This window comes from Oncorhynchus keta, unplaced genomic scaffold (genome assembly GCF_023373465.1).
Source record: "Oncorhynchus keta strain PuntledgeMale-10-30-2019 unplaced genomic scaffold, Oket_V2 Un_contig_20692_pilon_pilon, whole genome shotgun sequence".
Lineage (NCBI taxonomy): Eukaryota > Metazoa > Chordata > Actinopteri > Salmoniformes > Salmonidae > Oncorhynchus > Oncorhynchus keta.
In genome coordinates, this window is record NW_026282147.1 from 1 (window position 1) to 67,531 (window position 67,531).

A 67,531-nucleotide genomic window follows, 5' to 3' on the forward strand; every position below is an offset into this window, starting at 1 on the left:
ATGAAGCATGCTAGTCTAGCCAGGGTACTGTAGGAGGGAGGGGCTGTTAGATGAAGACATGCTAGTCTAGCCAGGGTACTGTAGGAGGGAGGGGCTGTTAGATGAAGTCATGCTAGTCTAGCCAGGGTACGGTACTGTAGGAGGGAGAGACTGTTAGATGAAGACATGCTAGTCTAGCCAGGGTACTGTAGGAGGGAGGGGCTGTTAGATGAAGACATGCTAGCCAGGGTACTGTAGGAGGGAGGGCTGTTAGATGAAGACATGCTAGTCTAGCCAGGGTACTGTAGGAGGGAGGGGCTGTTAGATGAAGACATGCTAGTCTAGCCAGGGGTACTGTAGGAGGGAGGGGCTGTTAGATGAAGACATGCTAGTCTAGCCAGGGGTAGTGTAGGAGGGAGGGGCTGTTAGATGAAGACATGCTAGCCAGGGTACTGTAGGAGGGAGGGCTGTTAGATGAAGACATGCTAGTCTAGCCAGGGTACTGTAGGAGGGAGGGGCTGTTAGATGAAGACATGCTAGCCTAGCCAGGGTACTGTAGGAGGGAGGGGCTGTTAGATGAAGACATGCTAGTCTAGCCAGGGTACTGTAGGAGGGAGGGGCTGTTAGATGAAGACATGCTAGCCTAGCCAGGGTACTGTAGGAGGGAGGGGCTGTTAGATGAAGACATGCTAGTCTAGCCAGGGTACTGTAGGAGGGAGGGGCTGTTAGATGAAGACATGCTAGCCAGGGTACTGTAGGAGGGAGGGGCTGTTAGATGAAGACATGCTAGCCAGGGTACTGTAGGAGGGTGGGGCTGGTAGATGAAGACATGCTAGTCTAGCCAGGGTACTGTAGGAGGGACGGGCTGTTAGATGAAGACATGCTAGCCTAGCCAGGGTACTGTAGGAGGGAGGGGCTGTTAGATGAAGACATGCTAGTCTAGCCAGGGTACTGTAGGAGGGAGGGGCTGTTAGATGAAGACATGCTAGTCTAGCCAGGTTACTGTAGGAGGGAGGGGCTGTTAGATGAAGACATGCTAGCCAGGGTACTGTAGGAGGGAGGGCTGTTGGAGATGAAGACATACTAGTCCTAGCAGAATTGCACTGTAGGGAGGGAGGGGCTGTTAGATGAAGACATCCTGCGGGTGTCCTGTTTCCGGTGTCAACCTCTAGTTAGGAGAGACGATGTGAGGAATAGATGGATTGAGAGAAAGAGCCAATGCATTTACCCATGACCAATTTTCATTATAATGAATTACCACCTGCCGAGACCTGAATATGGTGTCTATCTCTGTCTATCTCGTGAATGGTGTCTATCTCTGTCTGAATGGTGCTCATTCCGTCTGGATGGTGTCTATTCCCGGGTTCGATGGTGTCTATCTCGTCTGGATGGTGCTCATTCCGGTCTGGATGGTGCTCATTCTACCTGAATGGTGCTCCATTCCCGGTCTGGATGGTGTCTATCTCGGCCTGATGGTGTCTATCTCGGGTCTGGATGGTGTCTATCTCGGTCTGGATGGTGTCTATCTCGGTCTGAATGGTGTCTATCTCTGTCTGAATGGTGTCTATCTCGGTCTGAATGGTGTCTATCTCTGTCTGAATGGTGTCTATCTCGGTCTGGATGGTGTCTATCTCTGTCTGAATGGTGTCTATCTCGGTCTGGATGGTGTCTATCTCGGTCTGGATGGTGTCTATCTCGGTCTGGATGGTGTCTATCTCGGTCTGGATGGTGTCTATCTCGGTCTGGATGGTGTCTATCTCGGTCTGGATGGTGTCTATCTCGGTCTGGATGGTGTCTATCTCGGTCTGGATGGTGTCTATCTCGGTCTGGATGGTGTCTATCTCGGTCTGAATGGTGTCTGAATGGTGTCTGTTTCAGGCAGTAACCAGGTGGACACCTTTCTGGAGCAGCACGGAGGCCCAGGGATCCAGCACATTGGATTGTACACACAGGACATCGTGTCCACAGCACAGACCATGGGCCGGGCAGGAGTCCACTTCTTCTCTCCTCCTCCTGCCTACTACACCGAGGTTTGTCTCACTCCGTCACCATGGCACCCAATGGCACCCATGGCACCCAATCATCCCCCAAACGGAACCCCTAGAGCACATATGTCAGAGTCAAGGCCCGCGGGCCACATCCGGCCCGCGAGAAGGTTTTTTACGGCCCCTGGGATGATCTTGATTTATTATTAGAACCGGCCCGCAGACCGCAGCAAGCCGGCAGCCCGCAGATCTTTTACACGCACCAATACTACATTTCCCACAATGCAACGGTGACGCACCGAGCAGTAGGCTGCTTCATTTCAATATTTATTGGCACAGCAGTTGTCAGCATCACAGTAAAATTAACTTTCAGATACCCATCAAAAATGGCAAAACGGAAGGTGGACACTGAGAACCGGGGTTTCAAACAAGGTGGGAGTCGGAGTATTTGTTCACGGAGGTAGCTGGAAAACCTGTGTGTCTTCTGTGTGGAGAAAGTGTGGCGGTACTGAAAGAGTATAATCTGAGACGACATTATGAAACGAAACACGCGGACAAAAACAAGAATATGGACATGGAACAAAGGCTACAAAAGGCAGAGGAATTAAAACGAGGCCTCAAATCTCGACAGGCTCTGTTCAAAAAGCCAAATCACAAGGCCAGGCTGCTGTCAAGGCCAGTTTTATTTTGGCAGAAGAGATCGCTAAATCAGCCCGGCCATTTACGGAGGGGGATTTCATCAAAAACTGCATGATTAAAGTTTGTGACGAAGTTTGCCCAGAAAAAAGGCAACTCTTTTAAATGTGAGTCTGAGCAGAAACACCATTGCCGAGAGAGTAGACCAGTTGTCCATCAATCTAAAAGAGCAGCTTGTGAAAAAGGGAAAAGATTTCATTGCATATTCCTTGGCTGTGGATGAGAGCACCGACATTTCTGACATTGCCCAGTTGTCAATTTTCATCCGCGGAGTGGACTCCAGCCTAAGCGTGACAGAGGAGTTTTTGGCTTTACGTCCTATGCATGGCACAACTACGGGGCATGATTTGTATGAAGAGGTGTCAAGATGTGTAAATGAGATGGAGCTGCCTTGGGAAAAACTCGTGGGTTTGACAACCGACGGAGCACCTGCGATGTGTGGACAAAGGAGCGGACTGGTGGCGAAGATACGGGAAAAGATGCAAGAGGAAAACGCGACAGGTGAGCTGACAGCTTATCATTGTATCATACACCAGGAAGCGTTGTGCGGTAAAGCCTTGAAAATGGAGCATGTAATGAGCATCATCACGCGCACAGTTAACTTTATCAGAGCCAAAGGTTTGAATCACCGCCAGTTCAAGGCATTTCTGACGGAGTTAGAAACGGAGCATGGTGATTTGCCTTATCACACAGAGGTGCGATGGCTAAGCCAGGGAAAGGTGCTTCAAAGATGTTTCGAGCTTCGTGAGGAGATTTGTCTGTTCTTGGACAGCAAAGGGAAAGACACAACACAACTCCGAGACGAAATGTTTCTGTGTGAAATGGCTTTTCTGTGTGACATTACGAGTCATCTGAATGCAATGAACTTGCAGCTGCAGGGTCGGGATCGTGTCATCTCTGATATGTACAGTACAGTGAAGGCATTTAAAACCAAACTGACTCTGTGGGAGACGCAGATGCGGAAAGAAAATTTGAGCCACTTTCCCAGCTGCCAGACCATGAAAGAGAAGCTCTCTACCAGTGCGTTCCCGAGCGCACAGTTGGCTGATAAAATAGGTATGCTTGCCGCTGACTTTCGACGCCGATTTGCTGACTTTGAAGCACAAAAAGCAGGTTGGAACTGCTCGGTAACCCATTTGCTGTTGACGTGGAAAGCTCACCACCAAACCTCCAAATGGAGTTGATTGACCTCCAATGCAATGATGCACTGAGGGCAAAATATGCAGCAGTGGGTGCTGCGGAGTTCGCCCGTTTCCTCCCGACACAATGCCCCAGCTGCGCATCCAGGCTGCTCAAACGTTGTCTATGTTTGGCAGCACATACCTGTGTGAACAACTGTTTTCTTTGATGAACTTGAACAAAACATCACACAGAAGTCGACTTACTGCTGAACACCTCCACTCAATTCTGAGGATTTCCTCAGCTCAGAGCCTTACCCCGAACATTGATGAACTTGTGGAAAAGATGGGACACCACCAAGTATCACCCTCAACCTCAAACAAGTGAACATTACTGTGCAATCACATATTTAGAGTTTTTACTCAGTTCAAGTTTAAAAGTTAAAGTTTAATATTTGTTTTCACTGCATGTTACTTCTCCTTAAACAAAGTGTTGTTTTTGATTAATAGATTTTTGCACTTTATTTTATTGTATTTCAATCCAATTATATTTTAAAAATATTTCAGTTGAGTGGATGATAGAAAATTGCTATTATTGTTTTTTTCTTTGAAGTAAATTTAGCCCACTTTTGCTAAAATAGAAAATATAGGCTACTGATGGTGCCTTGAATACCGGTTTCTTTCATTTAATGTTCATGTTATGGGGATTTTTATATAAAGGAAATTTGTCTTTTGTGTCTGTTGAAAATTAAAGATTACTGACAGAGCCATAAGAAAATATTGCTTTATTTATCTGATCATATTGGAATATATTTGTTAGGTTTTCAGTAGGTTCAATTAGGTTCACTAGACTATATGCGTCATTTAAAAATTTTTCAATGAACATTCGAACAGTCCGGCCCTCGGCTTGTAGCTAAATTTTTTATTTGGCCCTCCGTCCATTTGACTTTGACACCCCTGCCCTAGAGGATTTGATTGGTATAAGCAATATGGTGAAACTTCCACTTAGCCTATCAGAGAGCAGGTGGAGCTTCTACCATATTGATTGCACCTATTAATTATACATTTTATTTAACTTTTTTATAGCACTTTTCTGCAATCTACAATCTCCCTTCACGCATGTCCGTCTGTCTCTCACGCATGTCCGTCCGTCCGTCTCTCACGCATGTCCGTCCGTCCGTCTCTCACGCATGTCCGTCCGTGTCTCTCACGCATGTCCGTCTGTCTCTCTCCACGTCCATGTCCGTCTGTCTCTCACGCATGTCCGTCTGTCTCTCTCACGCGATGTCCCGTCCGTCTCTCTCACGCATGTCCGTCCGTCTCTCTCACGCATGTCCGTCCGTCTCTCACGCATATCGTCTGTCTCTCCATGTCCGTCCGTCTCTCCACGCATGTCGATCCGTCTCTCACTCATGTCCGTCCGTCTCTCCGTCTCTCACGCATGTCCGTCCGTCCGTCTCTCACGCATGTCCGTCCGTCTCTCTCTCATGTCCGTCCGTCCGTCTCTCCGCATGTCCGTCCGTCTCTCACGCATGTCCGTCCGTCCGTCTCTCACTTCATGTCCGTCCGTCCGTCTCTCACTCATCCGTCCGTCCGTCTCTCTCATGTCCGTCTGTCTCTCACTCATGTCCGTCCGTCTCTCACGCATGTCCGTCCGTCTCTCACTCATGTCCGTCCGTCTGTCTCTCACGCATGTCCGTCCGTCTCTCACGCATGTCCGTCCGTCTCTCACGCATATCCCGTCCGTCTCTCACTCATGTCCCGTCCGTCTCTCTCACGCATGTCCGTCCGTCTCTCACGCATGTCCGTCCGTCTCTCACGCATGTCCGTTATTCTCTCTCATGTCCGTCCTGTCTCTCACGCATGTCCGTCTGTCTCTCTCATGTCGTCCGTCTCTCACGCATGTCCGTCCGTCTCTCACTCATGTCAAGATCCGTCTCTCACATGTCTGTCCGTCTCTCATGTCCGTCCGTCTCTCACGCATGTCCGTCCGTCTCTCACGCATGTCCGTCAATCCGTCTCTCCTCATGTCCGTCCGTCTCTCTCCTCATGTCCGTCTGTCTCTCACTCATGTCATCCGTCTCTCACGCATTTCCGTCCGTCTCTCTCACTCATGTCCGTCCGTCTCTCTCATCATGTCCGTCCGTCTCTCTCGATGTCCGTCCGTCTCGCATGAATGAAACAGGTCTGTGAGATGCCCCAATGCATTGTGGTACATGGATCATTCAGAGAACCCAAGCAGTCTCTGTAGCTCTACATGCATCTACAGGAAGTTGTTTTCTTGAAGTAGGAAGTTGTAGCGTGATTGAACACGACAGGGAAGTTGTTTTACTGAAGTAGGAAGTTATGACGTGATTGAACGACAGGAAGTTGTTTACTGGAAGTAGGAAGTTGTAGCGTGCTTGAACACGACAGGAAGTTGTTTACTGGAAGTAGGAAGTTGTAAGCGTGATTGAACACGACAGGAAGTTGTTTACTGGAAGTAGGAAGTGGCGTGATTAGCGTGATTGAATGGCACGACCAGGAAGTTGTTTTCTTGAAGTAGGAAGTTGTAGCGTGATTGAAGCGCGACATGAAGTTGTTTACTGGAAGTAGGAAGTTGTAGCGTGATTGGAACACGTTCTGGGAAGTTGTTTACTGGAAGCAGGAGTTGTAGCGTGATTGAACCACGACAGGAAGTTGTTTACTGGAAGTAGGAAGTTGTAGCGTGATTGAACACGACAGGATTGTTTACTGGAAGCAGGAAGTTGTAGCGTGATTGAACGACGGAGATTTGTTTACTGGAAATGGAAGTTGTTTACTGGAAGTAGGAATTTGTAAGCGTGATTGAACACGACAGGAAGTTGTTTTCTTAGTAGGAAGTTGTGGCGTGATTGAACACGACAGGAAGTTGTTTACTGGAAGTAGGAGGATTGTAGCGTGATTGAACCACGACAGGAAGTTGTTTACTGGAAGTAGGAAGTTGTAGCGTGATTGAACCACGACAGAAGTTGTTTACTGGAAGCAGGAAGTTGTAGCGTGATTGAACACGACAGGAAGTTGTTTACTGAAGTAGGAAGTTGTGGCGTGATTGGAGCGACAGGAAGTTGTTTACTGGAAGTAGGAAGTTGTAGCGTGATTGAACACGACAGGAAGTTGGTTTACTGGGTAGAGTTGTAGCGTGATTGATTTACGACGAAGGGAAGTTGTTTACTGAGAGTACGACAAGTTGTTTAGCGTGATTGAACCGACAGGAAGTTGTTTTCTTGAAGTAGGGAAGTTGTAGCGTGATTGAACACGACAGGAAGTTGTTTTCTTAGTAGAAGTTGTAGCGTGATTGAACCACGACAGGAAGTTGTTTACTGAAGTAGGAAGTTGCAGCGTGATTGAGACGACAGAGTTATTACTGGAAGCAGGAAGTTGTGTGACCACGCGCAATTTTCTGGAAGTAGGAAGTTGTAGCGTGATTGAACACGCCATTTGGGAAGTTATTTAGGTAGGAAGTTGTAGCGTGATTGAGCTCTGACCAGAAATTGTTTACTGGAAGTAGGAAGTTTAGCGTGATTGAACGACAGGAGATTTGTTTACTGGAAAGCAGGAAGTTTGTAGCGTGATTGAGCCACGACGAGAAGTTGTTTACTGGAAGCAGGAAGTTGTAGCGTGATTGAACACGACAGGAAGTTGTTTACTGGAAGTAGGAAGTTGTAGCGTGATTGAACACGACAGGAAGTTGTTTACTGGAAGCAGGAAGTTGTAGCGTGATTGTTTACGACAGGAAGTTGTTTACTGGAAGTAGGAGTTTGTAGCGTGATTGAACACGACAGGAAGTTGTTTACTGGAAGTAGGAAGTTGTAGCGTGATTGAACACGACAGGAAGTTGTTTACTGGAAGTAGGAAGTTGTGGCGTGATTGAACACGACAGGAAGTTGTTTACTGGAAGTAGGAAGTTGTAGCGTGATTGAACACGACAGGAAGTTGTTTACTGGAAGTAGGAAGTTGTTAGAAGTGATTGAACACGACAGGAAGTTGTTTTACTGGAAGTAGGAAGTTTATGGCGTGATTGAACACGACAGGAAGTTGTTTTCTTGAAGTAGGAAGTTGTAGCGTGATTGAACACGACAGGAAGTTGTTTACTGGAAGTAGGAGTTGTAGCGTGATTGAACACGACAGGAAGTTGTTTACTGGAAGTAGGAAGTTGTAAGCGTGATTGAACACGACAGGAAGTTGTTTACTGGAAGTAGGAAGTTGTAGCGTGATTGAACACGACAGGAAGTTGTTTACTGGAAGCAGGAAGTTGTAGCGTGATTGAACACGACAGGGGAAGTTGTTTTCTTGGAAGCAGGAAGTTACAAGCAAGAGGGTATAGCGTGATTGAACACGACAGGAAGTTGTTTACTGGAAGTAGGACAGTTGTAGCGTGATTGAACACGACAGGAAGTTGTTTACTGAAGGAAGTTGTAGCGATTGAACACGACAGAAGTTGTTTACTGGAAGTAGGAAGTTGTAGCGTGATTGAACGACGACAGGAAGTTGTTTACTGTTTACTGAAGTAGGAAGTTGTAGCGTGATTGAACACGACAGGAAGTTGTTTACTGGAAGTAGGAAGTTTGTACGCGTGATTGAACACGACAGGAAGTTGTTTACTGGAAGCAGGAAGTTGTAGCGTGATTGAACACGACAGGAAGTTTGTTTACTGGAAGCAGGAAGTTGTAAGCGTGATTGAACACGACAGAAACAGGAAGTTGTTTACTGGAAGTAGGAAGTTGTCAGCGTGATTGAACACACGACAGGAAGTTGTTTACTGGAAGCAGGAAGTTGTGGCGTGATTGAAAACTGTTGGTGTTGTTGGTGGATATCCTCTCCTGACGTTGAGGACGCGTCCCAGGACTTACAGCTCAGGGAGACACCCAGTGTCCTTTTTACTGACTGAGGGCTCCCCTTCGTCTACTACCACTGTGCCTTTGACCCCTGCTTGTCCTGGCAGTGGGTAAGCAGCAGGAGATGGAGGGCGCAGGTTCACGACCCCCAGATGCTGTCTCAGCACAGCATCCTCTGGACACAGGCCTGCTTCGGGTCCAGACAACCTCCTGTCAGACTACAGACATGCAGAAGAAAAGGTACCAGATTCATTAGCCTGTAGGTATCAAATGCTAGTGTTCTTAAAAGACTGTCGTGGAGTTTTCAATATAGTACTTTATTTCAGCTCTGATGAGACCGCAGATATGTCTACTGCTCTGCTTCATCACAACACAGAGTGTAGAGGTCAGAGTGTAGAGGTCAGAGTGTAGAGGTCAGAGTGTAGAGGTCAGAGTGTAGAGGTCAGAGTGTAGAGGTCAGAGTGTAGAGGTCAGAGTGTCGAGACCGGTCAGTCGGAGTATAAATGTTTTCTAATGATGATCAGAAACCACCTTCAAGTGAGACACCCAGTGTCCTTTTACTGACTGACTGAGGTCGAAGCTACCCAATATATCTAACCTATGTTTCCTCTCTTCTCATTCCCTCTAAACAGATACCTGCTCAGGCGTTCACCCAGTCCATCTTCTCATTCCCAGATACCCGCTCCAACGTTCACCCAGCCCATCTTCTCATTCCTCTAAACAGATACCTGCTCCAGCCGTTCAAGCCCATCTTCTCATTCCCAGATACCTGCTCCAGGTGTTCAGCCCATCTTCTCATTCCCTCTAAACAGATACCTGCTCCAGCCGTTCACCAAGCCCATCTTCTCATTCCTCTAAACAGATACCTGCTCCAGCCGTTCACCAAGCCCATCTTCTCATTCCCAGATACCTGCTCAGACGTTCACCAAGCCCATCTTCTCATTCCCAGATACCCTCGTTAAATTCCCAGATACCTGCTCAGGCGTTCACCAAGCCCATCTTCTCATTCCCAGATACCCGCTCAGGCGTTCACCCAGCCCATCTTCTCATTCCTAAACAGATACCTGCTCAGCGTTCACCCAGCCCATCTTCTCATTCCCTAAACAGATACCTGCTCCAGGCGTTCACCCAGCCCATCTTCTCATTTCCCTCTAACCAGATACCTGCTCAGGTGTTCACCCAGCCCATCTTCTCATTCCCTCTAAACAGATACCTGCTCCAGGCGTTCACCAAGCCCATCTTCTCATTCCCTCTAAACAGATACCTGCTCCAGGTGTTCACCAAGCCCATCTTCTCATTCCCTCTAAACAGATACCTGCTCCCAGGTGTTCACCAAGCCCATCTTCTCATTCCCCTCTAAACAGATACCTGCTCCAGGCGTTCACCAGCCCATCTTCTCATTCCATCTTCCAGATACCTGCTCCAGGCGTTCAGCCCATCTTCTCATTCCCTCGCAGATACCTGCTCCAGGTGTTCACCCATCTTCTCATTCCCTCTAAACAGATACCTGCTCCAGGTGTTCACCCATCTTCTCATTCCCTCTAAACAGATACCTGCTCCAGGCGTTCAGCCCATCTTCTCATTCCCTCTAAATAGATACCTGCTCAGGCGTTCACCAAGCCCATCTTCTGTTCCCTCTAAATAGATACCTGCTCCAGCCGTTCACCAAGCCCATCTTCTCATTCCCAGATACCTGCTCCAGGCTCACCCAATCTTCTCACAGATACCTGCTCCAGCCGTTCACCAAGCCCATCTTCTCATTCCCTCTAAACAGATACCTGCTCAGGTGTTCACCCAGCCCATCTTCTCAGAGGACACCTTCTTCCTGGAGCTAATCGAGAGAGAGGTGCGTCAGGGTTCGGAGGGGAACATCAAAGCTCTGTGGAGGTCTGTCCAGGCATACATGGACACAGAGGGCAGAGACTGAGGCACAAGGAGAGAACACGACTCCCAGAACATAACCCCAGAACCCGAAGCACTGCCACAGCGCCTAACATTTTACAGCGAACACTGCAGCGAACTCCTTCCTCCGCTACTCTTTCGTCTGTGTGAGGCTGAAATACACTGAGTTTTTGGCCCGGGAAGCTGGCTCATTTCCGGGAAGCCGGAAGCTGTGGCTCGCCCGGGAAGCTGTGGCTCACCGGGAAGCTGTGGCTCACCGGGAAGCTGTGGCTCACCGGGAAGCATTGAATGATTGTGTTCATGAATGAGTCTCTTATTAAATGTGTATGTTTTAATGATTTTTCATTAAACCCTGTATGACTAATATTTTTATGGCCTTTATAAATGAATTCATGTGGGCAGAATATTATACCTCAAGGCAACAGTTCCGGTCAGAAGTTGAGTTTTCTTTCTTTTTACTATTTTCTACGTTGTAGAATAATAGTGAAGACATCAGAACTATATAAAATAACACATATGGAATCATGTAGTAAACAAATAAAAGTGTTAAACACATGTAAATATATTTTAGATTCTTCAAAGTAGCCTCTATTTGCTTTTACAGTTTTCCACACTCTTGGCGTTCACTCAACCAGATTCATGAGGATCTCTTGTCCAATCGTCTTGAAGGAGGTCTTTGGTGGTGGTAAACCAGCTAGTTGCTGCTCCCATTCTCATTTCACCTCTTCGCTGCTGTCGTTGCAATGCCTCAGTGAACTTCCAACCGGTGGGTTATAGGGCTGTTACGGTGACCAAATTACCTCCACAACGGCGGTCAAGTTCAAAGTGATCGTTTAGCTGATGGTCATTAGTAGCCTACCAAACTTGCTAACTGTGGTACTCTGCATTCTGTCTCTAATCTCTCTGACATCAATGCAAATGTTGTGGAAAATCTAATCAAACATTAAAGTTTGTGTTGCGCAAAACTTTCATAGGCTATGCAATTGCGTGGAACCTCTACTAAAAAGAGGAGGATCCCATCAGCTTTCTATAGGCTAGGCCTACTATATTTATTCCTCAACTTTCCTAATATTAAGCACATTGCTTCTCTTTATAACAGGAGCATTGCCTACCTGGCTGGCATGAAAATGAACCGCAGGGAAAAGCACTGCCCTTGCTTCAGGTCCCGAGCTACATTTAGATTTGGGTCATTTCAGGCTAAAATGGAATCCAAAAGGGTACTGATCCTTGGGTAAGCACACCTAATACCTGTTGTATTTGGCGCATGTGACAAATAACATTTGATTTGAGAGTGCAGACACAACAGGGACATGTCACAAGGCAAATTAGTCAATATTAACTATATCTGCAAAGTCTTTTAACTTAAAAAATGATACTATCATTTTATCTAGTTACCCAGAGTCCGATGAACTCATGGATTCAATTTTTATGTCTTTACATGAAGGAAGCTAAAGGTAATTTTGCTCTCCAATGTTCACAAGTCTTACAACAATGACAGGAAGTCTACCGGTACAGAGAAGGCAGAGACACAACAAGGACAGGAAGTCTACCGGTACAGAGAAGACAGAGACACAACAATGACAGGAAGTCTACCGGTACAGAGAAGGCAGACACAACAAGGACAGGAAGTCTACCGGTATAGAGAAGACAGAGACACAACAAGGACAGGAAGTCTACCGGTACAGAGAAGACAGGGACACAACAAGGACAGGAAGTCTACCGGTACAGAAGGCAGGGACACAACAAGGACAGGAAGTCTACCGGTACAGAGAAGACAAGGGACACAACAAGGACAGGAAGTCTACCGGTACAGAGAAGGCAAAGACACAACAAGGACAGGAAGTCTACCGGTACAGAGGCAAAGACACAACAAGGACAGGAAGTCTACCGGTACAGAAGACAAAGACACAACAAGGACAGGAAGGATCTGGATGCTGAACATGTCCCAGAAGCCTGCAGGGACAGACATGTTACCCATTGAGCAGGATGCTCTGGATCCGTGTATGACAAGAAATCCAGCAACAAGGACCTGTCGAAGAGGACTGGGACAGACATTCTGTACATTCTGGGACACTAACAAGGACAACACAGAATATTACGGTCCAAGGCATAGACACTACACTTCTGGACAACACACTGAATATTACTGTCAAGCATAGACACTACACTTCTGGACAGAACACAATATTACTATCAACATAGACACTACACTTCTGTACAACACACTGAATATCTGTCAAGCATAGAAACTTACCCTACACATAGTTCTGTCCATAGGCCTGCAACACATGCCCACTGAATATTACTGTCAAGCATAGACACTACACTTCTGTGACACACTGAATATTACTGTCAAGCATAGCACTACACTTCTGTACAACACACTGAATATTACTGTCAAGCATAGACACTACACTTCTGGACACTGCTTCTGGACACACTGAAATATCAAGCATAGACACTACACTTCTGGACACACACTGAATATTACTGTCAAGCATAGACACTACATTCTGTACAACACACTGACATTACTCAAGGGACACTACACTTCTGGACAACACACTGAATATTACTGTCAAGCATAGACACTACACTTCTGGACACACACTGAATATTACTGTCAAGCATAGACACTACACATCTTCTGTACACTTTGTTTTACACAACCAACAACATTGATGGGCATTGCTCCAGAACCCCCCCCCCCCTCCCGTTGACACGCTGACCCATCCCCCAAAATGGCCTCCACCTCTGCTCCTGAGTCATGGGCTCCCAGAGCCAAATTCAAGGCCCAATCCCAGATGGACTCCTATGTCCTGGGGTCCTTTGCCCCCATTATCCTGGAGGGCGTTAGGTTGAATGATCTCATCTCTCTGCTATGAGCTGTGGATGAACTAAATGTCTGACAGGTAGTTGTGTCAATAACTGGGTGTCTATGGCGACCAGATGGTCCTTTCATGTTTTCTGGTCTCATATTAGTTTCCAAAGGTCACCCTGTATTCCCTATGTAGTGCACTACTTTTGACCAGGGCTCATAGGGCTCTGGTGAAAGTAGTGCACTATGTAGGGAATAGGGTGCCATTTGGGAAGACACCTCTGTTGAACTGGGCTCCTGAGTGGCGCAGAGGGTCTAAGACACTGCATCTCAGTGCAAGAGGCGTCACTACAGTCCCTGGTTCGAATCAGGCTGAATCACACGGCTGTGATTGTCCCGCCAAACCCAGTGCTGTTCGGGTTTGCCCGTCATTGTACATTTGCACATTTGTTTCTTAACTGACTTGCTTAGTGAAATAAAGGTTAAATAATAAAAAATAAAAAAAAATAATCACCTGCTTGGATTTGGTCAACTGTTTCCATGACAACAGGCGGATGCTAGTACATTTCCCGTTTGATCAATCGTCAAAACTACTAATTGGTGATTCCACTCAGCAAAAAAGAGTTGCTCAACAGAAGTGATATGGATGTAGTTCTGCAACTCTGTCAGTAGGTGTCCCTGTTTTCCTTTTCATGTAAATGTTGTCTTGTCTGCAGCAGCCTGCCTTGTCTCGATTGGTAATAAAAGAGATTATACTTAGCTTTGATGGTCTACTACAGAGGGAAAGGGCCCTTTATTGGTAGATGACTAACTGCAACTCACCATCCTCAGTTAGCACCTCTACACCCGGCTACGGTAGTGAACATTAGTGACAGTTTGTGCATTTCAAAGTTCGTAACTAGGATCGCCAATTACTTACAGTGTAATAAAATGTTTGTTTACAAGCAAAGACAGACATGAAATGGCTTGAAGGACCATGAAATAAATTGTGTAGAAATGTATGAATTTATTTTTAATAGTTTTTTTTGCTTTTGTTTTATTGATGGTGGGTTTGATGGTGGGTTTTATTGAGGTGGGTTGTCTTTTTTTGAGAGCTTTTAGATCAAAAACAGGCTACTTACTGTATGTTTCAATTAATGATCATTTTAATTAGAAACCCAGATGGCCTGCATACAGTCTCCTGGCTGCACACATCCCCTGCATACAGTCTCCTGGCTGCACACATCCCCTGCATGGGGTTCTGGAGCTAGGACCATTACTTCCTGCATGGGGTTCTGGAGCTAGGACCATTACTTCCTGCATGGGGTTCTGGAGCTAGGACCTTTACTTCCTGCATGAGGTTCTGGAGCTAGGACCTTTACTTCCTGCATACAGTCTCCTGGCTGCACACATCCCCTGCATGGGGTTCTGGAGCTAGGACCTTTACTTCCTGCATGGGGTTCTGGAGCTAGGACCATTACTTCCTGCATGGGGTTCTGGAGCTAGGACCATTACTTCCTGCATGGGGTTCTGGAGATAGGACCATTACTTCCTGCATGGGGTTCTGGAGCTAGGACCATTACTTCCTGCATGGGGTTCTGGAGCTAGGACCATTACTTCCTGCATGGGGTTCTGGAGATAGGACCATTACTTCCTGCATGGGGTTCTGGAGATAGGACCATTACTTCCTGCATGGGGTTCTGGAGCTAGGACCTTTACTTCCTGCATGGGGTTCTGGAGATAGGACCATTACTTCCTGCATGGGGTTCTGGAGCTAGGACCTTTACTTCCTGCATGGGGTTCTGGAGCTAGGACCTTTACTTCCTGCATGGGGTTCTGGAGATAGGACCATTACTTCCTGCTTGGGGTTCTGGAGCTAGGACCTTTACTTCCTGCTTAGGGTTCTGGAGATAGGACCTTTACTTCCTGCATGGGGTTCTGGAGCTAGGACCATTACCTGCTTGGGGTTCTGGAGATAGGACCTTTACTTCCTGCATGGGGTTCTGGAGCTAGGACCATTACTTCCTGCATGGGGTTCTGGAGATAGGACCTTTACTTCCTGCATGGGGTTCTGAAGCTAGAACCTTTACTTCCTGCATGGGGTTCTGGAGCTAGGACCTTTACTTCCTGCATGGGGTTCTGGAGCTAGCCCATTACTTCCTGCATGGGGTTCTGGAGCTAGGACCTTTATTTCCTGCATGGGGTTCTGAGCTAGGATCATTACTTCCTGCATGGGGTTCTGGAGCTAGGACCATTAATTCCTGCATGGGGTTCTGGAGCTAGGATCATTACTTCCTGCATGGGGTTCTGGAGCTAGGACCATTACTTCCTGCATGGGGTTCTGGAGCTAGGACCATTACTTCCTGCATGGGGTTCTGGAGCTAGGACCATTACTTCCTGCATGGGGTTCTGGAGCTAGGACCTTTACTTCCTGCATACAGTCTCCTGGCTGCACATCCCCCTGCCTGGGGTTCTGAGCTAGGACCTTTACTTCCTGCATGGGGTTCTGGAGCTAGGACCATTACTTCCCTGCATGGGGTTCTGGAGCTAGGACCATTACTTCCTGCATGGGGTTCTGGAGCTAGGACCATTACTTCCTGCATGGGGTTCTGGAGCTAGGACCATTACTTCCTGTCCTGCATGGGGTTCTGGAGCTAGGACCATTACTTCCCTGCATGGGGTTCTGGAGATAGGACCATTACTTCCTGCATGGGGTTCTGGAGATAGGACCATTACTTCCTGCATGGGGTTCTGGAGCTAGGACCTTTACTTCCTGCATGGGGTTCTGGAGATAGGACCATTACTTCCTGCATGGGGTTCTGGAGCTAGGACTTACTTCCTGCATGGGGTTCTGGAGCTAGGACCTTACTTCCTGCATGGGGTTCTGGAGATAGGACCTTACTTCCTGCATGGGGTCCTGGAGCTAGGACCTTTACTTCCTGCTTGGGGTTCTGGAGCTAGGACCTTTACTTCCTGCATGGGGTTCTGGAGCTAGGACCTTATTTCCTGCATGGGGTTCTGAGTTAGGACCTTTACTTCCTGCATGGGGTTCTGGAGCTAGGACCATTACTTCCTGCATGGGGTTCTGGAGCTAGGACCATTACTTCCTGCATGGGGTTCTGGAGCTAGGACCATTACTTCCTGCATGGGGTCCTGGAGCTAGGACCTTTACTTCCTGCATGGGGTTCTGGAGCTAGGACCTTTACTTCCTGCATGGGGTTCTGGAGCTAGACCTTTACTTCCTGCATGGGGTTCTGGAGCTAGGACCTTACTTCCTGCATGGGGTTCTGGAGCTAGGACCTCTGCATGCCCTGGAGCTTTACTTCCTGCATGGGGTTCTGGAGCTAGGACATTTACTTCCTGCATGGGGTTCTGGAGCTAGGACCATTACTTCCTGCTTGGGGTTCTGGAGCTAGGACCTTTACTTCCTGCTTGGGGTTCTGGAGATAGGACCTTTACTTCCTGCATGGGGTTCTGGAGCTAGGACCATTACTTCCTGCCCCAGGGTTCTGGAGATAGGACCATTACTTCCTGCATGGGGTTCTGGAGCTAGGACCTTTACTTCCTGCATGGAGTTCTGGAGATAGGACCATTACTTCCTGCATGGGGTTCTGGAGCTAGGACCTTACTTCCTGCATGGGGTCCTGGAGCTAGGACCTTTACTTCCTGCATGGGGTTCTGGAGATAGGACCTTTACTTCCTGCATGGGGTCCTGGAGCCAGGACCTTTACTTCCTGCTTGGGGTTCTGGAGATAGGACCTTTACTTCCTGCATGGGGCCCTGAGGTTCTGCATGTGGCTCTGGAGGACCCTTTATGGGGTTCTTAGGACCATTACTGCATGGGGTTCTGGAGTTAGGACCTTTACTTCCTGCATGGGGTTCTGGAGCTAGGACCATTACTTCCTGCATGGGGTTCTGGAGCTAGGACCATTACTTCCTGCATGGGGTTCTGGAGCTAGGACCATTACTTCCTGCATGGGGTTCTGGAGCTAGGACCTTTACTTCCTGCTTGGGGTTCTGGAGATAGGACCTTTACTTCCTCATGGGGTTCTGGAGCTTAGACCATTACTTCCTGCTTGGGGTTCTGGAGATAGGACCATTTACTTCCTGCATGGGGTTCTGGAGCTAGGACCTTTACTTCCTGCATGGGGGTTCTGGAGCTAGGACCTTTACTTCCTGCATGGGGTTCTGGAGATAGGACCTTTACTTCCTGCATGGGGTTCTGAAGCTAGGACCTTTACTTCCTGCATGGGGTTCTGGAGACCTTACTTCCTAGGACCATTACTTCCTGCATGGGGTTCTGGAGGCTCCATTATTTCCTCTGGAGCTAGGACCTTTACTTCCTGCATGGGGTTCTGGAGCTAGGACCATTACTTCCTGCATGGGGTTCTGGAGCTAGGACCATTACTTCCTGCATGGGGTTCTGGAGCTAGGACCATTACTTCCTGCATGGGGTTCTGGAGCTAGGACCATTACTTCCTGCATGGGGTTCTGGAGCTAGGCCCATTACTTCCTGCATGGGGTTCTGGAGCTAGGACCTTTATTTCCTGCATGGGGTTCTGAGCTAGGGCTAGGGAGCTAGGACCATTACTTCCTGCATGGGGTTCTGGAGCTAGGACCATTAATTCCTGCTTGGGGTTCTGGAGCTAGGATCATTACTTCCTGCATGGGGGTTCTGGAGCTAGGACCATTACTTCCTGCATGGGGTTCTGGAGCTAGGACCATTACTTCCTGCATGGGGTTCTGGAGCTAGGACCATTACTTCCTCCATGGGGTTCTGGACCATTACTTCCTCCATGGGTTCTGGCTAGGACCATTACTTCCTGCATGGGGTTCTGGAGCTAGGACCATTACCTCCTACGTGAGGTTCTGGAGCTAGGACCATTACTTCCTGCATGGGGTTCTGGAGCTAGGACCATTACTTCCTGCTTGGGGTTCTGGAGCTAGGACCATTACTTCCTGCATGGGGTTCTGGAGCTAGGACCTTTACTTCATGCCTGGGGTTCTGGAGCTAGGACCATTACTTCCTGCATGGGGTTCTGGAGCTAGGACCATTACCTCCTACATGAGGTTCTGGAGCTAGGACCTTTACTTCATGCCTGGGGTTCTGGAGCTAGGACCATTACCTCCTACATGAGGTTCTGGAGCTAGGACCATTACTTCCTGCTTGGGTTCTGGAGCTAGGACCATTACCTCCTACATGAGGTTCTGGAGCTAGGACCATTACTTCCTGCTTGGGGTTCTGGAGCTAGGAACATTACCTCCTACATGAGGTTCTGGGAGCTAGGACCATTACTTCCTGTCCTGCATGGGGTTCTGGAGCTAGGACCATTACTTCCTGTCCTGCATGGGGTTCTGGAGCTAGGACCATTACTTCCTGTCCTGCATGGGGTTCTGGAGCTAGGACCATTACTTCCTGTCCTGCATGGGGTTCTGGAGATAGGACCATTACTTCCTGTCCTGCATGGGGTTCTGGAGCTAGGACCATTACTTCCTCCATGGGGTTCTGGAGCTAGGACCTTTACTTCCTGCATCGGGTTCTGGAACTAGGACCATTACTTCCTGCCTGGGGTTCTGGAACTAGGACCTTTACTTCCTGCATGAGTTTCTGGAGCTAGGACCTTTACTTCCTGCATCGGGTTCTGGAACTAGGACCATTACTTCCTGCCTGGGGTTCTGGAACTAGGACCATTACTTCCTGCATGAGGTTCTGGAGCTAGGACCTTTACTTCCTGCATCGGGTTCTGGAACTAGGACCATTACTTCCTGCCTGGGGTTCTGGAACTAGGACCATTACTTCCTGCATGGGGTTCTGGAGCTAGGACCATTACTTCCTGCATGAGGTTCTGGAGCTAGGACCATTACTTCCTGCATGGGGTTCTGGAGATAGGACCATTACTTCCTGCATGGGGTTCTGGAGCTAGGACCATTACTTCCTGCATGGGGTTCTGGAGCTAGGACCATTACTTCCTGCATGGGGTTCTGGAGCTAGGACCTTTACTTCCTGCATGGGGTTCTGGAGCTAGGACCTTTACTTCCTGCATGGGGTTCTGGGCTAGGACCATTACTTCCTCCATGGGGTTCTGGGAGCTAGGACCATTACTTCCTGCATGGGGTTCTGGAGCTAGGACCATTACTTCCTGCATGAGGTTCTGACATTAACCACTATTGATAATGACATTAACCAATACTGATAATGACATTAACCACTACTGATAATGACATTAACCACTACTGATAATGACATTAACCACTACTGATAATGACATTAACCCCTACTGATAATGACATTAACCACTACTGATAAGTGAAAGGTGACCTCAGCGATCGGGTTGGTTCCAGCAGGCCTATCATAACCACTACTAATAATGTCATGGGTGTGACCAACCAGTATCTTTGATGAATGGGCCAAGAGCTGGTCTACTCTGCCAATGTCCATCAATGGGGCTCTGGCAAAGACCTCACCTCCAATCCTTACCTCTTGCCTTCTCAACCAACGGTTGTCGATGGGGAGAACAGAATTAGGAATTAGGTAGGTTTAGTCTGATTTTTCAAACTTCAACATGTTTGTGTTTCAGATATTACCTCTACTAACTGCCATTGGTTTTAAAAAACAGTCACTATTTGTTCCCAGAAACATTACATTTAAGTCATTTTAAATGAAACATGTATGGAGCCAGCACATGGAGACTAGCATGATGATGTGAGGGAGTCCAGACTGACAGATGGGTTTGACACTGAGGTCTCTGAATGGACAGAGAGACCTGGGATACACTCTGGAATGGAGAGACAGACAGATACTGATGTCTCTGAATGGAGAGAGACCTGGCACTCTGACAGACAGATACTGAGGTCTCTGAATGGAGAGAGACCTGGCACTCTGACAGGCTAGATACTGATGTCTCTGAATGGAGAGAGACCTGGCACTGACTCTGACAGACAGACAGGTTTTGATACTGAGGTCTCTGAATGGACAGAGACCTGGCACTCTGACAGACAGGCTAGATACTGATGTCTCTGAATGGAGAGAGACCTGGCACTCTGACAGACAGACACTGATGTTCTGAATGGAGGAGAGACCTGGCACTCTGACAGACGGTACTCTTGATACTGATGTCTCTGAATGGAGAGAGACCTGGCACTCTGATAGACAGATAGTGATGTCTCTGAATGGACAGAGACCTGGCACTCTGACAGACAGGCTAGATACTGACTGATGTCTCTGAATGGACAGAGTGGCACTCTGACAGACAGATAATGGAGAGAGACCTGGCACTCTGACAGACAGATACTGATGTCTCTGAATGGACAGAGAACCTGACAGACAGATACTGATGTCTCTGAATGAGAGAGACCTGGCACTCTGACAGACAGATACTGATGTCTCTGAATGGAGAGAGACCTAACACTCTGACAGACAGATACTGATGTCTCTGAATGGAGAGAGACCTGGCACTCTGACAGACAGATACTGATCTCTGAATGGACAGAGACCTGGCACTCTGACAGACAGATACTGATGTCTCTGAATGGACAGAGACCTGGCACTCTGACAGACAGATGCTGGAGAGAGACTGATGATTACTGACAGAGAGACCTGGCACTCTGACAGACAGATACTGATGTCTCTGAATGGAGAGAGACCTGGCACTCTGACAGACTCAGACCTGGCACTCTGACAGACAGATACTGATGTCTCTGAATGGAGAGACCTGGCACTCTGACAGACAGGCTTGACAGAGATACTGATGTCTCTGAATGGAGAGAGACCTGGCACTCTGACAGACAGATACTGATGTCTCTGAATGGAGAGAGACTCTGACAGACAGATACTGATGTCTCTGGAATGACAGAGACCTGGCACTCTGACAGACAGATACTGAGGTCTCTGAATGGACAGAGACCTGGCACTCTGACAGACAGATACTGATGTCTCTGAATGGAGAGAGACCTGGCACTCTGACAGACAGATACTGATGTCTCTGAATGGAGAGAGACCTGGCACTCTGACAGACAGATACTGATGTCTCTGAATGGAGAGAGACCTGGCACTCTGACAGACACTAGATACTGATGTCTCTGAATGGACAGAGACCTGGCACTCTGACAGACAGATACTGATGTCTCTGAATGGACAGAGACCTGGCACTCTGACAGACAGATACTGATGTCTCTGAATGGAGAGAGACCTGGCACTCTGACAGACAGATACTGATGTCTCTGAATGGAGAGAGACCTGGCACTCTGACAGACAGATACTGATGTCTCTGAATGGACAGAGACCTGGCACTCTGACAGACAGATACTGATGTCTCTGAATGGAGAGAGACCTGGCACTCTGACAGACAGATACTGATGTCTCTGAATGGAGAGAGACCTGGCATTTAGCACTTTTATCCAAAGCGACTTAGACATTCTAATGGGAGAGACCTGCACTCTAATAGACACTGATAGGATGTCTCTGAATGGAGAGAGAGACCTGGCACTCTGACAGACAGGCTAGATACTGATGTCTCTGAATGGAGAGAGACCTGGCACTCTGACAGACAGATACTGATGTCCTCGAATGGACAGAGACCTGCCACTCTGACAGACAGATACTGATGTATCCTGAATGGACAGAGACCTGGCACTCTGACAGACAGATATTGATGGATGGAGAGAGACCTGGCACTCTGACAGACAGATACTGATGTCTTCTGAATGGACAGAGACCTGGCACTCTGACAGACAGATACTGATGTCTCTGAATGGAGAGAGACCTGGCACCTGACAGACAGGCTCTGATGTCTCTGAATAATATAAATAATAATATATGCTATTTAGCAGACGATACTTACAGTCATGTGTGCATACATTCTCTGAATGGGTGAGTCTGGCACTCTGAATGGAGATAGACCAGAATGGAGAGAGGCACTCTGACAGACAGATACTGATGTCTCTGAATGGAGAGAGACCTGGCACTCTGACAGACAGATACTGATGTCTCTGAATGGACAGAGACCTGGCACTCTGACAGACAGATACTGATGTCTCTGAATGGACAGAGACCTGGCACTCTGACAGACAGATACTGATGTCTCTGAATGGACAGAGACCTGCACTCTGACAGACAGATACTGACCTGAATGGACAGAGACTCTGACAGACAGATACTGATGTCTCTGAATGGACAGAGACCTGGCACTCTAACTGAATGGAGAGAGACAGGCTTGACAGACAGATACTGATGTCTCTGGAGAGAACCAGGATCAGTCATATATGGGGAGGGAGAAAACCTGTGTATTCTGAACCAGGATCAGGTATCAGACAATATGATGGGAGGAGACTCCGGCACTCTGACAGACAGATACTGATGTGGAATGGACAGAGACTCTGGCACTCTGACAGACAGATCAGAATGGACAGAGACCTGGCACTCTGACCAGGACAGAACTGAGGAGGGAGAAAACACTCTAACCAGACAGTCAATATGATACTGTGTTCTGGACCAGGATCAGTCGATATGGGGAGGGAGAAACCCCTGTGTATTCTGGACCAGGATCAGTCGATATGGGGAGGGAAAACCCTGTATTCTGGACCAGGATCAGTCAATATGTGGAGGGAGAAACCCTGTGTATTCTGGACAAGGATCAGTCAATATGAGGAGGGAGAAACCCTGTGTATTCTGGACCAGGATCAGTCAATATGGAGGAGGGAGAAACCCTGTATTCTGAACCAGGATCAGTCAATATGGAGGAGAAACCCTGTGTATTCTGGACCAGGATCAGTCAATATGGGGAGGGAGAAACCCTGTGTATTCTGGACCAGGATCAGTCAATATGGGAGGGAGAACCCTGTGTATTCTGGACCAGGATCAGTCGATATGGGGAGGGAGAAACCTGTATTCTGAACCAGATCAGATATTCTGGACCAAGGATCAGTCAATATGGGGAGGGAGAAACCCGGTGTATTCTGGACCAGGATCAGTCAGGGAGAAACTCCATGTTACCACGGAACCAGGATCAGTCACATGTGGAGGGAGAAACCTGTGTACTGGTAACCCCAAGACCACACAGAAAGGTATGACCAGGATCAATATGTGGGAGGGAGAAACTCTGACATGTTGGGGAGGGAGAAACCATGTGTAACCCCATTACCCACCACACAGGGGAAGTGTATTCTGGAACACTCTGGGGAGGGAGAAACATGTTACCATGGTAACCCCATTACCATCAGTCACACAGGGAGAAACCCTGTGTATGAACATCTGATGTGTTACCATAGTAACCCCATTACCACCACACAGGAAGTATAACACTCTGATATGTACATGGGACACCACAGGAAGGTATGCCTCTGATGTGTTACCATGGTAACCTCATTGCCACCACACAGGAAGGTATGAACACTCTGATGTGTTACCACGGGGTTACCCCCATTACCACCAGACGAGGAAGGAATAAGCAAATTAGTCCTCAAGAAAGTCTTATGGCTTAGGGGTAGAACACTGTTAGGTAAGTATTTTTTTATTATTTAGAATTGGCGTTCATAGTACTCCTCTAATCAAGGATAAATAATGAAACCCCATACCACCACACAGAAAGGTATGAACACTCTGATGTGTTACCAGTTAACCCTCACAGAAAAGGTATGGACCACATTTACCACTTTTCACTGGACAGAATAACAAGTGTTGTATTTATTTTTTTATTTTTTTATTTAGAATCACCTTTATTCTAATCCAGGATAAATAATGAAACATGACTAGTTGAGAACCCTCTTTACATTTTAACTTTTCCTGGTAAAACAAGTGCTATTTATTTTTTGAGAACACCTTTATTTAACCAGGTAGGCTAGTTGAGAACACCTTTATTTAACCAGGTAGGCTGTTAGAGAACACCTTTATTTAACCAGGTAGGCTAGTTGAGAACAAGTTCTCATTTGCAACTGCGACCTGGCCAAGATAAAAGCATAGCAGTGTGAACAGACAACACAGAGTTACACATGGAGTAAACAATTAACAAGTCAATAACACAGTAGAAAAAAAGGGGAGTCTATATACAATGTGTGCAAAAGGCATGCTGCATAACATTATGCAAATATCCTGGTGGTATTCTCGTGACATCATCCCAACCCATAACGCTTTTAGGTCATTTGAAAAACACCTTTTTTTTAAACACTTCCACTGTGAGACTATTTGCTCAGAAAGTCACTCAAATAAAATATCCAACACATTTCAGTAGTTTTGGCAATATAATAACTATTACCCTTTATCGTGGTTTACACATACATGTGCATTGTGTAATCCTTGTACATATGACCTACTTTTTCACAAAGTTGTTTACGGTCAGTCAACAACTATTACAAACCTTTAAATCTGATTTTTTTATGTGCTTTCGATTACTGCGGTACGGATGAGACCATCGTTGAGGTGAGGCGGCCGCTATGTGATCGGTAAAGGTCTGATACAGTATCTCTCACTATCTTTACATACTTTTGATTATTGACCGTATCAAAACAGTCATAACTACATAAGGTATATCTAAATACGCGACAGCCTTGATATCATGATATTTAATGAGTAAACCCGACCACCCCTACGACTCGTAAAATGGTTCGCTCCAGTGCGTGTCGTCACAGCGTATAAATTCAGACACTGCCTCAAAAATGGTTGGGGAGAGTTCAGTTCCCTGTGGTGTGTGTCCATGCAGCACGGGAAGTTTTTAACTCAATGCTTTTGTCTTGTTTTGTTTGTTTGTTGGATTTTGTTTGTTGTTGCAATACTATGTTTTTGCAACAAAAAAACTTGGAAGATGATTCTGCATTTCGAACTGTAAGTTGGTGTGGGAGTCAGACAGACATTGGGACCCATCGAGATGTGCCGCTTGATTCTCGTGAGTTGTAACACTGTTTAGCTACTATAGTTATACATTTTAGCTAGGAGATTCTAGGTTAGCAAGCTAGGTAGCTGACTGTGCTGCTAACTCACAAGCCATCTAGCTGGCTGTGCTGCTAACTACCAAGCCATCTAGCTGACTGTGCCAAGTTAACTACCAAGCCATCTAGCTGACTGTGCTGCTAACTACCAAGCCATTCTAGCTGACTGTGCTGCTAACTACCAAGCCATCTAGCTGGACTGTGCTGCTAACTACCAAGCCATCTAGCTGACTGTGCTGCTAGCTGCCAAAGCCATCTAGCTGACTGTGCTGCTAACTACCAAGCCATCTAGCTGACTGTGCTGCTACACTACCAAGCCACCTAGCTGACTGTGCTGCTAACTACCAAGCCATCTAGCTGACTGTGCTGTTAAACCTGCGTACATCTAGCCTGACTGTGTTGCTAACTACCAAGCCATCTAGCTGACTGTGCTGCTAACTGGCCAAGCCATCTAGCTGACTGTGCTAACTACCAAGCCATCTAGCTGACTGTGCTTTTTAACTACCAAGCCATCTAGCTGACTGTGCTGCTAACTACCAAGCCATCTAGCTGACTGTGCTGCTAACTACCAAGCCATCTAGCTGACTGTGCTGCTAACTACCAAGCCATCTAGCTGACTGTGCTGCTAACTACCAAGCCATCCTGACTGTCTGTTAATCTCACTGCTTACCTAGCTGACTGTGCTGCTAACTACCAAGCCATCTAGCTGACTGTGCTGTTAAGCTGACTGACTGTGCTGCTAACTACCAAGCCATCTAGCTGACTGTGCTGCTAACTACCAAGCCATCTAGCTGACTGTGCTGCTAACTACCAAGCCATCTAGCTGACTGTGCTGTTAACTACCAAGCCATCTAGCTGACTGTGCTGCTAACTACCAAGCCATCTAGCTGACTGTGCTGCTAACTACCAAGCCATCTAGCTGACTGTGCTGCTAACTACCAAGCCATCTAGCTGACTGTGCTGCTAACTACCAAGCCATCTAGCTGACTGTGCTGCTAACTACCAAGCCATCTAGCTGACTGTGCTGCTAACTACCAAGCCATCTAGCTGACTGTGCTGCTAACTACCAAGCCATCTAGCTGACTGTGCTGCTAACTACCAAGCCATCTATTGACTGTGTTGCTAACTACCAAGCCATCTAGCTGACTGTGCTGCTAACTACCAAGCCATCTAGCTGACTGTGTGCTGTTTCATCTAATCTACCAAGCCATCTAGCTGACTGTGCTGCTAACTACCAAGCCATCTAGCTGACTGTGCTGCTAACACCAAGCCATCTAGCTGACTGTGCTGCTAACTACCAAGCCATCTAGCTGACTGTGCTGCTAACTACCAAGCCATCTAGCTGACTGTGCTGCTAACTACCAAGCCATCTAGCTGACTGTGCTGCTAACTACCCATCTAGCCACTGTGCTGCTAACTACCAAGCCATCTAGCTGACTGTGCTGCTAACTACCAAGCCATCTAGCTGACTGTGCTGCTAACTACCAAGCCATCCCAGCTGACTGTGTGCTAACTACCAAGCCATCTAGCTGACTGTGCTGCTAACTACCAAGCCATCTCTAGCTGACTGTGCTGCTAACTACCAAGCCATCTAGCTGACTGTGCTACACTACCAAGCCATCTAGCTGACTGTGCTGCTAACTACCAAGCCATCTAGCTGACTGTGCTGCTAACTACCAAGCCATCTAGCTGACTGTGTGCTAACTACCAAGCCATCTAGCTGACTGTGCTGCTAACTACCAAGCCATCTAGCTGACTGTGCCTGTTAACTACCAAGCCATCTAGCTGACTGTGCTGCTAACTACCAAGCCATCTAGCTGACTGTGCTGCTAACTACCAAGCCATCTAGCTGACTGTGCTGCTAACTACCAAGCCATCTAGCTGACTGTGCTGCTAACTACCAAGCCATCTAGCTGACTGTGCTGCTAACTACCAAGCCATCTAGCTGACTGTGCTGCTGCTAACTGTGCTGCTAACTACCAAGCCATCTAGCTGAGCTGACTGTGCTGCTAACTACCAAGCCATCTAGCTGACTGTGCTGTTGAACTACCAAGCCATCTAGCTGACTGTGCTGCTAACTACCAAGCCATCTAGCTGACTGTGCTGTTAACTATAAACCATCTAGCTGACTGTGCTGCTAACTACCAAGCCATCTAGCTGACTGTGCTGCTAACTACCAAGCCATCTAGCTGACTGTGCTGCTAACTACCAAGCCATCTAGCTGACTGTGCTGCTAACTACCAAGCCATCTAGCTGACTGTGCTGCTAACTACCAAGCCATCTAGCTGACTGTGCTGCTAACTACCAAGCCATCTAGCTGACTGTACCCAGCTGACTAACTACCAAGCCATCTAGCTGACTGTGCCGTTAACTACCAAGCCATCTAGCTGACTGTGCTGCTAACTACCAAGCCATCTAGCTGACTGTGCTGCTAACTACCAAGCCATCTAGCTGACTGTGCTGCTAACTACCAAGCCATCTAGCTGACTGTGCTGCTAACTACCAAGCCATCTAGCTGACTGTGTTGCTAACTACCAAGCCATCTAGCTGACTGTGCTGCTAACTACCAAGCCATCTAGCTGACTGTGCTGCTAACTACCAAGCCATCTAGCTGACTGTGCTGCTAACTACCAAGCCATCTAGCTGACTGTGCTGCTAACTACCAAGCCATCTAGCTGACTGTGCTGCTAACTACCAAGCCATCTAGCAAACCACTAGTGCTGCTAACTACCAAGCCATCTAGCTGACTGTGCTGCTACCAAGCCATCTAGCTGACTGTGCTGCTAACTACCAAGCCATCTAGCTGACTGTGCTGCTAACTACCAAGCCATCTAGCTGACTGTGCTGCTAACTACCAAGCCATCTAGCTAACTACCAAGCCATCTAGCTGACTGTGTTGCTAACTACCAAGCCATCTAGCTGACTGTGCTGCTAACTACCAAGCCATCTAGCTGACTGTGCTGCTAACTACCAAGCCATCTAGCTGACTGTGCTGCTAACTACCAAGCCATCTAGCTGACTGTGCTGCTAACTACCAAGCCATCTAGCTGACTGTGCTGCTAACTACCAAGCCATCTAGCTGACTGTGCTGCTAACTACCAAGCCATCTAGCTGACTGTGCTGCTAACTACCAAGCCATCTAGCTGACTGTGCTGCTAACTACCAAGCCATCTAGCTGACTGTGCTGCTAACTACCAAGCCATCTAGCTGACTGTGCTGCTAACTACCAAGCCATCTAGCTGACTGTGCTGCTAACTACCAAGCCATCTAGCTGACTGTGCTGCTAACTACCAAGCCATCTAGCTGACTGTGCTGCTAACTACCAAGCCATCTAGCTGACTGTGCTGCTAACTACCAAGCCATCTAGTGCTGCTAACTACCAAGCCATCTAGCTGACTGTGCCATCTAGCTGACTGCTAACTACCAAGCCATCTAGCTGACTGTGCTGCTAACTACCAAGCCATCTAGCTGACTGTGCTGCTAACTACCAAGCCATCTAGCTGACTGTTAACTACCAAGCCATCTAGCTGACTGCTAATACCAGCCATCTAGCTGACTGCTAACTACCAAGCCATCTAGCTGACTGCTAACTACCAAGCCATCTAGCTGACTGCTAACTACCAAGCCATCTAGCTGACTGCATGGTAAACAGGAGCCAGAGAGGGAGGGGGGTCGTGGTAAACTGTCAGGCGTACGTTACATGTGGTCTTACACCTCTTGATCTTTATCACAGCTGGATGGTAGAATATGTTGTCAGTTGTGGTCTAATTGTTAGTCACAAGGCTCTGTTTTTAGCTGAGACAGCAGGAACTGAACGTTGAGATGACTAGCGGGTTGTGTCCATGTCACTGACCTATTTAAATAGGTCAATGACGGTTAGACTTGTCTTCTTAAAGGTTGTTTGGGAGTGTCTCTAGACTGCTCACAGTACCTCATCTTCCCATGGGTGAGATATTTGGCCTAATGCTGACAAGTCACTTTTATAAAATGTTAGACTTAAGGCCCGTGTTCTAAAATGTTAGGCTTAAGGCCTGTGTCCTAAAATGGTGCCCTCGTCCCTTTTATAGTGCACTACTTTTGGGGCCCATAGGGCTCAAACTAGTGGACGGTATAGTGGACTAGGATGCAGCCTTCCCATGTTATCAATAGGCCTGCCCTACCTGCAGTGTATGTTGTCCCTGTTACTGTAATGGGCATGAATAGGCCTGCCCTACCTGCAGTGTAGGTTGGCCCTGTTACTGTAATGGGCATGAATAGGCCTGCCCTACCTGCAGTGTAGGTTGGCCCTGTTACTGTAATGGGCATGAATAGGCCTGCCCTACCTGCAGTGTAGGTTGGCCCTGTTACTGTAATGGGCATGAATAGGCCTGCCCTACCTGCAGTGTAGGTTGGCCCTGTTACTTTAATGGGCATGAATAGGCCTGCCCTACCTGCAGTGTAGGTTGGCCCTGTTACTGTAATGGGCATGAATAGGCCTGCCCTACCTGCAGTGTAGGTTGGCCCTGTTACTGTAATGGGCATGAATAGGCCTGCCCTACCTTCAGTGTAGGTTGGCCCTGTTACTGTAATGGGCATGAATAGGCCTGCCCTACCTGCAGTGTAGGTTGGCCCTGTTACTGTAATGGGCATGAATAGGCCTGCCCTACCTGCAGTGTAGGTTGGCCCTGTTACTGTAATGGGCATGAATAGGCCTGCCCTACCTGCAGTGTAGGTTGGCCCTGTTACTGTAATGGGCATGAATAGGCCTGCCCCTACCTGCAGTGTAGGTTGGCCCTGTTACTGTAATGGGCATGAATAGGCCTGCCCTACCTGCAGTGTAGGTTGGCCCTGTTACTGTAATGGGCATGAATAGGCCTGCCCTACCTGCAGTGTGGGGTTGGCCCTGTTACTGTAATGGGCATGAATAGGCCTGCCCTACCTGCAGTGTAGGTTGGCCCTGTTACTGTAATGGGCATGAATAGGCCTGCCCTACCTGCAGTGTAGGTTGGCCCTGTTACTGTAATGGGCATGAATAGGCCTGCCCTACCTGCAGTGTAGGTTGGCCCTGTTACTGTAATGGGCATGAATAGGCCTGCCCTACCTGCAGTGTAGGTTGGCCCTGTTACTGTAATGGGCATGAATAGGCCTGCCCTACCTGCAGTGTAGGTTGGCCCTGTTACTGTAATGGGCATGAATAGGCCTGCCCCTACCTGCAGTGTAGGTTGGCCCTGTTACTGTAATCGGCATGAATAGGCCTGCCCTACCTGCAGTGTAGGTTGGCCCTGTTACTGTAATGGGCATGAATAGGCCTGCCCCTACTGCAGTGTAGGTTGGCCCTGTTACTGTAATGGGCATGAATAGGCCTGCCCTACCTGCAGTGTAGGTTGGCCCTGTTACTGTAATGGGCATGAATAGGCCTGCCCTACCTGCAGTGTAGGTTGGCCCTGTTACTGTAATGGGCATGAATAGGCCTGCCCTACCTTCAGTGTAGGTTGTCCCTGTTACTTTAATGGGCATGAATAGGCCTGCCCTACCTGCAGTGTAGGTTGGCCCTGTTACTTTAATGGGCATGAATAGGCCTGCCCTACCTGCAGTGTAGGTTGGCCCTGTTACTTTAACTGGCATGAATATTCATGTAGACATTGACAGTGCTGGTGGAAAGACATCCACCATTCTCTTGTTTCTGAACCATGGAGGCCTGTAAAGACGCCAACCCACCCGGTGCTGTTGCTTCCTGACCCACCCGGTGCTGTTGCTTCCTGACCCACCCGGTGCTGTTGCTTCCTGACCCACCCGGTGCTGTTGCTTCCTGACCCACCCGGTGCTGTTGCTTCCTGACCCACCTGGTGCTGTTGCTTCCTAACCCACCTGGTGCTGTTGCTTCCCGACCCACCTGGTGCTGTTGCTTCCAACCCACCTGGTGCTGTTGCTTCCTAACCCACCTGGTGCTGTTGCTTCCCGACCCACCTGGTGCTGTTGCTTCCCGACCCACCTGGTGCTGTTGCTTCCCGACCCACCTGGTGCTGTTGCTTCCTAACCCACCCGGTGCTGTTGCTTCCCGACCCACCCGGTGCTGTTGCTTCCCGACCCGCCTGGTGCTGCTGCTTCCCGACCCGCCTGGTGCTGTTGCTTCCCGGTGCCGTTGCTTCCCGGTGCCGTTGCTTCCCGACCCGCCCGGTGCCGTTGCTTCCCGCCCGGTGCCGTTGCTTCCCGCCCGGTGCCGTTGCTTCCCGCCTGGTGCTGTTGCTTCCCGACCCGCCTGGTGCTGTTGCTTCCCGGTGCCGTTGCTTCCCGGTGCCGTTGCTTCCCCGCCCGGTGCCGTTGCTTCCCGCCCGGTGCCGTTGCTTCCTGACCCGCCCGGTGCCGTTGTTTCCGACCCACCTGGTGCTGTTGCCGTTGCTTCCCGCCCTGTGCCGTTGCTTCCCGACCCCCGGTGCCGTTGCTTCCCGCCCGGTGCCGTTGCTTCCTGACCCGCCCGGTGCCGTTTTCCCGACCCGCCCGGTGCCGTTGTTTCCCGACCCGCCCGGTGCCGTTGCTTCCCGACCCACCTGGTGCTGTTGCCGTTGCTTCCCGACCCACCCGGTGCCGTTGCTTCCCGACCCACCCGGTGCTGTTTCTTAATCCACGGTGCTGTTGTTTCCTAACCCACCCGGTGCTGTTTCTTAATCCACGGTGCTGTTGTTTCCTAACCCACCCGGTGCTGTTTCTTAATCCACGGTGCTGTTGTTACCTAACCCACCCGGTGCTGTTTCTTAATCCACGGTGCTGTTGCTTCCCGACCCACCTGTTGCTGTTGCTTCCCGACCCACCCGGTGCTGTTGCTTCCCGACCCACCCGTTGCTTCCTGACCCACCCGTTGCTTCCTGACCCGCCCGGTGCCGGTGTTTCCCGACCCGCCCGGTGCCGGTGTTTCCCGACCCGCCCGGTGCCGGTGTTTCCCGACCCACCCGGTGCCGTTGCTTCCCGACCCACCCGGTGCTGTTTCTTAATCCACGGTGCTGTTTCCTAACCCACCCGGTGCTGTTTCTTAATCCAGTGCTGTTGTTTCCTAACCCACCCGGGTGCTGTTTCTTAATCCACGGTGCTGTTGTTTCCTAACCCACCCGGTGCTGTTTCTTAATCCACGGTGCTGTTTCCTAACCCACCCGGTGCTGTTTCTTAATCCACGGTGCTGTTGTTTCCTAACCCACGTACGTGTGCTGTTGCAGGCTGTAGGCCTTCTTTTATAAAGTAAACCCACTAAAAAGCAGGCCTTCTGCCTTGGCTGTTGCCATGCATAGGCTTGCTGGGTGGGTCTTTGTGTTTTATGGTAAGTGGCTGGGGCAGCTGCATGCTTATGAAACCATTACTGTGTCCCACTAGTCTCTGACACGGCTCAGGGTCTCCTCAACCATTACTGTGTCCCACTAGTCTCTCAGACACGGCTCAGGGTCTCCTCAACCATTACTGTGTCCCACTAGTCTCTGACACGGCTCAGGGTCTCCTCAACCATTACTGTGTCCCACTAGTCTCTCAGACACGGCTCAGGGTTTTTGACGCACAAAACAATTTAGGCAACAGGGGGAACTTGATCCAGAAGGGGTTGAATATCTCTGCTGTAACCAAGAAGCTTGATGTTGACATCTAGCCGCTTAGCAAGTTAGAAACCCTGATGCATAGCTGGAGCCCTCTTAGAGTCCTTATAGTTTTATAAGCAGTAGTGTAGCTCGCAGCACTGCAAGGTGAGGTGCAGCCAACCTCGATGTTTCGGCATGGTAGACTGGCATTTGAATGGGAGAATTATAGTGTCGTGTCCCCAAGTCAACTTCGGGGAAACCCAAGACGATGCCTAGTCGTCTCCTCTCTGTAATGTGGTTTGTAAGCCTATAGCCTGTAGCCTGTATAGCCTGCCAAACAGGACTAATTGATGTACTGTTATCTCCAGAGCACTGTAACCACCAAAATCCTGCTTTGACAAATTTTACTAAAAATTGACCCCAGGCCTTACTGTCAAGGTTCTGTATCTACAACACGCCAGACCCAGGCCTTACTGTCAAGGTCCTGTACCAACACAACACGTTCACCGACCCCAGGCCTTACTGTGTCCTTTGACAATTCCCAGGCCTTTTAGGTCCTGTATCCTACAACACGTTCACCGACCCCAGGCCTTACTGTCAAGGTCCTGTATCCTACAACACGTTCACCGACCCCAGGCCTTACTGTCAAGGTCCTGTATCCTACAACACGTACCACCCAGGCCTTACTGTCAAGGTCCACGTTCAACCGACCCAGGCCTTACTGTCAAGGTCCTGTATCCTACAACACGTTCACCTGGACCCAGGCCTTACTGTCAAGGTCCTGTATACAACACTACAACAGGTTCGTCCTCAACACGTTCACCGACCCAGGCCTTACTGTCAGGTTCTGTATCCTACAACACGTTCATCGACCCAGGCTTACTGTCAAGGTTCTGTATCCTACAACACGTTCACCGACCCAGGCCTTACTGTCAAGGTTCTGTATCCTACAACACGTTCACCGACCCAGGCCTTACTGTCCAGGTTCTGTATCCACAACACGTTCACCGACCCAGGCCTTACTGTCAAGGTTCTGTGTCCTACAACACGTTCACCGACCCAGGCCTTACTGTCAAGGTCCTGTATTCTACAACACGTTCACCGAAACCCAGGCCTTACTGTCAAGGTTCTGTGTCCTACAACACGTTCACCGACCCCAGGCCTTACTGTCAAGGTCCTGTATTCTACAACACGTTCACCGACCCAGGCCTTACTGTCAAGGTTCTGTGTCCTACAACACGTTCACCGACCCCAGGCCTTACTGTCAGGTCCTGTATCCTACAACACGTTCACCGACCCAGGCCTTACTGTCAAGGTCCTGTATCCTACAACACGTTCACCGACCCAGGGCCTGTATCCTACAACACGTCGACCCCAGGCCTTACTGTCAAGGTCCTGTATCCTACAACACGTTCACCGACCCAGGCCTTACTGTCAAGGTCCTGTATCCTACAACACGTTCACCGACCCCTCATTGTAAGGTCCTGTATCCTACAAACCAAGGTCCTGTATCCTACAACACGTTCACCGACCCAGGCCTTACTGTCAAGGTATCCTACAACACGTTCACCGACCCAGGCCTTACTGTCAAGGTTCTGTATCCTACAACACGTTCACCGACCCAGGCCTAACTGTCAAGGTTCTGTATCCTACAACACCTACCCAGGCCTTACTGTCAGGTCCTGTATCACACAACACCCAGGACCCTACTGTCAGGTTCTGTATCCTACAACACGTTCACCGACCCAGGCCTTACTGTCAAGGTTCTGTATCCTACAACACGTTCACCGACCCCAGGCCTTACTGTCAAGGTTCTGTATCCTACAACACGTTCACCGACCCAGGCCTTACTGTCAAGGTTCTGTATCCTACAACACGTTCACCGACCCAGGCCTTACTGTCAGGTTCTGTATCCTACAACACGTTCACCGACCCAGGCCTTACTGTCAAGGTTCTGTATCCTACAACACGTTCACCGACCCAGGCCTTACTGTCAAGGTTCTGTATCCTACAAACGTTCACCGACCCAGGCCTTACTGTCAAGGTTCTGTATCAACACAACACGTTCACCGACCCAGGCCTTACTGTCAAGGTTCTGTATCCTACAACACGTTCACCGACCCCAGGCCTTACTGTCAAGGTTCTGTATCCTACAACACGTTCACCGACCCTGGCCTAACTGTCAAGGTCCTGTATCTACAACACAACACGTTCACCGACCCAGGCCTTACTGTCAAGGTTCTGTGTCCTACAACACGTTCACGACCCAGGCCTTACTGTCAGGTTCTGTATCCTACAACACGTTCACCGACCCAGGCCTTACTGTCAAGGTCCTGTATCCTACAACACGTTCACCGACCCAGGCCTTACTGTCAAGGTCCTGTATCCTACAACACGTTCACCGACCCAGGCCTTACTGTCAAGGTCCTGTATCCTACAACACGTTCACCGACCCAGGCCTTACTGTCAAGGTCCTGTATCCTACAACACGTTCACCGACCCAGGCCTTACTGTCAAGGTTCTGTCATCCTACAACACGTTCACCGACCCAGGCCTAACTGTCAAGTTCTGTCAGGTTCCTACAACACGTTCACCGACCCAGGCCTTACTGTCAAGGTTCTGTATCCTACAACACGTTCACCGACCCAGGCCTTAGCCTGTCAAGGTTCTGTCCTACAACATGGGCATGAGATGGACCAGGCCTCCTTCAAGGTTCTGTATACAACACGTTCACCGACCCAGGCCTAACTGTCAAGGTCCTGTATCGTACAACACAACACGTTCACCGACCCAGGCCTATGAGGTTCTGTGTCCTACAACATGGCCTAACTGTCAAGGTTCTGTGATCACCGACCCCAGGCCTTACTGTCAAGGTCCTGTATTCTACAACACGCTCACCCACCCCAGGAAAGGTCCTGTATCCTACAACACGTTCACCGACCCAGGCCTAACTGTCAAGGTTCTGTATCCTGTAACACGTCACCGACCCAGGCCTAACTGTCAAGGTCCTGTATCCACAACCCAGACCCAGGCCTTACTGTCAAGGTCCTGTATCCTACAACACGTTCACCGACCCCAGGCCTAACTGTCAAGGTTCTGCATCCTGTAACACGTTCAACCCAGGCCTAACTGTCAAGGTCCTGTATCCCTACAACACGTTCACCGACCCCAGGCCTAACTGTCAAGGTCCTGTATCCTGTAACACGTTCACCGACCCAGGCTTAACTGTCAAGGTCCTGTATCCTACAACACAACACGTTCACCGACCCAGGCCTAACTGTCAAGGTTCTGTATCGTAGGGTGTTTTTCATTTCACAACGGTGATGATTTGCTGATGCAGCAACAAAGAGGTCTGAGCCGGTCTGAGCCGGTTTTCTTTCCTCAGTCATTTCATTGTTCCCTCTGTTCCTGTACTACATACCATGTCACCATAGACCATCAGGACATAGGAAGACTTCTAGGGCCTATGAACCAATGGGCATGAGATGGACGTGTGGATCCTCCTTCAAGCTGAATGCAGCGCTGAAAGAAATGTACCAGCAGCCAATAGGAAGACGTCTAGGGCCTATGAACCAATGGGCATGAGATGGACGTGTGGATCCTCCTTCAAGCTGAATGCAGCGCTGAAAGAAATGTACCAGCAGCCAATAGGAAGACGTCTAGGGCCTATGAACCAATGGGCATGAGATGGACGTGTGGATCCTCCTTCAAGCTGAATGCAGCGCTGAAAGAAATGTACCAGCAGCCAATAGGAAGACGCAATGGGCTAGGGCCTATGAACCAATGGTACCAGCACAATAGGATCCTCCTTCAGCTGCAACGCTGAAAGAAATGTACCAGCAGCCAATAGGAACAGAGTTAGCTGGTAGATACTGGTGGAAACAGGACTGGTTCTTCTACAATCCTGTCCCAGATCTGTTTTGACCCATGGTCATTCTCACACTTATGACAATGACCATAGAGGATGGCTGATCTGGGACCAGGCGGCTACTTGATCACCAGCGTAGCATAAATGGGTGATTTTGGGCTAGACTTCATCACCTGGGGTGGAGTTGTTGGGCCTTCCGCAGGACACGGCCAGGATTAGGCTACAGTACAGACGAGGGCAATCTGAGCGGGACAGTCCCCGGGGCTCTGGCGGGACACGGGCCGGGGCTCTGGCGGGACACGGCCGGGTGGCTCTGGCGGACACGGGGGGGGCTCTGGCGGGACACGGCCGGGGGGGCTCTGGCGGGACACGGCCGGGGGGGGCTCTGGCGGGACACTTACCCAGCGTCAGATGAACTAGTGGGTAGCGTTTGTATGTGTCTCTGTGTGCAGTATGAAGGAAGTAAGGGCTGGTTTTGAGAGCCAATACTAACTAGCCAGATTCTCACATTATCCCTTTTTAAAAGTTGTCCATTAGATTAGCTGCGTACAGCTTCTGGTCACCAGTTTGCTTCCTACTAATGACCAGTAGAGTTTTGTTTATATTTCACCTTTATTTAACCAGGTAGGCCAGTTGAGAACCTTTATTTAACCAGGTAGGCCAGTTGAGAACAAGTTCTCATTTATAACTGCGATCTGGTCAAGATGAAGCAAAGCAGTTTGACACATACAACAACAGAGTTACACGTGGAGTAAACAAGCATACAGTCAATAATACAGTAGAACAAAAGTCTATATACAGCGAGTGACCCGGCTCTCCTATCAGCTCAGAGCATTCTACACTGTGTATATCCATCCTCCTGTCCTCATTTGGCACTGTGGTTTCCTCTAGACCCAGTTGTGTGTCTCTGGTGTTTTCAGTGCGACGGCCTTCGCCGTTTGACAGGCTGACTGTGACCACAGAGGAAGAAGTCTTGGTCTCCCTTCTCCATCGCTCATCAAGCCCAGTGCTGCAGAGAGACCACTTCTAACGCCCCGTCTACCGTTGACGAGGCTCGCTGGTTAAAACTGGCACGTTGTCAGGCCTGTTTATTAATGTGCCCTGTTCCTTTGTAAAAACTAAATAACCAGTCTGTCTGCTGGCAGACCACTCCAGTGTTTAATTGCTAAATTGTATTACCTCACCACTACGGCCTATTCATTGCCTTAACCTCCTAATCTTACCTCATTTGCATACACTCATTTTCGTCACCTTTTCTATTGCGTTATTGACTGTATGTTTGTTTTGCTCCATGTGTAACTCTGTGCCGAACTGCTTTGCTTTATCTTGACCAGGTCGCAGTTGTAAATGAGAACTTGTTCTCAACTGGCCTACCTGGTTAAATAAAGGTGTTCTCAACTGGCCTACCTGGTTAAATAAAGGTGTTCTCAACTAGCCTACCTGGTTAAATAAAGGTGTTCTCAACTGGCGGACCTGGTTAAATAAAGGTGAATAAAAATAAATTTAAAAAAGACAGAACTAGCAGCATGTTTAGGGACTCCTGGGACAGACAGACCTGGTGTCCAGTCTACTTACTGAGGGCCCCATGTTACCAGCTGGTGTCCAGTCTACTTAGTGAGGGCCCCATGTTACTAGCTGGTGTCCAGTCTACTTACTGAGGGCCCCATGTTACCAGCTGGTGTCCAGTCTACTTACTGAGGGCCCCATGTTACCAGCTGGTGTCCAGTCCACTTACTGAGGGCCCCATGTTACCAGCTGGTGTCCAGTCACTTACTGAGGGCCCCATGTTACTAGCTGGTGTCCAGTCCACTTACTGAGGGGCCCCATGTTACCAGCTGGTGTCCAGTCCACTTACTGAGGGCCCCATGTTACCAGCTGGTGTCCAGTCTACTTACTGAGGGCCCCATGTTACCAGCTGGTGTCCAGTCTACTTACTGAGGGCCCCATGTTACCAGCTGGTGTCCAGTCTACTTACTGAGGGCCCCATGTTACTAGCTGGTGTCCAGTCCACTTACTGAGGGCCCCATGTTACCAGCTGGTGTCCAGTCTACTTACTGAGGGCCCCATGTTACCAGCTGGTGTCCAGTCCACTTACTGAGGGCCCCATGTTACTAGCTGGTGTCCAGTCTACTTACTGAGGGCCCCATGTTACTAGCTGGTGTCCAGTCTCCAGTCCCTTACTGAGGGCCCCATGTTACCAGCTGGTGTCCAGTCCACTTACTGAGGGCCCCATGTTGACCAGCTGGTGTCCAGTCCACTTACTGAGGGCCCCATGTTACTAGCTGGTGTCCAGTCCACTTACTGAGGGCCCCATGTTACCAGCTGGTGTCCAGTCTACTTACTGAGGGCCCCATGTTACCAGCTGGTGTCCAGTCTACTTACTGAGGGGCCCCATGTTACTAGCTGGTGTCCAGTCTACTTACTGAGGGCTCCATGTTACCAGCTGGTGTCCAGTCTACTCTACTGAGGGCCCCATGTTACCAGCTGGTGTCCAGTCTACTTACTGAGGGCCCCATGTTACTAGCTGGTGTCCAGTCTACTTACTGAGGGGCCCCATGTTACCAGCTGGTGTCCAGTCTACTTACTGAGGGCCCCATGTTACCAGCTGGTGTCCAGTCCAGAGCCAATTTAGCTCTTTTAAAAAAAAAAAATCATTTAAAATATTTAAAGCTGCAATATGTAAAAATAAAAATATCTGACCTGATCAAATTCTCAGAAATGTGAGTTATAGACCTGTCGTTCTTATTGAAAGCCAGTCTAAGAACGGTTAAGATCTGTTCTATGTGCACTATTTCTAGGCTTCACGTTCTTAAATTTCCTTTTTTTTTTTTTTTTTTGCGTCTTTCGGTTTTACTCCAGTTTCAAACAGATGAAAAATATAATATTTTTGTTTATTTGACAAGATATTTCCCAGCGGTTTAGATGGTACAAACCCCAACCCGGACGACGCTGGGCCAAATGTGGGACTCCCGATCACGGCCCGGTTGTGATACAGTCCACTGCATCAATCGGGAGCCCAATTTGGCCACCTAGTAGACTGTTATCAACCAGGAAATGGTGTGACGTCCTGTCTCAAGTTGCTGTGACTTGATGTGATCACTGTTAGGCCTAGTGATGGAGATCACACGGTCACCATGGTCAGTCGGCCCCCTGCAGTCTTGTTGCTGTGACTTGATGTGATCACTGTTAGGCCTAGTGATGGAGATCACACGGTCACCATGGTCAGTCGGCCCCCTGCAGTCTTGTGATGAGTTTATATTCTGACTTCTCTCCTCTCTTGTCAGCTCGTGATTGTGTCCCTTTCTCTGTTCATTATGATCAAAACAACTTGCCTTTTGTTCCACAGACAACAGCTCTCTACCCCTCTCTACCCCTCTCTCCCTGCTCTCTACCCCTCTCTCCCTGCTCTCTACCCCCTCTCCCTGCTCTCTACCCTCTCTCCCTGCTCTCTACCCCCTCTCTCCCTGCTCTCTACCCCCTCTCTCCCTGCTCTCTACCCCCTCTCTCCCTGCTCTCTACCCCCTCTCTCCTGCTCTCTACCCCTCTCTCCCATCTCCAGTTGTTCTGTCATTCATCTGACCCTCTATTCACCCAACCCCTCTGTGCAGTCCTCCTCCTCTGACCCCTCTGTGCAGTCCTCCTCCTCTGACCCCTCTGTGCAGTCCTCCTCCTCTGACCCCCTCTGTGCAGTCCTCCTCCTCTGAGCCCCTCTGTGCAGTCCTCCTCCTCCTCTGACCCCTCTGTGCAGTCCTCCTCCTCCTCTGACCCCCTCTGTGCAGTCCTCCTCCTCCTCTGACCCCTCTGTGCAGCCCTCCTCCTCCTCTGACCCTCTGTGTAGCCCTCCTCCTCCCCTGACCCCTCTGTGTAGCCCCTCCTCCCCTGACCCCTCTGTGTAGCCCTCCTCCTCCCCTGACCCCTCTGTGTAGCCCTCCTCCTCCCCCTGACCCCTCTGTGTAGCCCTCCTCCTCCCCTGACCCCTCTGTGCAGTCCTCTGATCACTGTCATTTCCATTGCAAACAGATCTTAGATCAGGCTTATGAGAGGAAGCACCTTCAGGGATTCTTACTGACCGCACCACAGTTCAGCTGGGTCACGAGGTCAGGGTTGAGGTTGTTGAGAAACAAGGTCCTGAACTCCAAAACGGACAGGGATTCTAATCCCTTTGTCTCCTGCGACAGAGCAGGGACAGGAAGTAGACATTCCAGGAGGTGCTGAGGATCGTCAAGATAGCCTCCATCGCCAACCAGGTTCACAGCCAAAATGCCCTGGAATAGAGTGTGGCAGTGGAGATGTGGAGCGGCGTTGCCATGGTGATCATTTACACACAAATTACTGGAAAAGAAGCCGGGTGTCGACGATGTAAAGTCCAAAGTCAAAGAGACCGATTTGGAGCTGGTGAGAAGTTCTACACACACCTTTGTATATGACTTTGTTATTTGCATATATCATATGTTATTTGCATATTTCCTTTGTGATTGTATGTTTGTACTGTGTTTAGTCAGTATGATGTCAACCATCCTGTCAGTCGGTAGGAAACACCAAGCCCAGTGTTTAGTCAGTATGCTGTCAACCATCCTGTCAGTAGGAAACACCAAGCCCAGTGTCGATTTTAAAAGGATACTTTTTATCACATTGAATCATGGTTGAATGGTGAAAGCTCAGCATGTTATCAGGAGGGACTGAAGGAAGGCTGTTCTGTAGTTCCTTCCAAAACGGAGAGAAGCCTCTTGCTTCCTTCCATTCGGAAGCCTCCTGTTTCCTTCCATCCCGAAGCCTCTTGCTTCCTTCCATCCCGAAGCCTCTTGCTTCTCCTTCCATTCCGAAGCCTCTTGCTTCCTTCCATTCCGGGAAGCCTCTTGCTTCCTTCCATTCCGGAAGCCTCTGCTTCCTTCCATTCCGGAAGCCTCTTGCTTCCTTCCATTCGGGAAGACTTCTTGCTTCCTTCCATTCAGAAGACTCTTGTTTCCTTCCATTCATTACTCTTCTGAAAAACAAAAAGGGCCGTTGTTCAGGAAGTCCACTACTTTTGACCCGGGCCCATAGGGTTCTGGTCAACAGTAGAGGACTATATCACTCAACCTTTAGAAACAACAAGGCTGGTCAACTCTGACTCGTGTTTTCTCACCGGAGAAGAGAAATGTTCAGAGTGAAAATTCTCCCTGTAATGTGGACATGAGTTTGTCCTCTGTCCACGGAACGCCATCGTCATGCCCAGTCTCAGGAGACTGATCCTCAGTTTAAAGTGGAGACTGGACTGACTAGGACTGTGTCTTTAAAGGGCACCCTATTTCTAATACAGTCACGTGACTTTGGTCCAGAGCCCTATGGGCCAATATGTAGTGGATAAGACGCCATTTTAGATGTGCCCAGGGGGAATCCATTCCACAGCTGCAGTCTCTAACGTCCTCTTTCATGCCACATTTACATAGACCTACAAAAACACCACACACAAACACATTGGTAGACACTATTGTTTCTGTGGTTTGCAGTAGACCCATCTTTGCATTCCAGTTCTAGGGGGTAGGAGATGCTCGCTTACACTTCCTGTTTCATTGTGTAGAGTTCTGTGTATGTACAGACAGCATGTTAACTCCAGTGTTGAGGTGACTTGGTGACAGAACGTTAAGCCCCAGTGTTGAGGTGACTTGGTGACAGAACGTTAAGCCCCAGGTGAGGTGACTTGGTGACAGAACGTTAAGCCCCAGTCGTGAGGTGACTTGGTGACAGAACGTTAAGCCCCAGTGTTGAGGTGACTTGGTGACAGAACGTTAAGCCCCAGTGTTGAGGTGACTTGGTGACAGAACGTTAAGCCCCAGTGTTGAGGTGAGGTGACTAGGTGACAGAACGTTAAGCCCCAGTGTTGAGGTGACTTGGTGACAGAACGTTAAGCTCCCTTGGTGACAGAACGTTAAGCTCCAGGTGAGGTGACTTGGTGACAGAACGTTAAGCCCCAGTGTTGAGGTGACTTGGTGACAGAACGTTAAGCCCCAGTGTTGAGGTGAGGTGACTTGGTGACAGAACGTTAAGCCCCAGTGTTGAGGTGACTTGGTGACAGAACGTTAAGCTCCAGTGTTGAGGTGACTAGGTGACAGAACGTTAAGCCCCAGTGTTGAGGTGACTTGGTGACAGAACGTTGCCCCAGTGGTGAGGTGAGGTGACTTGGTGACAGAACGTTAAGCCCCAGTGTTGAGGTGACTTGGTGACAGAACGTTAAGCCCCAGTGTTGAGGTGACTTGGTGACAGAACGTTAAGCCCCAGTGTTGAGGTGACTTGGTGACAGAACGTTAAGCCCCAGTGTTGAGGTGAGGTGACTTGGTGACAGAACGTTAACCCCAGTGTTGAGGTGACTTGGTGACAGAACGTTAAGCCCCAGTGTTGAGGTGACTTGGTGACAGAACGTTAAGCCCCAGTGTTGAGGTGACTTGTGACAGAACGTTAAGCCCCAGTGTTGAGGTGACTTGGTGACAGAACGTTGCCCCAGCGTGAGGTGACTTGGTGACAGAACGTTAAGCCCCAGTCGTGAGGTGACTTGGCGACAGAACGTTAAGCCCCAGTGTGAGGTGACTTGGCGAAGGGGCTTTCCAACCCACAGGCAGGTGTTTCCTTATGTGATGTCTTGTGTTTCCACAGATCAAGGCAGAGACCATGAGCCTTCAGGGGACAGCACTCTTCTCTTATGGAGTCATGGGTGAGTGTGGATATAATGGCTGTAGGAGTGGCTGGCTTACTGAGAATGAGATGTTTCTGATTTACCTGAGACCAAGTAACAGCTCTGAATTTAGCCTAATAATGGATTCAGTTGGAATTAAGAGTAGCTGCTGCCTGGGCATGATCTAATGGGGATCCATAATATACCCCAGGAACTAACGGGGATCCATAATAAACCCCAGGAAGAGTAGCTGCTGCCTTGGCAGGATCTAATGGGGATCCATAGTAAACCCCAGGAAGAGTAGCTGCCTTGGCAGGATCTAATGGGGATCCATAATAAACCCCAGGAAGAGTAGCTGCCTTGCATCTAATGGGGATCCATAATAAACCCCAGGAAGAGTAGCTGCTCTGGCAGGAACTAATGAGGATCCATAATAAACCCCAGGAAGAGTAGCTGCTGCCTTGGCAGGAACTAATGGGGATCCATAATAAACCCCAGGAAGAGTTGCTGTTGCCTTGCAGCTAATGGGGATCCATAATAAACCCCAGGAAGAGTAGCTGCTGCCTTGACAGGAACTAATGAGGATCCATAATAAACCCCAGGAAGAGTAGCTGCTGCCTTGGCAGGAACTAATGGGGATCCATAATAAACCCCAGGAAGAGTTGCTGTTGCCTTGCAGCTAATGGGGATCCATAATAAACCCCAGGAAGAGTAGCTGCCTTGACAGGAACTAATGGGGATCCATAATAAACCCCAGGAAGAGTAGCTGCTGCCTTGGCAGGAACTAATGAGGATCCATAATAAACCCCAGGAAGAGTAGCTGCTGCCTTGCAGCTAATGGGGATCCATAATAAACCCCAGGAAGAGTAGCTGCTGCCTTGGCAGGAACCAATGGGGATCCATAATAAACCCCAGGAAGAGTAGCTGCTGCCTTGCAGCTAATGGGGATCCATAATAAACCCCAGGAAGAGTAGCTGCTGCCTTGCAGCTAATGGGGATCCATAATAAACCCCAGGAAGAGTAGCTGTTGCCTTGGCAGGAACCAATGGGGATCCATAATAAACCCCAGGAAGAGTAGCTGCTGCCTTGCAGCTAATGGGGATCCATAATAAACCCCAGGAAGAGTAGCTGCTGCCTTGGCAGGAACAATGGGGATCCATAATAAACCCCAGGAAGAGTAGCTGCTGCCTTGGCAGGAACTAATGGGGATCCATAATAAACCCCAGGAAGAGTAGCTGCTGCCTTGGCAGGAACTAATGGGGATCCATAATAAACCCCAGGAAGAGTAGCTGCTGCCTTGGCAGGAACTAATGGGGATCCATAATAAACCCCAGGAAGAGTAGCTGCTGCCTTGGAAACAACTAATGGGGATCCATAATAAACCCCAGGAAGAGTAGCTGCTGCCTTGGCAGGAACTAATGGAGACCCATAATAAACCCCAGGAAGAGTAGCTGTTGCCTTGCAGCTAATGGGGATCCATAATAAACCCCAGGAAGAGTAGCTGCTGCCTTGGCAGGAACTAATGGGGATCCATAATAAACCCCAGGAAGAGTAGCTGCTGCCTTGGCAGGAACTAATGGGGATCCATAATAAACCCCAGGAAGAGTAGCTGCTGCCTTGGCAGGAACTAATGGGGATCCATAATAAACCCCAGGAAGAGTAGCTGCTGCCTTGGCAGGAACTAATGGGGATCCATAATAAACCCCAGGAAGAGTAGCTGTTGCCTTGCAGCTAATGGGGATCCATAATAAACCCCAGGAAGAGTAGCTGCTGCCTTGGCAGGAACTAATGGGGATCCATAATAAACCCCAGGAAGAGTAGCTGCTGCCTTGGCAGGAACTAATGGGGATCCATGATAAACCCCAGGAAGAGTAGCTGCTGCCTTGGCAGGAACTAATGGGGATCCATAATAAACCCCAGGAAGAGTAGCTGTTGCCTTGGCAGGAACTAATTAGGATCCATAATAAATACATAAGTCTTGTGTGGCAACCAATCTTTCCAATTTAGCTGTTAGGTTTTCGCTACACCGACTGGGTTTTGTTCATCCCACTGGTTTCACGATGACCATTTTCAGATAGTCCACGTATGCACTTCCTCATTCATTGCTAGAGCTGTTTGGCTGCGTTGTTAGTTCCCCGCTCGCTGCACAGATCTTGACACGCGTGAATAAATGCAAAACTAGAACTGTTGAAACTCTTTACAGATCAATGTCCACACAGGCTACAACACTCACACAGGCTACAACACTCACACAGGCTACAACACTCACGCAGGCTACAACACTCACGCAGGCTCCAACACTCACACAGGCTACAACACTCACACAGGCTCCAACACTCACGCAGGCTCCAACACTCACACAGGCTCCAACACTCACACAGGCTACAACACTCACACAGGCTACAACACTCACACAGGCTACAACACTCACACAGGCTCCGACACTCACACAGGCTCCGACACTCACACAGGCTCCGACACTCACGCAGGCTCCGACACTCACGCAGGCTCCGACACTCACGCAGGCTCCGACACTCACGCAGGCTCCAACACTCACGCAGGCTCCAACACTCACGCAGGCTACAACTGTATTTTGAAATGCAAAACCATACCGTTAGCTTCTAGTAGGCTAACTTCTACTAGGCTAACTTTCCTTGCTAGCTTATTTTTTGTAATAAACATTTTTTTAACCTTTTTTATTTAAGTAGGCAAGTCGGTTAAGAACAAATTCTTATTTATAATGACGGCCAAACCAGGACGACACTGGGCCGATTGTGCGCCACCCTATGGGTGACTATTACCATGTTGTGTTGTAGGCTATATGTCCCCCCTGACTATTACCATGTTGTGTTGTAGGCTATATGTCCCCCCCTGACTATTACCATGTTGTGTTGTAGGCTATATGTCCCCCTGACTATTACCATGTTGTGTTGTAGGCTATATGCCCCCCTGACTATTACCATGTTGTGTTGTTGGCTATATGTCCCCCCTGACTATTACCATGTTGTGTTGTAGGCTATATGTCCCCCTGACTATTACCATGTTGTGTTGTAGGCTATATGTCCCCCCTGACTATTACCATGTTGTGTTGTAGGCTATATGTCCCCCCTGACTATTACCATGTTGTGTTGTAGGCTATATGTCCCCCTGACTATTACCATGTTGTGCTGTAGGCTATATGTCCCCCTGACTATTACCATGTTGTGTTGTAGGCTATATGCCCCCCTGACTATTACCATGTTGTGTTGTAGGCTATATGCCCCCCTGACTATTACCATGTTGTGTTGTAGGCTATATGTCCCCCCCCTGACCATTACCATGTTGTGTTGTAGGCTATATGCCCCCCCCCCTGACTATTACCATGTTGTGTTGTAGGCTATATGCCCCCCTGACTATTACCATGTTGTGTTGTAGGCTATATGCCCCCCTGACTATTACCATGTTGTGTTGTAGGCTATATGTCCCCCCTGACCATTACCATGTTGTGTTGTAGGCTATATGCCCCCCCTGACTATTACCATGTTGTGTTGTAGGCTATATGCCCCCCTGACTATTACCATGTTGTGTTGTAGGCTATATGCCCCCCGACTATTACCATGTTGTGTTGTAGGCTATATGCCCCCCCCTGACTATTACCATGTTGTGTTGTAGGCTATATGCCCCCCCCTGACTATTACCATGTTGTGTTGTAGACTATATGTCCCCCCCCTGACTATTACCATGTTGTGTTGTAGGCTATATGTCCCCCTGACTATTACCATGTTGTGTTGTAGGCTATATGTCCCCCCTGACTATTACCATGTCGTGTTGTAGGCTATATGTCCCCCTGACTATTACCATGTTGTGTTGTAGGCTATATGCCCCCCCCTGACTATTACCATGTTGTGTTGTAGGCTATATGTCCCCCCTGACTATTACCATGTTGTGTTGTAGGCTATATGTCCCCCTGACTATTACCATGTTGTGTTGTAGGCTATAAGTCCCCCCTGACTATTACCATGTTGTGTTGTAGGCTATATGTCCCCCCCTGACTATTACCATGTTGTGTTGTAGGCTATTTGTCCCCCTGACTATTACCATGTTGTGTTGTAGGCTATATGTCCCCCTGACTATTACCATGTTGTGTTGTAGGCTATATGTCCCCCCTGACTATTACCATGTTGTGTTGTAGGCTATATGTCCCCGTCCCCCCCTGACTATTACCATGTTGTGTTGTAGGCTATATGTCCCCCCCTGACTATTACCATGTTGTGTTGTAGGCTATATGTCCCCCTGACTATTACCATGTTGTGTTGTAGGCTATATGTCCCCCCTGACTATTACCATGTTGTGCTGTAGGCTATATGTCCCCCCTGACTATTACCATGTTGTGTTGTAGGCTATATGTCCCCCCTGACTATTACCATGTTGTGTTGTAGGCTATATGTCCCCCCTGACTATTACCATGTTGTGTTGTAGGCTATTATATGTCCCCCCTGACTATTACCATGTTGTGTTGTAGGCTATATGTCCCCCCTGACTATTACCATGTTGTGTTGTAGGCTATATGTCCCCCCCTGACTATTACCATGTTGTGTTGTAGGCTATATGCCCCCCTGACTATTACCATGTTGTGTTGTAGGCTATATGTCCCCCTGACTATTACCATGTTGTGTTGTAGGCTATATGCCCCCCCTGACTATTACCATGTTGTGTTGTAGGCTATATGTCCCCCTGACTATTACCATGTTGTGTTGTAGGCTATATGTCCCCCCTGACTATTACCATGTTGTGTTGTAGGCTATATGTCCCCCCTGACTATTACCATGTTGTGTTGTAGGCTATATGTCCCCCCTGACTATTACCATGTTGTGTTGTAGGCTATATGTCCCCCCCTGACTATTACCATGTTGTGTTGTAGGCTATATGTCCCCCCCTGACTATTACCATGTTGTGTTGTAGGCTATATGTCCCCCCCCTCACTATTACCATGTTGTGTTGTAGGCTATATGTCCCCCTGACTATTACCATGTTGTGTTGTAGGCTATATGTCCCCCCTGACTATTACCATGTTGTGTTGTAGGCTATATGTCCCCCTGACTATTACCATGTTGTGTTGTAGGCTATATGTCCCCCTGACTATTACAATGTTGTGTTGTAGGCTATATGTCCCCCCTGACTATTACCATGTTGTGTTGTAGGCTATATGTCCCCCCCTGACTATTACCATGTTGTCTTGTAGGCTATATGTCCCCCTGACTATTACCATGTTGTGTTGTAGGCTATATGTCCCCCCTGACTATTACCATGCTGTGTTTCAGAGACCGGCAGCAGGTGGGGTGACGTGGGTCTGGGGTGTTGTGGAGCCCTGCCTCACCAGAGACCCTCAGTGGAGTCCTGTTGCCTGGGAAACCTGTGGGATGTCCTGCCCTCCGAGGTTCTACCCCGCCACTACTACCCGAGCCCAGTCAGAGACGCAGGACTGGGTCCCGCCAGCATCACCTCCAGCCCGGGCGCCATCACCGGCCTGCTACAGGACCTGAGCCTGGGTGAGACGTCAGCCGCCGTAGCCTCCTCACCCTCCATCGCTCCAGCCTCCAAACGCCCGTGCCGCTCCGTCTCCTGCTCAGAGGACCTGGGAGGCCGGTCGTCGGCCTGGAGGCCCCAGGGGTCCGGGGTGTGGACGGCTGTGGCGGCGAGGCGATCCCACAGCGGAGGAAGTGTCCAGAGAGGATTTGCAACAGGAGGAGGGACACGCTCTCAGCAGCTAGGGTTCCCTGCCGTGCAGCGTAGCTTCAGCTTCAGCCTACCAGCTCGCTCCAACACCCTCTCCCTGGATCTCACTGGCTTCACCCCTGCCCTTCCTACTTCAGCGGCTTAGCCCCTCCCTCTTACTCCTCCCGGTCCTCAGAGCCCCCCAGGCCCTTCCTCTACCTCTCTCATGAACAGATCTGCCTCCCAGAGATCCAGGGAGTGTCGGCGTCGCCCCTGAGCTCCCCAGACTCCAGCCCAGAGATGAAGCGCCGTGCTGGGCAGGGGGGGCTGGCCCGGAGTCGCTCTCAGCCCTGCGTCCTCAGCGACAAGAAGACGGCTATGAAGCGGAGGAGACCAGCCGACTCACACAAACAGAGGCCTTCTCTGGACCTGACCAAGATGACACAGGTGAGAAGGGGACGAATATATAATGGGTTTACCTGTGTTGTAATTCAGGAGGATCTGGTCTGCTAGCCAGCTCAAATCTTTCCTGCACTGTTGGGTAAAGCAAACCAATTTTAGAAAGGTCAAGTTGTGTGTTTCTTCAATCGCTATTATTGAACAAGTCCAATAGTGTCACGTTGAGCCAGGGAAATATTGCATCTCCATGGAAACCAACTGCAGAGTATCTGCCAATGCTGCTCATGGGGACTATGTCTGTTCAGTATCCTGCATGCTGTGTAGTTCTCTCTCCTCTCTACCCCAGTCCAGTCACGTTTGCTTTACTTTCTTTTTCCTGTTGTGACCAAATAAATATTCATAACAAAAACATATAAAAAAATATATATATTTTTTTTTTATCCACAGAAACTTCAGAATTTCCAAAGCCTCAGCTGCCCTGGGATCACTGGGGACAACGGCTATCAATCAACCCAGGGCCCGCCCCCTCTGAGGACTACTGACCAATGTGAGACTGACTTTACCTCTGCAGGCGATCAGGGATTGGACGAGCCAACCGCCAGCTCCAAAGATGGCAGAGTTGTCACAAGTGTCTCCATGGAGGAGCTGGATCGGCTGAGCTCCCCGGTCCGCGACGACGTGACAGAAGGGGCAGCCACCGGCACCAGGAAGGATGTGTATCAGCTGGGAGGAGATCTGGACATCGATCAGATCGAGAGGAACTGAACCCGGGTTGTTTTCATTAGGCACCAAACAGAACAAAACAGACTGAAACGAGGAGAGAGAACCTGGATATGTACAATGAGAAATGCTGCAAAATGTTAATGCATTTTTTTTCCTCATGTTCCCGAATGAACATGACCCTGAACTATTCTTACCACCCTCAGGGGAATGGGACTGAATGAACATGACCCTGAACTATTCTTACCACCCTCAGGGGAATGGGACTGAATGAACATGACCCTGAACTATTCTTACCACCCTCAGGGGAATGGGACTGAATGAACATGACCCTGAACTATGCTTACCACCCTCAGGGAATGGGACTGAATGAACATGACCCTGAACTATTCTTACCACCCTCAGGGGAATGGGACTGAATGACCCTGAACTATTCTTACCACCCTCAGGGGAATGGGACTGGATGAACATGACCCTGAACTATTCTTACCACCCTCAGGGGAATGGGACTGCATGACCCTGAACTAGTCTTACCACCCTCAGGGGAATGGGACTGAATGAACATGACCCTGAACTATTCTTACCACCCTCAGGGGAATGGGACTGAATGAACATGACCCTGAACTATGCTTACCACCCTCAGGGAAAGGGACTGAATGAACATGACCCTGAACTATTCTTACCACCCTCAGGGGAATGGGACTGAATGAACATGACCCTGAACTATTCTTACCACCCTCAGGGGAATGGGACTGAATGACCCTGAACTATTCTTACCACCCTCAGGGGAATGGGACTGAATGACCCTGAACTATTCTTACCACCCTCAGGGGAATGGAACTGAATGAACATGACCCTGAACTATTCTTACCACCCTCAGGGGAATGGGACTGAATGAACATGACCCTGAACTATTCTTACCACCCTCAGGAGAATGGGACTGAATGACCTGAACTATTCTTACCACCCTCAGGGAATGGGACTGAATGACCCTGAACTATGCTCACCACCCTCAGGGGAATGGGACTGTGAAAGGAAGAGGAGTTGGGTGGTACATTAGGTAAACCCTACTGATCGGCTTAAAGGACAAAGACAAGTAGAGTACAGTAGTCCATGTGAAGAGACCAGACTCCTGCTCTGACTAAACCCTGTAGACTACAGTAGTCCATGAAGAGACCAGACTCCTGCTCTGACTAAACCCTGTAGACTACAGTAGTCCATGTGAAGAGACCAGGCTCCTGCTCTGACTAAACCCTGTAGACTACAGTAGTCCATGTGAAGAGACCAGACTCCTGCTCTGACTAAACCCTGTAGACTACAGTAGTCCATGTGAAGAGACCAGACTCCTGCTCTGACTAAACCCCTGGAGTGAAAGGTGAAGGAGGGTCTCTCTTTGTCGTCTGTCTGGGCTATCAGCATTTCTCTCTGAGCCTGAATGCCTTATCTTCAACGATGTACTGGTTTGTATTGTGATGTACTGGGTATGAACAGAATAAACAGCTGGTTTGTATAACGATGTACTGGGTATGAACAGAATAAACAGCTGGTTTGTACTGGGTATGAACAGAATAAACAGCAGGTTTGTACTGGTATGAACAGAATAAACAGCAGGTTTGTACTGGGTATGAACAGAACACACAGCTGGTTTGTACTGGGTATGAACAGAACACACAGCTGGTTTGTACTGGGTATGAACAGAACACACAGCTGGTTTGTACTGGGTATGAACAGAATACACAGCTGGTTTGTACTGGGTATGAACAGAACACACAGCTGGTTTGTACTGGGTATGAACAGAACACACAGCTGGTTTGCACTGGGTATGAACAGAACACAGCTGGTTTGTACTGGGTATGAACAGAACACAGCTGGTTTGTACTGTGTATGAACAGAAACACACTGGTTGGTTTGTATTAATTCTCTGCACTTGGACTAGTGGATGTCGTCCCAATCGATCACCTAAACCTGACGCACGTGGGGATCTGAGATGATTTGACCCGTGTCAATCAATAAATTATTTATAATTATTAGGTCAATCAATATGGTCGAACCTCCCCCCTTTCCCTCTGATAGGCTAAGGGGGAAGTTTCACCCTATTGCTTATACCAATCAAATGCACCCAGAGGGGCGTAGGGCGCTAGGGGTCCGTCTGGGACAGTACATTAACAGGATTGGGGTCCGTCTGGGATTGGGGTCCGTCTGGGATGGGGGTCCGTCTGGGATTGGGGTCCGTCTGGGATTGGGGTCCGTCTGGGATGGGGGTCCGTCTGGGATTGGGGTCCGTCTGGGATTAGGGGTCCGTCTGGGATTGGGGTCCGTCCGTCTGGGACAGTACATTAACAGGGACGTGGGATGGATGGAGAGGACGTAGGGCGCTAGGGGTCCGTCTGGGACAGTACATTAACAGGGACGTGAGGACGGCGATGGAAGGACGTAGGGCGCTAGGGGTCCGTCTGGGACAGTACATTAACAGGGACGTGAGGACTGCGATGGAGAGGACGTGGGGCGCTAGGGGTCCGTCTGGGATGGGGGGTCCGTCTGGGATTGGGGTCCGTCCGTCTGGGACAGTACATTAACAGGGACGTGAGGACTGCGATGGAAGGACGTAGGGGCGCTAGGGGTCCGTCTGGGACAGTACATTAACAGGGACGTGAGGACTGCGATGGAAGGGCGTAGGCCGCTAGGGGTCCGTCTGGGACAGTACATTAACAGGGACGTGAGGACGGCGATGGAAGGACGTAGGGCGCTAGGGGGTCCGTCTGGGATTGGGGTCCGTCCGTCTGGGACAGTACATTAACAGGGACGTGAGGATGGAGAGGACGTAGGGCGCTAGGGGTCCGTCTGGGACAGTACATTAACAGGGACGTGAGGATGGAGAGGGGCGTAGGGCGCTAGGGGTCCGTCTGGGACAGTACATTAACAGGGACGTGAGGACTGCGATGGAGAGGACGTAGGGCGCTAGGGGTCCGTCTGGGACAGTACATTAACAGGGACGTGAGGACTGCGATGGAGAGGACGTAGGGCGCTAGGGGCCCGTCTGGGACAGTACATTAACAGGGACGTGAGGACGGAGATGGAGAGGACGTAGGGCGCTAGGGGTCCGTCTGGGATGGGGGTCCGTCTGGGATGGGGGTCCGTCTGGGATTGGGGTCCGTCCGTCTGGGACAGTACATTAACAGGGACGTGAGGACGGAGATGGAGACTTTGAGAGACACCGTCTGTCTGTGCATTCCTTCCTCTTATCTTTTAATGGGGAAAATGTATTTTACACACAGCACCCCCAGACCTGGGTTCAAATACTATTTGAAATCTTTCAAATGTATTTATAAAGCCCTTCGTACATCAGCTGATATCTCAAAGTGCTGTACAGGAACCCAGCCTAAAACCCCACACAGCAAGCAATGCAGGTGTAGAAGCACGGTGGCTAGGAAAAACTCCTAGAAAGGCCAAAACCTTGGAAGAAACCTAGAGAGGGACCAGGCTATGAGGGTGGCCAGTCCTCTTCTGGCTGTGCCGGGTAGAGATTATAACAGAACATGGCCAAGATGTTCAAATGTTCATAAATGACCAGCATGGTCAAATAATAATAAATACAGTAGTTGTCGAGGGTGCAACAGGTCAGCACCTCAGGAGTAAATGTCAGTTGGCTTTTCATAGCCGATCATTCAGAGTATCTCTACCGCTCCTGCTGTTTCTAGATTTGAAAACAGCAGGTCTGGGACAGGTAGCACATCCGGTGAACAGGTCAGGGTTCCATAGCCGCAGGCAGAACAGTTGAAACTGGAGCAGCAGCACGGCCAGGTGGACTCGGGACAGCAAGGAGTCATCATGCCAGGTAGTCCTGAGGCATGGTCCTCCGAGAGAGAGAAAGAGGGAAGGAGAGAATTAGAGAATGCACACTTAAATTCACACTGGACACCGGATAAGACAGGAGAAATACTCCAGATATAACAGACTGACCCTAGCACTGGAGGCTGAGACGGGGAGGGGTCAGGAGACACTGTGGCCCCATCCGACGATAAACACTTTGACCGTTTGCTTTAGTCTGGAGTGTCTGGAGTGCTTTAGGTTGGAGTGTCTGGAGTGCTTTAGGCTGGAGTGTCTGGAGTGCTTTAGGCTGGAGTGTCTGGAGTGCTTTAGGCTGGAGTGTCTGGAGTGCTTTAGGTTGGAGTGTCTGGAGTGCTTTAGGCCTGGAGTGCTTTAGGCCTGGAGTGTCTGGAGTGCTTTAGGCCTGGAGTGCTTTAGGCCTGGAGTGCTTTAGGCCTGGAGTGTCTGGAGTGCTTTAGGCCTGGAGTGTCTGGGGTGCTTTAGGTTGAAGTGTCTGGAGTGCTTTAGGCTGGAGTGTCTGGAGTGCTTTAGGCCGGAGTGTCTGGAGTGCTTTAGGTTGGAGTGTCTGGAGTGCTTTTAGGCCTGGAGTGCTTTAGGCCTGGAGTGCTTTAGGCCTGGAGTGTCTGGAGTGCTTTAGGCCTGGAGTGTCTGGAGTGCTTTAGGCCTGGAGTGTCTGGAGTGCTTTAGGCCTGGAGTGCTTTAGGCCTGGAGTGTCTGGAGTGCTTTAGGCCTGGAGTGTCTGGAGTGCTTTAGGCTGGAGTGTCTGGAGTGCTTTAGGCCTGGAGTGTCTGGGGTGCTTTAGGCTGGAGTGTTTTAGGCTGGAGTGTCTGGAGTGCTTTAGGCTGGAGTTTCTGGAGTGCTTTAGGCCTGGAGTGCTTTAGGCCTGCCTGGAGTGCTTTAGGCCTGCCTGGAGTGTCTGGAGTGCTTTAGGCCTGCCTGGAGTGTCTGGAGTGCTTTAGGCCTGCCTGGAGTGTCTGGAGTGCTTTAGGCCTGCCTGGAGTGTCTGGAGGGCTTTAGGCCTGGAGTGTCTGGAGGGCTTTAGGCCTGGAGTGTCTGGAGTGCTTTAGGCCTGGAGTGTCTGGAGTGCTTTAGGCCTGGAGTGTCTGGAGTGCTTTAGGCCTGCCTGGGGTGTCTGGAGTGCTTTTGGTTGGAGTGTCTGGAGTGCTTTTAGGCTGGAGTGTCTGGAGTGCTTTAGGTTGGAGTGTCTGGAGTGCTTTTAGGCTGGAGTGCTTTAGGCCTGGAGTGCTTTAGGCCTGGAGTGTCTGGAGTGCTTTAGATCTGGAGTGTCTGGAGTGCTTTAGGCTAGAGTGTCTGGAGTGCTTTAGGCCTGGAGTGTCTGGGGTGCTTTAGGCCTGGAGTGTCTGGAGTGCTTTAGGCTGGAGTGTCTGGAGTGCTTTAGGCCTGGAGTGTCTGGAGTGCTTTAGGCCTGGAGTGTCTGGAGTGATTTAGGCCTGGAGTGCTTTAGGCCTGGAGTGCTTTAGGCCTGCCTGGAGTGCTTTAGGCTGGAGTGTCTGGAGTGCTTTAGGCCTGCCTGGAGTGTCTGGAGTGCTTTAGGCCTGCCTGGAGTGTCTGGAGTGCTTTAGGCCTGCCTGGAGTGTCTGGAGTGCTTTAGGTTGGAGTGTCTGGAGTGCTTTAGGCCTGGAGTGCTTTAGGCCTGGAGTGTCTGGAGTGCTTTAGGCCTGGAGTGCTTTAGGCCTGGAGTGTCTGGAGTTCTTTAGGCCTGGAGTGTCTGGGGTGCTTTAGGTTGAAGTGTCTGGAGTGCTTTAGGCTGGAGTGTCTGGAGTGCTTTAGGCTGGAGTGTCTGGAGTGCTTTAGGCCGGAGTGTCTGGAGTGCTTTGGAGTGTCTGGAGTGCTTTAGGTTGGAGTGTCTGGAGTGCTTTTAGGCCTGGAGTGCTTTAGGCCTGGAGTGCTTTAGGCCTGGAGTGTCTGGAGTGCTTTAGGCCTGGAGTGTCTGGAGTGCTTTAGGCCTGGAGTGTCTGGAGTGCTTTAGGCCTGGAGTGCTTTAGGCCTGGAGTGTCTGGAGTGCTTTAGGCCTGGAGTGTCTGGAGTGCTTTAGGCTGGAGTGTCTGGAGTGCTTTAGGCCTGGAGTGTCTGGGGTGCTTTAGGCTGGAGTGTTTTAGGCTGGAGTGTCTGGAGTGCTTTAGGCTGGAGTTTCTGGAGTGCTTTAGGCCTGGAGTGTCTGGAGTGCTTTAGGCCTGCCTGGGGTGTCTGGAGTGCTTTAGGCCTGGAGTGCTTTAGGCCTGCCTGGAGTGCTTTAGGCTGGAGTGTCTGGAGTGCTTTAGGCCTGCCTGGAGTGTCTGGAGTGCTTTAGGCCTGCCTGGAGTGTCTGGAGTGCTTTAGGCCTGCCTGGAGTGTCTGGAGGGCTTTAGGCCTGGAGTGTCTGGAGTGCTTTAGGCCTGCCTGGGGTGTCTGGAGTGCTTTTGGTTGGAGTGTCTGGAGTGCTTTTAGGCTGGAGTGTCTGGAGTGCTTTAGGTTGGAGTGTCTGGAGTGCTTTAGGCCTGGAGTGTCTGGAGTGCTTTAGGTCTGGAGTGTCTGGAGTGCTTTAGGCTGGAGTGTCTGGAGTGCTTTAGGCCTGGAGTGTCTGGGGTGCTTTAGGCCTGGAGTGTCTGGAGTGCTTTAGGCCTGGAGTGTCTGGAGTGCTTTAGGCCTGGAGTGTCTGGAGTGCTTTAGGCCTGGAGTGTCTGGAGTGATTTAGGCCTGGAGTGCTTTAGGCCTGGAGTGCTTTAGGCCTGCCTGGAGTGCTTTAGGCTGGAGTGTCTGGAGTGCTTTAGGCCTGCCTGGAGTGTCTGGAGTGCTTTAGGCCTGCCTGGAGTGTCTGGAGTGCTTTAGGCCTGCCTGGAGTGTCTGGAGTGCTTTAGGCCTGCCTGGAGTGTCTGGAGTGCTTTAGGCCTGCCTGGGGTGTCTGGAGTGCTTTAGGCCTGGCTGGGGTGTCTGGAGTGCTTTAGGCCTGGAGTGTCTGGAGTGCTTTAGGCCTGGAGTGTCTGGAGTGCTTTAGGCCTGGGGTGTCTGGAGTGCTTTAGGCCTGCCTGGGGTGTCTGGAGTGCTTTAGGCCTGGAGTGTCTGGAGTGCTTTAGGCCTGGAGTGTCTGGAGTGCTTTAGGCCTGGAGTGTCTGGAGTGCTTTAGGCCTGGAGTGTCTGGAGTGCTTTAGTCCTGGAGTGTCTGGAGTGCTTTAGGCCTGCCTGGGGTGTCTGGAGTGCTTTTGGCCTGCCTGAGTGCCTGGAGTGTCTGGAGTGCTTTAGGCCTGGAGTGTCTGATGGGACTATAATTCTGGTTAAACAGACCAGATCAGTGAAGCCCAGTTAAAGTATTGAACTGATTTCAAATAGTATTTGAACCCAGGTCTGACACACACACACACACACACACACAGAGTGTATCAATGAACATTTCACACAATAACATTGAAATGAAATCTACTCTCCTCATTTGTCTGAGAGAAACTTAGTGATGATGCTAATGCCGTTTGTTAATATTCTTTATTTTTAACAAGTTGTTACTACAACGCGATGTAAGGTAAAAACATGAACACATTTCTATTGGAATAAACATGGTTGTTTTACATGTTCAGCTACCGTCTTCAGATATATGAATATAAACTCGGCAACAACAAAAAAAGAAACGTCCTCTCGCTGTCAACTGCGTTTATTTTCAGCAAACTTAACATGTGGAATCTTGTGTTCATACAAATATTTACAACTGAGACATAAACTGAACAAGTTCCACAGACATGTGACTAACAGAAATTGAATAATGTGTCCCTGAACAAAGGTGGGGTCGAAATCAAAAGTAACAGTCAGTATCTGGTGTGGCCACCAGCTGCATTAAGTACATGGAGCATCTCCTCATGGACTGCACCAGATTTGCCAGTTCTTGCTGTGAGATGTCACCCCACTCTTCCACCAAGGCACCTGCAAGTTCCCGGATATTTCTGGGGGAAATGGGCCTAGCCCTCACCCTCCGATCCAACAGGTCCCAGATATTTCTGGATGGAATGGCCCCTAGCCCTCACCCTCCGATCCAACAGGTCCCAGATATTTCTGGATGGAATGGCCCTAGCCCTCACCCTCCGATCCAACAGGTCCCAGACGTGCTCAATGGGATTGAGATCCGGGCTCTTCGCTGGCCATGGCAGAACACTGACATTCCTGTCTTGCAGGAAATCACGCACAGAACGAGCAGTATGGCTGGTGGCATTGTCGTGCTGAAGGGTCATGTCAGGATGAGCCTGCAGGAAGGGTAAGATATGAGGGAGGAGGATGTCTTCCCTGTAACGCACAGCGTTGAGATTGCCTGCAATGACAACAAGCCCAGTCCGATGATGCTGTGACACACCGCCCCAGACCATGACGGACCCTCCACCTCCAAATCGATCCCGCTCCAGAGTACAGGCCTCAGTTGCTATCCATGTGTGATGTTCGGATGTACCGATCCTGTGCAGGTGTTGTTACACGTGGTCTGCCACTGCGAGGACGATCAGCTGTCCGTCCTGTCTCCCTGTAGCGCTGTTTCAGGTGTCTCACAGTACGGACATTGAAATGTATTGCCCTGGCCACATCTGCAGTCCTCATGCCTCCTTGCAGCATGTCTAAGGCACGTTCACGCAGATGAGCAGGGAGCCTGGGAATCTTTCTTTTGGTGTTTTTCCAGAGTCATTCGGAAGTCCTCTTTTTAGTGTCCCAAGGTTTCATAACTGTGACCTTAATTGCCTGCCGTCTGTAAGCTGTTAGTGTCTTAACGACCGTTCCACAGGTTCATGTTCATAAATTGTTAATGATTCATTGAACAAGCGTGGGAAACAGTGTTTAAACCCTTTACAATGAAGATCTGTGAAGTTATTTGGATTTTTACGAATGATCTTTGTAAGTGAGGATCCTGAAAATGGGTTTATTTTTTTGCTGAGTTTATCAGCACTTTGAAGCCTTCTTCATTGATGGGGGGTATATTTATATTTTTTATAGAAGTTCTAAAAGTTAAAAAACTACTTAGATTAATATATGATTATATTATTATTAAATAGATATTAAAAACATCTCTCCTTCATAAATATCTACCTTGTCCTGGACATATTGACCCAGTAGTGTAGAAGGAAGTGTTGCCTAAGAAACGGATAACACAGAGACACACCCCCAAGGTGTGTATATACACACACACACACACACACACACACACACAGAGACACACCCCCAAGCTGTGTATACACACACAGAGACATACACACACAGAGACACACAGAGACACACACACACACACACAGAGACATACACACACACAGAGACATACACACACAGAGACATACACACACACACAGAGACATACACACACACACACAGAGACACACCCCCAAGCTGTGTATACAGACACACACCCAAGCTGTGTATATACACACACACACAGACACACCCCCAAGCTGTGTATACACACACACACACACACACACACAGAGAGAGAGACATACACACACACACACACACAGAGACACACCCCCAAGGTGTGTATATACACACGCACACACACACACACACAGACACACCCCCAAGCTGTGTATATACACACACACACAGACACACCCCCAAGCTGTGTATACACACACACACACACACACACAGAGGCATACACACACACACACACACACACACACACAGAGACACACCCCCAAGGTGTGTATACACACACACACACACACACACAGAGACATACACACACACACAGAGAGAGACATACACACACACACACACACACACAGAGAGACATACACACACACACACACACACACACACACACACACACACACACACACACAGAGAGACATACACACACACACACACACACACACACAGAGAGACATACACACACACACACACACACACACAGAGAGACATACACACACACACACACACACACACACAGAGAGACATACACACACACACACACACACAGAGACACACCCCCAAGGTGTGTATACACACACACACACACACAGACACACCCCAAGCTGTGTATACACACACACAGACACACACCCAAGCTGTGTATATACACACACAGACACACCCCCAAGCTGTGTATACACACACACACACACACACACACAGAGACACACCCCAAGGTGTGTGTATACACACACACACACACACACACACAGAGACATACACACACACACACACACACACACACACACAGAGACACACCCCCAAGGTGTGTACACACACACACACACACACACACACAGAGACACACACACACACACAGACACACCCCCAAGGTGTGTATATACATACACACACACACACACACACACAGAGACACACAGAGACACACCCCCAAGGTGTGTATATACATACACACACACACAGAGACACACACAGAGACACACAGAGACACACCCCCAAGCTGTGTATATACACACACACACACACAGAGACACACAGAGACACACCCCCAAGCTGTGTATACACACACACACACACACACACACACACAGTTGAAGTCGGAAGTTTACAGACACTTAGGTTGTAGTCATTAAAACTCGTTTTTCAACCACTCCACGAATTTGTTGTTAAACAAACTATAGTTTTGGCAAGTTGGTTAGGACATCTACTTTGTGCATGATGACAAGTCATTTTGACAACTATTGTTTACAGATTATTTCACTTAGAATTCCAGTGGGTCAGAAGTTTACATACACCAAGTTGACTGCCTTTAATAAACAGCTTGGAAAATTCCAGAAGATGATGTCATGGCTTTAGAAGCCTCTGATAGGCTAATCGACATCGAGATGACAGGCCAGGGGGAGATGACAGGCCAGGGGGAGATGACTGGCCAGGGGGAGATGACTGGCCAGGGGGAGATGACTGGCCAGGGGGAGATGACTGGCCAGGGGGAGATGACTGGCCAGGGGGAGATGACTGGCCAGGGGGAGATGACTGGCCAGGGGGAGATGACTGGCCAGGGGGAGATGACAGGCCAGGGGGGAGATGACTGGCCAGGGGGAGATGACAGGCCAGGGGGAGATGACAGGCCAGGGGGAGATGACTGGCCAGGGGGAGATGACTGGCCAGGGGAGATGACAGGCCAGGGGGAGATGACTGGCCAGGGGGAGATGACTGGCCAGGGGGAGATGACAGGCCAAGAGGGATGACAGGTAAAGAGGGAGATGACAGGCCAGAGGGAGATGACAGGTCAGGGGGAGATGACAGGCCAGGGGGAGATGACAGGTCAAGAGGGAGATGACAGGCAAAGAGGGATGACAGGCCAGGGGGAGAAGGCAGGGGGGGAAGTCCTCTTTTTTCTTTTCCATGTTAAATGATGGGTTGCATCGTGGCAGTGCAGCCTAGAGACCTCCCTCCCTTTCTCCCTCCCTTCCTCTCTCCCTCCCTTCCTCTCTCCCTTCCTTCCTTTCTCCCTCCCTTCCTCTCTCCCTTCCTTTCTCCCTCCCTCCCTTTCTCCCTCCCTCCATTTCTCTGTCTCCTTCCTTCCTTTCTCCCTCCCTCCCTTTCTCCCTCCCTTCCTCTCTCCCTCCCTTCCTTTCTCCCTCCCTTCCTCTCTCCCCTTCCTTCCTTTCTCCCTCCCTCCCTTCTCTCTCCCTCCCTTTCTCTCTCTCCTTCCTTCCTCTCTCCCTCCCTTCCTCTCTCCCTCCCTTCCTCTCTCCCTCCCTTCCTCTCTCCCTCCCTCCCTTCCTCTCTCCCTTCCTTCCTTTCTCCCTCCCTTCCTCTCTCCATCCCTTCCTCTCTCCCTCCCTTCCTCTCTCCATCCCTCCCTTTCTCCATCCCTCCCTTTCTCCCTCCCTTCCTTTCTCCCTCCCTTCCTCTCTCCCTCCCTTCCTTTCTCCCTCCCTTCCTCTCTCCATCCCTTCCTCTCTCCCTCCCTTCCTCTAGCCCCTCCCTTCCTCTCTCCCTCCCTCCTGGGAAACAGGGGCTTTTTATCTGAAGAGCAGCAGTGACATGGGAGGAGAAGAGAGGGAAGGAAAAGCGAGGGGATGAGAGGACAGGGAGGGAGGGAGGAGAGGGCAGGCAGGCGGACGACTGTGAATGTGGGCCATGTGTCAGGACTGCTGGTGCTGCTTCTCTCAGTTGCTCTCTAGTTCTGTCCCCCCCCATCAGGGACAGACTGATATTCTGTAAAAGGTACAGGGATTGGACTGCTGAGGACTGGGGTAAAGTCGTTTTCTCTGATGAATCCCCTTTCCGATTGTTTGGGGCATCCGGAGAAGTCAAGGTGAGCGCTACCTTCAGTCCTGTGTCATGCCAACAGTAAAGCATCCTGAGACCATTCATGTGTGGGGTTGCTTCTCAGCCAAGGGAGTGGGCTCACTCACAATTTTGCCTAAGAACACAGCCATGAATAAAGAATGGTACCAACACATCCTCCGAGAGCAACTTCTCCCAACCATCCAGGAACAGTTTGGTGACGAACAATGCCTTTCCCAGCATGATGGAGCACCTTGCCATAAGGCAATAGTGATAACTAAGTGGCTCGGGGAACAAAACCTCGCCTTCCCTCGTAGTTCAGACCTGCTACCACAACGTCCTACACTCCTTCCCTCGTAGTTCAGACCTGTTACCACAACGTCCTCCGTTCTCCTTCCCTCGTAGTTCAGATCTGCTACCACAACGTCCTACACTCCTTCCCTCGTAGTTCAGACCTGTTACCACAACGTCCTCCGTTCTCCTTCCCTCGTAGTTCAGACCTGCTACCACAACGTCCTTCACTCCTTCCCTCGTAGTTCAGACCTGCTACCACAACGTCCTTCACTCCTTCCCTCGTAGTTCAGACCTGCTACCACAACGTCCTTCACTCCTTCCCTCGTAGTTCAGACCTGCTACCACAACGTCCTCCGTTCTCCTTCCCTCGTAGTTCAGACCTGCTACCACAACGTCCTTCACTCCTTCCCTCGTAGTTCAGACCTGCTACCACAACGTCCTTCACTCCTTCCCTCGTAGTTCAGACCTGCTACCACAACGTCCTTCACTCCTTCCCTCGTAGTTCAGACCTGCTACCACAACGTCCTTCACTCCTTCCCTCGTAGTTCAGACCTGCTACCACAACGTCCTTCCCTCGTAGTTCAGACCTGCTACCACAACATCCTTCCCTCGTAGTTCAGACCTGCTACCACAACATCCTTCCCTCGTAGTTCAGACCTGCTACCACAACATCCTTCCCTCGTAGTTCAGACCTGCTACCACAACATCCTTCCCTCGTAGTTCAGACCTGCTACCACAACGTCCTTCACTCATTCCCTCGTAGTTCAGACCTGCTACCACAACGTTCTCCTTCCCTCGTAGTTCAGACCTGCTACCACAATGTCCTTCACTCCTTCCCTCGTAGTTCAGACCGGCTACCACAACGTCCTTCACTCCTTCCCTCGTAGTTCAGACCTGCTACCACAACATCCTTCCCTCGTAGTTCAGACCTGCTACCACAACATCCTTCCCTCGTAGTTCAGACCTGCTACCACAACGTCCTTCACTCATTCCCTCGTAGTTCAGACCTGCTACCACAACGTTCTCCTTCCCTCGTAGTTCAGACCTGCTACCACAACGTCCTTCACTCCTTCCCTCGTAGTTCAGACCTGCTACCACAACGTCCTCCGTTCTCCTTCCCTCGTAGTTCAGACCTGCTACCACAACGTCCTTCACTCCTTCCCTCGTAGTTCGGACCTGCTACCACAACGTCCTTCACTCATTCTTGTCGTGAAATACACGAGTCTCAGCCTGCTGTGTAAGTGGAACAACTCTCCTCCTCTAATAGGCCAAGCTGCTAACCTCCCCACTGGTTGACACGCTACACACCGGTTAACACGCTACACACTGGTTGACACGCTACACACCGGTTGACACGCTACACACTGGTTAACACGCTACACACCGGTTGACACGCTACACACTGGTTAACACGCTACACACTGGTTGACACGCTACACACCGGTTGACACGCTACACACTGGTTAACACGCTACACACTGGTTGACACGCTACACACCGGTTGACACGCTACACACCGGTTAACACGCTACACACTGGTTGACACGCTACACACTGGTTAACACGCTACACACTGGTTAACACGCTACACACTGGTTGACACGCTACACACTGGTTGACACGCTACACACCGGATGACACGCTACACACCGGTTGACACGCTACACACCGGTTGACACGCTACACACCGGTTGACACGCTACACACCGGGTTGACACGCTACACACCGGTTGACACGCTACACACCGGTTGACACGCTACACACTGGTTGACACGCTACACACTGGTTAACACGCTACACACTGGTTAACACGCTACACACTGGTTGACACGCTACACACTGGTTGACACGCTACACACCGGATGACACGCTACACACCGGTTGACACGCTACACACCGGTTGACACGCTACACACCGGGCATGTCACATACAACACAGAATAATTGGAGACTTTAATTACCCTAAAAAGGGACGAATGGTATTTATTTAATGCATTATGTGAGGTTGTCGCCTGAGAGGAATCTGTCCTCTTGCACAATGACCTTTTTTAAAAAACTTGAGAGAGAGAGAGAGAGAGAGAGAGAGAGAGAGAGAGAGAGAGAGAGAGAGAGAGAGGGTCTACACACAAAACCCAGACTGCCGCTGTTGTAGGACACCTGTGTTGGGTTGGCCCACCTAAACGACTGCCAGCTGTGTTACCTTGAAGCTTTCATCTCCTCTTTAAAGCACTTCCTGTTCCACAGGTCTGATGGAAAACACTTCATGTGTTTTGAAATGTAATATTTTTCATTGGATATAACCATTTGCATTTGTCCTGGAGGAAACGGGTACAGAAGTATCTATATCCACAGTAAAAGTGGTCCTTCTGTAGCTCAGTTGGTAGAGCATGGCGCTTGTAACGCCAGGGTAGTGGGTTCGATCCCCGGGACCACCCATACATAGAATGTATGCACACATGACTGTAAGTCGCTTTGGATAAAAGCGTCTGCTAAATGGCATATATATTATTATATTATATTAAAACGAGTCCAATATCGACATAACCTGAAAGGCCGCTCAGCGAGGAAGAAGCCACTGCTCCAAAACCTCCATTAAAAAAGCCAGACTGCGGTTTGCAACTGCACATGGGGACAAAGATCGTACTTTTTGGAGAAATGTCGTCTGGTCTGATGAAACAAAAATATGACTGTTTGGCCATAATGACCATTGTTATGTTTGGAGGAAAAAGGGCGAGTTGGTTTAATGAGGATCAGTTTGTCTGCATATAGCAGTGGTACGTTGTGTGTAAACTAAGTACTCGGGACAGTAGGGCGAGTTGGTGTAATGAGGATCAGTTTGTCTGCATATAGCAGTGGTACGTTGTGTGTAAACTAAGTACTCGGGACAGTAGAGGGCGAGTTGGTGTAATGAGGATCAGTTTGTCTGCATACGCAATAGAAGTGGTACGTTGTGTGTAAACTAAGTACTCGAGACAGTAGGGCGAGTTGGTGTAATGAGGATCAGTTTGTCTGCATATAGCAGTGGTACGTTGTGTGTAAACTAAGTACTCGGGACAGTAGGGGGCGAGTTGGTGTAATGAGGATCAGTTTGTCTGCATATAGCAGTGGTACGTTGTGTGTAAACTAAGTACTCGGGACAGTAGGGCGAGTTGGTGTAATGAGGATCAGTTTGTCTGCATATAGCAGTGGTACGTTGTGTGTAAACTAAGTACTCGGGACAGTAGAGGGCGAGTTGGTGTAATGAGGATCAGTTTGTCTGCATATAGCAGTGGTACGTTGTGTGTAAACTAAGTACTCGGGACAGTAGGGGGCGAGTTGGTGTAATGAGGATCAGTTTGTCTGCATATAGCAGTGGTACGTTGTGTGTAAACTAAGTACTCGGGACAGTAGAGGGCGAGTTGGTGTAATGAGGATCAGTTTGTCTGCATATAGCAGTGGTACGTTGTGTGTAAACTAAGTACTCGGGACAGTAGGGGGCGAGTTGGTGTAATGAGGATCAGTTTGTCTGCATATAGCAGTGGTACGTTGTGTGTAAACTAAGTACTCGGGACAGTAGGGCGAGTTGGTGTAATGAGGATCAGTTTGTCTGCATATAGCAGTGGTACGTTGTGTGTAAACTAAGTACTCGGGACAGTAGAGGGCGAGTTGGTGTAATGAGGATCAGTTTGTCTGCATATAGCAGTGGTACGTTGTGTGTAAACTAAGTACTCGGGACAGTAGAGGGCGAGTTGGTGTAATGAGGATCAGTTTGTCTGCATATAGCAGTGGTACGTTGTGTGTAAACTAAGTACTCGGGACAGTAGGGCGAGTTGGTGTAATGAGGATCAGTTTGTCTGCATATAGAAGTGGTACGTTGTGTGTAAACTAAGTACTCGAGACAGTAGGGGGCGAGTTGGTGTAATGAGGATCAGTTTGTCTGCATATAGCAGTGGTACGTTGTGTGTAAACTAAGTACTCGGGACAGTAGAGGGCGAGTTGGTGTAATGAGGATCAGTTTGTCTGCATATAGCAGTGGTACGTTGTGTGTAAACTAAGTACTCGGGACAGTAGGGGGCGAGTTGAAGTCGTAGGACTACCAGAGCGCTGGTCGTTCTCTGTCTGTGGCTCTTCTTGTTATATTAGTTGGATTTGGCCCCACAAAGTGGTCAGGCCTCCGACCGACGGAGCTCTGCAAAGATGCCAACAGCCCCTGGCAGAGAAGACAGGGAAGAAATCACCATTCATCTCCCTATAGGCTGCTATAGCCTACACATTCTATCATTTACATGGAATCTTTGTGGTAATTAAATATAATTTATTCAGAATAAATTTACAGAAATATGTTTACCAGCTTCTCCCACTTCCAATGTTGATCATCTCAACTACAGACTCCTCCCACTTCCAATGTTGATCATCTCAACTGCAGACTCCTCCCACTTCCAATGTTGATCATCTCAACTACTGACTCCTCCCACTTCCAATGTTGATCATCTCAACTACAGACTCCTCCCACTTCCAATGTTGATCATCTCAACTACAGACTCCTCCCACTTCCAATGTTGATCATCTCAACTACTGACTCCTCCCACTTCCAATGTTGATCATCTCAACTACTGACTCCTCCCACTTGCAGTGTTGATCATCTCAACTACTGACTCCTCCCACTTCCAGTGTTGATCATCTCAACAACAGACTCCTCCCACTTCCAGTGTTGATCATCTCAACACCAGACTCCTCCCACTTCCAATGTTGATCATCTCAACTACAGACTCCTCCCACTTCCAATGGCTTGTTGTAGTCTAACAAAGACTGTTGGGATATGAACTCAGCTACAACTCAGGGCCATGGCTGTGCGTTGGGACACACACACACACACACTAGGGCCTTGAGCCCTTAAAAACAGTCTATGATCACCAAGATGTGGCAGAACAAAATGACTAAAGAAAAGAACATGTTTTCTAAAGCTCCACACCACTTGGGAGTTTTTATTTTTACAATTTTATTTCACCTTTATTTAACCAGGTAGGCTAGTTGAGAACAAGTTCTCATTTACAACTGCGACATGGCCAAGATAAAGCAAAGCAGTGCGACACAAACAACAACACAGAGTTAGTTACACATGGAA

At 49.3% G+C, this 67,531-nt stretch overlaps 1 pseudogene; it reads left to right on the top strand.

The window, feature by feature from the left end:
- The first annotated feature begins 25,113 nt into the window (after positions 1-25,113).
- Positions 25,114-51,046, top strand: LOC127920814 (protein FAM53B-like; annotated as a pseudogene).
- The last annotated feature ends 16,485 nt before the right edge of the window (positions 51,047-67,531 follow it).